Here is a 61776-nt window from a genome sequence, read left to right on the forward strand (position 1 = left end):
GGTCTTGCAGTAGGTTTTAGGGGCGAGGAAAGGACTAGCAGAAGGGCCCATGCTGTGAAAACAGGCGTCGCCTCCAGACGGACCACGTGCAGCCAGGCGGGAGGCAGTCGGCAGGGCTGGGCCCGTTCCCAGGAGGGTGTGCAGGTCACCCGTGCACGGGACGGACCGCCCGCCCATGCCCTGGTCCAGGGGTCAGATCCCAGCGTCCCCCTTCAGGGCACTCGAGGGCCCCCTTCCCGAGATGGATGCTGGTCCAGCCACCTGGTCTGAGCTGCATTGGGTTTGTGGAAGTGGTGGGTCTGCAGGGCCCCCTCACGGGGTGGGGCGGGAGGCCGAGGACGGAGGCGGTCATTTCTATCAGAAGACGTCTCTGACATCTCTCGTTGTATCTTCAGGCTCGCATGGATTTTGAGAGAGCCTTTCTCCCTGTTAAACACACACACACACTCCTCCCAGGGAAGCCCTCCAGTTCTGTGACTCGGAAGGAGGCCCCGAGTCGGCGGACGGGGACACTTGTGCGGGGCTGGAGCACACGGCTGACTGTTCCCATCTCCCCTCACCCCCAGATCTTTGCCAGCATCGCTCCTTCCATCTACGGGCACGAGGACATCAAGCGAGGCCTGGCACTGGCCCTGTTCGGAGGGGAGCCCAAGAACCCTGGTGAGCAGGGGCGGGCCATCCCGTGGGGAGATGCGAGCGTGTGTCTGTCCCCTCCCCTTCTCGACCCTCGAGGCCCTGTGGGCCGCCTGCTCGGCTTGGGCCCTCCTGTAGGTCACGGGTCAGGGGTGAGGCGGTGCGGGGGCAGACCCGTGCGGTAATTCGTGTGGACCTCATCAGAGCGTCTCCGTCTCCAAGGCCGGCATCGTCACCTCCCTGCAGGCCCGCTGCGCGTGGGCTGACACGTAAAGCAGCATGGCATCTGGAGCGTGTTGCTCCCCACACGCGCACTGCTGCCTGCCTGTGAGGGGCTGTCCGGCCTCGCCCCCCGTGGGCGCACCCAGCGTGGGCTCCTCCTCCCGAGTGACCGTGTCCTGGTCCGCCCGGGCTGCGTCCAGCTGTCCTCCTGGCGCGAGAGCTCACGCACGGCCTCTGAGGTTCACGTCACGAAGAGCATCTTGGCGTCCACCCCCCATCCCGGGGCCCCCGCTCCTCTGGGTTCTGTGCTCACAGGGGAAAGGCGTCCTGGGCGTCCCACCTCTCTCCCGGAAGAAGCTCATGTCGGTGGTGCTGGGCTGGGGGGTCATCCTGAGCCCGTCACCCCTCTGCAGGCGGCAAGCACAAGGTGCGCGGCGACATCAACGTGCTGCTGTGTGGGGACCCCGGCACAGCCAAGTCGCAGTTCCTCAAGTACGTGGAGAAGGTGTCCAGCCGGGCCATCTTCACCACCGGCCAGGGTGCCTCGGCCGTGGGCCTCACCGCATATGTTCAGCGCCACCCGGTCAGCCGGGAGTGGACCCTGGAGGCTGGCGCCCTGGTGCTGGCTGACCGAGGAGTGTGCCTCATTGACGAGTTTGACAAGGTGGGGCCCTGGGCCGCGGAGGTGTGCGCGGGCCTGGGTGGGGAGCCCGGGGCTGCATCCGAGCGAGCGGGCGCGTCAAGAGCCCCATTGGCCCCCGCGCAGATGAGCGACCAGGACAGGACCAGCGTCCACGAGGCCATGGAACAGCAGAGCATCTCCGTGTGCAAGGCCGGCATCGTGGCCTCCCTGCAGGCCCGCTGCGCCGTCATCGCCGCCGCCAACCCCGTAGGTAGGGGCGCGCCGGGGCCCGGGCCCCGCCACCCGTCCGAGGGAGGGACCCGGCCTCGGAAGGCGCGCCCCTCTCCCGCGCCGCGTGTGGGGGCAGGGGCGGAAGGCCGGAGACGCCCCAACCCTCGCGGAGCCGCGCGCCCGGGGGCCGGGAGGAGCGCCTGGTACGTCCCGTCGGGCAGGGCTGGCGCTGGTCTCAGCCTGCACGTGGCTGGAGGGCCGTGGACCCATGTGGACGCCCAGGGCGGGCGCTGTGTCCGTCGACTCCCCTCCCACCACTGCGGCCACGCGGGTTTGGTCAAGAAGAGGGTCCTCTGGGAGCAGGAGCCCTGAGACCAACCGCCTCTGTGTCCCAGGCGGCCGCTACGACCCCTCACTCACCTTCTCGGAGAACGTGGACCTCACCGAGCCCATCATCTCCCGCTTTGACGTCCTGTGTGTGGTCAGGGACACGGTGGACCCCGTGCAGGTACGCAGCCCGGGGCCTGGGGCTGTGTGCTGAGCTCGGGGGCCTCAAGTGGGTCCCGGGGTGGCAGGCTCGGAAGGGCCGCTTGACGGTCGTGGGCTCCACGCTTGTTCTGAGTCCAGAGGTCCTTGATTTCTGTCCTTGGCCGCCCCCTCCCCCGGTGTGCCCACGCTCCACCACTGCCTCCCGAGTCCACTTGCTTCTCGCTGCTCCAGCCCCACCCCAGCCCCTCCTCTGGCGTGCGCCCTGCAGCCTTGGTGCTGGTCTCCCGGCCTCCACCCTCAGAGCCACCCAGCTCCCCTGTCAGAAGCAGCTGTCTGTGCGGACACGGGGCGGGGGTGGGGGGGGGTCCTGCCTCCGCTCGGCCTCTCCTTCCTCACTAACGGAGCCCGCCGTCCCGCGAGGTCTCCCCCCGCTCCTCTCGCACTCCCTCGTGACCTCTCGCTTGGGCTTCACGCGCATTCCAGGTGTCGTGACTGGGGCTCTGCTGACCCCAGTGGGGGTCCGGTCCTCGGGCCTCCAGCCCACCCTTCTGCCTCTCTTCACCCTGTAGCTAAACCCACCCACCCCCAGTCTCCTCTGCCGTTCTGGGGGTGCGCCCCACTCACTGTCCACGCTCCCCCCGCCCTGGAGTTTTGGGTCCACAGTGAGCAGAGGACGCATTGTTGGAGGGTGTTGTAGGGGGTTTATGGTCTCACCGGACTCACCCTGCTCCTCTGCCATCTCAGGATGAGATGCTGGCCCGTTTCGTGGTCGGCAGCCACGTCAGACACCACCCCAGCAACAAGGAGGACGGGGGCCCAGGGGGCGCCCCGGAGCCTGCTATGCCCAACACCTACGGCGTGGAGCCCCTGCCCCAGGAGGTGCTGAGGAAGTACATCACCTACGCCAAGGAGAAGGTCCACCCGAAGCTCAACCAGATGGACCAGGACAAGGTGGCCAAGATGTACAGTGACCTGAGGAAGGAGTCCATGGTGAGGGCCCTGCCCCCGAGCCCCGTCCGCGTGGTTAGTGGGCCCAGAGCAGGGCAGAGGCCCGAACGGCGTGGCGCTCAGGCGGCCTCCCAGTCCGTTCACCAGTCAGTGCGGTCGCTCAGGCCTGCCTGACTCTCTGCGACCCCGTGGACTGCAGCACGCCAGGGCTCCCTGTCCATCACCAACTCCCGGAGCTTGCCCAAACATGTCCTTCAAGTCGGTGATGCCACCCAGCCGTCTCATCCTCTGTCGTCCCCTTCTCCGGCCTTTGCTCTTTCCCAGCATCAGGGTCTGTTCCAGTGAGTCCGTTTGTTTATAGACGGAACTTACGTGCATATGCGTGCGCCTCAGTGTGGGGCTGGTTCTGGTTCGCTCCTCGTGGAGGGAGAATTTAAGGGCAGGTTGCTCCCTCACCCGCCGAGTCCCACAGCCATCTTCCTCGCCTCCCCCTGACCGTTGTCACTGGCGCGGGCCTTTGCAGAGGGATAGGGCAGGCTTCACAGGAGCAGTCTGTCCACCCATGGTCACGGCACCGTGGGGCCCCTGGTGTCGGACAGAGACAAGCACAGCCGCCCCCAGGCGTGTGCACTGTAGATGCCAGGAGCTGGCGGGCGTAGCGGGCGTGAGCCTTCGCGCTTCGTGTGAGTGGAAGTGCGCGCGCAGCTGGCTCAGGCGGCCTCCCTGCTGCGGAGTGGTCAGCCGGGCCCTTGGCAGTGCCCGCCCTGTGGCTCCTCCTGGCCTGGCTGCCCCACAGCACCCTGACGCGGCCCCCCCTCCAGGCCACCGGCAGCATCCCCATCACCGTGCGGCACATCGAGTCCATGATTCGCATGGCCGAGGCCCATGCGCGCATGCACCTGCGGGACTACGTCATGGAGGACGACGTGAACATGGCCATCCGCGTGATGCTCGAGAGCTTCGTGGACACGCAGAAGTTCAGCGTCATGCGTGGCATGCGGAAGGTGGGCCCGGCCATCTGTGGGTGGGGCATGGAGCTCAGGAGGCAGGGGCGCCTGGCTGCGGGTGCAGGGCTTGAGCTGCGTGGGTGGAGCACGGGAGGTGGGGCCGGTGCCTTGTGGGCGGGGCATGGGGGCGGGGCCTGGGCTACATGGGCGGGGCATAGAGCAGGGAGGTGGGGCGTGAGCCCTGGCTGGAGGCTTACTTGCTGTTCTCTCAGACGTTTGCCCGCTACCTGTCGTTCCGCCGGGACAACAATGAGCTGCTGCTGTTCATCCTGAAGCAGCTGGTGGCCGAGCAGGTGACCTATCAGCGTAACCGCTTCGGGGCTCAGCAGGACACGATCGAGGTTCCCGAGAAGGACTTGGCGGACAAGGTACGGGCGTGGCGGGGCTGGGTGGTCGGAACGCGCGCGTCTCCCTCGTCCTGCCAAGGAGCCCGGCTGGGCCAGCTCGCAGCTTGTCTGAGTTCAGGGGCGTCGGCAGGCTGCGCTTCTGAGCTCCGTGCCCAGTGGCAGATTGTCCGGCGGGAGCCCGCGGTCTGCAGCGCTCATCCGACGTCCCCTCTCTCAGGCCCGGCAAATCAACATCCACAACCTGTCCGCCTTCTACGACAGCGAGCTCTTCCGGGTGCACAAGTTCACCCACGACCGGAAGCGCAAGGTCATCCTGCAGCAGTTCTAGCGTCCGGGCTTCACTCTGCCCCGGGGCCCAAAGCCAGATGGCGCGGGCTCCCCCGCCGGCGTCCGCCTGGGTAGCTGTTTCTTCTGCTCTGCCGTCTGGGGACTCGTCTCGCAGGGCTGCGTTTTCAGCACCCGCCTCCCACCAGCTGCACCCCCTGCAGGAGGTTTGCCTCCCCTCCTTCGAAGTGCTTGTACTCAGGACCCGGAGTGGAGGAGGCCGCTGTGCTGGGGGACCGAAGCCGTAAGGGTTTCACCAGAGTTGTTGGCCTCTTGGCCTGAGTTCCGGACTTGCAGTCCCGGGACTGAACTGTGTCCCACCGGCTTGTCTCGGCTCCGGTGAGTAGAGACAGCCTGTGGGTCAGCACAGCCTGGCGCCCTCTGACAGCCCCACAGCCTTAGCTTGTGGCGATAGGGGCGGGATGGGGTGGAGGGGGAGGGTCCTTGGAGCCGGGCCACCCCCTGCCGGTTGCTGGGATGGTCTGCTCTGCCTGGTTGTCTTCCCATGCTGTCTTTTGTACATTCAGTTCTTCTTTCTATGGTTTTAGTTTTTAATAAAGTCGAGTAAACCTGAATATTGGCGTCTGTCCAGTTTTCATGGGAGAACCCAGGCTTTCTTGTGCTTCCCTCCGAGGTTCTCTGCTTCTGCTTCTGCCTCTGGCTTCCTGCGGGTGTGGATCAGGCTGATGGGGGGGTTGCTTTGTGGGTGTGGGTCTCTCTGGGGAGTTTGGTTAAAACTTGCTGTCTGTATGGGACCAAGGGACCTTGGGACAGGCTTGTACACCCGGAGGGGCTGGTGGTGCTCGCCCCGGCACCCCTGTGCTTGGACAGCTTCCCTGGGCGGTGCGCTCCTGCGGGCCTTCCCATGCCTGCCTGGGACAGAGCACAAGCGTCTCCTTGCGCTGGACCTTCCCCGTGTCCAGATTTCCCTTCTGGAACCTTCCACGACGAGGACTTGGATGCAAGCCCTGCAGACATCTGATGCCTGATGCACCTCCCACGATCCTCCAGAGCCTTGCGAGCCGCTGCCAGGCCTGGGGAGAGAGTTGGATGTGGTCCCTGCCGGGACAGGGTGGGGAAACGTGGGTCAGCGAAGTGAGGAAGAGCCGGGAGAAAGGGCCAGGTGAGGGGCGGAGGAGGGGACCCTCAAGGCGGGTGGGTGTGGCTGCAGCGAAACAGGCGGGAGCCCCAGGCCAGGCTCGCCGGCCGGAAGGAAAGCCCCTCTGTACACACATACGCAGAGATGCGCAGGGGCGCGTGCGTGCTCCACCTGAGGGTATGTCTTCCACTCCCACCGATCCTCCGGCGCCCGTGGTCACAGATGGGATGTCGGCTCCGATACTGACACAGGGGTCCTTGCAGACCTCGTGGTTATGGCTCCGACGCCAGCCCTGAGCAGCGGCCCGAGCTCACCTGCACTTCGGCCCAGCTGGACTGCAGCTCAGATGTCCCCAGGCCCCCCGGGGGTGGTAAAGTGCTGCAGCACCTGAGCCCAGAGGAAATTCACTCGTGAACTGGTTTATCACAAAGGCTGTATCACAGGACATGGAGGAACAACCAGAGAAGTCCCACACAACCATCAGCAGCCCTGTGGGAAGAGGGGTACGCCCCCTCCCGGTGTGGGGGTCCCTGTCACCAGCCTGGAAGTCCTCTCAGCCCCTCACAGTGTGTGGGGGTCCCTGTCACCAGCCTGGAAGTCCTCTCAGCCCCTCACAGTGTGGGGGGGTCCCTGTCACCAGCCTGGAAGTCCTCTCAGCCCCTTCAGTTCGGGTTTTCATGGGGGCCTCATTCCGTCTGTGTGTGTAGTGCTTGGATCCTTGGCGCTGGTGACTGGATAGCTGGCCTCTCTCCCAGGAGGTCAGGGGCTGGGGCATGTCCAGCCCTCGGATCACCTGGCTGGTTCCCCTCGCAACTGGGCCCTATCCTTAGGGCTCCAAAGTTCCCCTCCTTAACATAAACTCAGGAGTGGTCAAAAGAGCTCCTTAAGAATAACCGAAGATGTTCTTTTCACCTAAATTACTCCAGAGCTGTTTCTGGAGCCCGGGACAAAACCCAGGTACTACAGAAGACTCTGTCAGTCATTCTTAGCACTTAGGCAATCGCACGGGTGTTCTGAGTGCTGGCCAGGAGCCGGGGTGAAGACCAACCTGCTTATCCTGGTCCAGTGTGACACCTGCCGGGTAAGGCCTTGAGCCCTGGTGCACAACCCTGAGTGTCCTTAGCAGAGGCTAAGCTGGTCCCACGTGTTTTGCGGTGTCTGGCTTCAAGGAACTGTCCCACCCAAAGCAGGGGAGCTGAGTGGGAGCTGGGGCTGCAGCCTAGAGACGCTGGCAGTCTGGGCAGGGCGGGTGGGGACAGCGGACATATGTGAGATGCATCTTGCGTCTTGTGTGAGCCAGTGGTATTGGGAGAAAAGGAAACTCGTGGATGACGACCAGGCTTCTGGCTGGAGAGGGGGGCGGAGGTCAGGGGAGAGGCGGAAGCTCGGTTTAGATGAGCCCCCAGGAGGACGGCGGCTTCAAGGGCAGGCGTGATCTGGGCTGCGGAGTGGAGGTTTGGCCGCAATCTGCAGTCGGTCGACAGTGTCCCTGTAGGGCTGGTGGCTGCAGGGAGCTCGCATGTCCTTTGTGTGAACCAGCGAAGGACACATAGGCGTGCGCAGGCGGTGGGGGAAACGAAGAGAGACGAACCTCTGGGGCTGAGGTCAGCTGGGGCCCAGACGGCTGCAGGAACACGGAGACGACAGGCCTGCCCCCTGCGCTGCGTCTCCTCACGTGTCAGGGGCGCCCGTTATAGGGATCGCTGGTCTCTGCGCTCCCAGGACAAAGATGCTAGCACGTAAAACGACCAGACGCCACCAACCGTGAAACAGCCCAGTTTAGAAACGTTGGGAAAGCATACATGTGCGTCTCGGGCTGAAATTCGGTATTGGTGGTAACGCAGAGGTTGACAGTGACCTTGGCCAGCAGCGTCAGCGCAGCGTAAGTAGAGGCGCGTGTGTGGAAGGAAGTGGAAGCTGACAGAAACCTGAGAAGTCTGGTTCTGAAGCGGGCATGGGGCAGCTGGCAGGCTACATGGGATCAAGGGAAGCTTTTCCTTTGATATAGTTCAGGATCGAACAGTTAAGTTTTTATTCCTGCAATCTTGTTGTTGTTGAGGCACTAAGCCGTGTGCGACTCTGCGATCCCATGGGCTGCAGCACGCCAGGCTCCTCTGTCCTTCAGTGTCTCCCCGAGCTTGCTCATATTCGTGTCCACTGAGTCAGTGATGCCATCCAACCATCTCATCCTCTGCCGCCCTCTTCTCCTTTTGCCTACAGTCCTTCCCAGCAAGGGTTTATTAATGGGTTAATCTGAAACAGTTGTGACTGAAAAAATATGATACCGGAAGATGTGATATTATGCAGGTAAAACTTTTAAATATACTGATACTGCATACATCTACATGGATAATAAAGACAAATGTAAGATGTACGCTTGTGGACACGTGTTATTTTAGGTAACAGGTTTATTGGGGCATGGCTAAATAACATGATTTAAAATCTACAACTCAGTGGTCTTCGCACATTCAGAACTGCACCGCCATCGACCAGTATCAGTTTTGGGATGTTTTTATTCCTCCCCCAAACCCACAGCTGTCGAATTCACTCTCCTTCCCGCCTCACCCCCACCTCCCGCCCTCGGCAACCACAAATGTGCTTTCTGCGTCTGCATTTCCCTTTCCTGGACATTTCACACACAAGGAATCCTGCACGAGCTGGTGTTTTGTGACGGGCTTCTTTCACTTAGCCTAAGGTCTTTCAAGGTTCCTTCAGGTTGCAGCGTATGTCAGCGCTTCAGTTCTCACTACTGAGTAACGTTCCATTTTAGGGGAGCTAGTGAGGGACAGGGAAGCCTGGGGCGCTGCAGTTCCCGGGCTCTCAGAGTCGGCCACAACTGAGCGACCGAACACCAGCACCACGCCTTGCCCACGCGCCAGCTGCTGAGCGCCTGCCTGTTGTGAGTGCTGCTGCTGCGAGCGTCCCTGTAACGAGTTTCTGTGTGGACACACGTTTTCTCTCGGGTGTGTACCCAGACGTGGAGTTGCTGGGCCATAGCGGCGGCTCTGTTTCCCCTGGAAGAGCCGCGAGCCTGTCTTCTGCTGCGGCTGCACCGTTTTGCCTTCCCACCAGTAGTGCGTGAGGGCTCTGATCTATTTCTCCATGTTCTGCACAAAACTTTCTCTTTCTTTTTGATATTAGTCATCCTGAGTGCCTGTGAAGTGGTTTCTTTCTTTTGGCTGCGCTGGGTCTTCACTGCTGCCTGTGGGTTTGGGGGCTACTCTCCTTTGCATGGCACAAGCTTATTGTGGGCTTGTTTTCGAGCATGGACTCTGGAGTGTGGGCCCCATCGTTGTGGTGCAGGGACTTAGTTGCTGCACGGCACGTGGCATCTTCCCAGATCAGGGATCGAACCTGCGTACCCTGCGTTGTGAGGGTGATGTAACCACTGGAGCAGCAGGGAAGTCGGAAGTGGTTTCTCACCATGATTTTGCTTTTCATCCCCTGATGGCTGATGGCGTTAAGCATCTTTTCATGTGCTTACTGTCCATTTGTACATCTTCTGTGCAGAAGCGTCTATGCACATTCATGCCCATTTTTTCATTAGGCAGTCTTTTTGAGTTATGAGTTGCCGGGAGCCAGCGTGAGGAACTCCGCCCATGGCAAAGGTCATGAGGAAGGAGGCTTGGCATACGCAAAGGCGTGATCAAGCCTCAAGAAACCCCCTGTTCCTGAGCATCTAACCCCAAAACCAGAGTCTGTTTTATGCTCTCACCTACACCTCTGACTTTATGGGGGGCTCTCCCCCATAACCGTTTCTCTAGAAGGAGTAAACGTGCAGCTCCAAGGCAATAAAAAGTCCTGGGCGTGACAAGAGTGTTTCAGCTTACCGACTCCTCTGAAGGTTATCTAGCCCACCTGTACAGGTTCGTCCGGCCACATGTGATTGTTTACAGCCTCCCAACCTGAGAGGCACGAGATGTTTTAGACTTACTAAAGGCAAATTCTTTTGGGGAGTTAGAAATTATTAGTATAGTGGGTTGGTTAGGAATTATATTGGTGAAGGGTTCTTCATCTGTTGTGTCAATAATTGCTGCTAATCCCCTGCTCTGGGTGGGACAAGGATGTCTCAGGTCAAACCTCTCTGCTGACAGACTAGCTTGTGTGACAGGATTATCCATACGCCTGCCACATGATTATTTACTACCTCTTAACCATAAACAGCACAGAGAGTTTTGGAGTATTTTGAGAGTCTTAATTAGCATAAGGCTTTTTCTTCTTGTTGAGTCAATGATTGCCACCAGGCCTCCATATTCTTAGGCACCTGGGAATATATTAATCAATGTATTTGGAATATAGAAAAGGAAATATAGTAGTTTTTGATGTTAGCAATACTAGACTTTTTGAGTTAATGGATTTTCTCTTTTGTAATAGATCACTGTACTTTGTTATAAATCACTGTGTCCTTGCTACGTAAAAATGTAACTTTATCACTATCTTAAGACTAAATAGATCTTAAGGGGAGCATTGGTGAAAGGATTTTCACTTGTTGGGCTGATGTTTGCTGCTAAATCTCCATATTCCCTGCCCTTATAATGAATATAACTAGCATATAGGAGAAATAAGTATTAACCTTTAAGCATATAGGAGAAATAAGTATTAACCTTTAAGACTAATCATGTTAACCTTGGGTTAAATAGATTCCTTTCTTTACTGTAACTCACTACACCCTCACCCTATAGGAATGTAACTTTATTTGGAGGGTGGTGCCTGGTTTAAGAAAAAACACCCTTGGAAGAAATAAGTTTTTTGGTTATCAGAAAGAAAGGATCATAAAATGTCAGCAGGTCTCACTCATGGCCAGAAGATGATGTACCTTTTTTATACATTTATGTGAAGCACCTGATTTTGATAAAGGTCAGGACTGCTGACCCCCGCGTGACTCTGTATTCATCCCTATGTGTAACAAAAGGTATATAAGCAAACCCAAAAATAAAGAAATCGGATCAGTTTCCGGAAACACTGATTCCCCCATGTCGCTTCTTTCTTGCTCCCGTTTTTCTGGCTGAATTCCCATCTGGAGCATGGATGCTATTCCACGTAATCCATGTTATTCAGCTTCTTTTTCTCCACTAATCTTCCTACTACACTATCCATTTCCAATCTCTCTATATCTGTGATTAAATATGTATTTTTCCAAAGACGCCGACTCTGTCCCCCCACCTTCAAATCACCCTGGATCCACCGGGGCTGGACCCCGGCAATGAGTTATTTATGTGGCCTAGACATAAGTCCTTTATCAGATTTAGAATTTCCGAGTATTTTCCCCCATGCTGTGGGTTGTCTTCACTTCCTTGATGGTGTCCTTTGCAATGCCCTCCTCCAGGGGACCTTCCCAACCCAGGGATCAAACCTGCATTTCCTATGTCTCCTGCATAAGCAGGTGGGTTCTTTACCACTGGTGCCACTTGGAAAGCCCCCGATGGTGTCCTTTTAAGCACAAAATGTTTTTCATTTCTCAGTCTCCTATATATATTTTCTTTCAAGGCTCGTGCTTTTGGCATCATCTCAGAAACTATTGCCTAAGCCATGGTCATTGGAGAAGGCGATAGCACCCCACTCCAGTGCTCTTGCCTGGAAAATCCCATGGATGGAGGAGCCTGGTAGGCTGTAGTCCATGGGGTCGCAAAGAGTCAGACACGACTGAGCGACTTCCCTTTCACTTTTCACTTTCCTGCATTGGAGAAGGAAATGGCAACCCACTCCAGTGTTCTTGCCTGGAGAATCCCAGGGACGGGGGAGCCTGGCGGGCTGCCGTCTATGGGGTCGCACAGAGTCGGACACGACTGAAGTGACTTAGCAGCAGCAGGCCATGGTCGTGAATGTATACCCCCAGGGTTTTCTCTAGTAGATTCACAGTTTTCTCTCTTACAGTTAGGTTTTTGATCCGTTTGCAGTCTTTGTGTATGATGTTGGGGGCGGGGGGGTCTGCCTTTCATTCTTCTGTGTGTGGGATATCCACCCGTCCCAGCACTGTTTGTGGAAGAGACTGTTCTCTCTGCACAGATTGCCTTGGAACCCTGTCAGGTAGATGGCCATAAGCATGAGGGTTCATCTCTGAACTCTCCATTTTATTCCAAGGATATGTTCACTTTGTTTTTCTAAGATTGTTCCGGCTAACCTGGACCCCTTGAATTTCCATATGAATTTTGGAATCTTCTTCTGCAAAGAAGCCAGCAAGAATTTTGATGAGAATTGCATTGAATCCATAGATCACTTTGGGGATTGCTATTTTAACAATTTCAAGTCTTCTCATCCATGAGATGGGCTGTCCATCCACTTACACAGGTTTTCTTTAATGTATTCCAGCAGTGTTTATAGTTTTCGGAGGAGGTTTTGTACTTATTTTATGGACTTATTTCCAAGTATTTAATATACTTTTGATGGTCTTATAAATGGAATTTTCTTACTTCATTGCAGTTTATATGCTCCTATTTCTGCTTTGCGACTCCATGGACCTCAGCCTGCCAGACTCCTCTGTCCATGGAATCCTCCAGGCAAGAATACTGGAGTGCGTTGCCATCCCTACAAGTTCAGAGGCTTAAAGTAGCAAACTTACTGTCCTAACAGTTTCGGAGGTCAGAAGTCTGAAATGGGTCTCACCGAGCTAAGAGCAAAGAGTCAGCAGGGTTCCGGGTAGAAGCTCCTTTGCTTCCTCTTCCAGCTTCTAGAGCGCGCCCGCGGTCCCTTGGCCCCTGGCCCCTTCTGCCATTTTCAGAGCCAGAAGGGGCGTCACTGAGCTCCGCTCCCAGGGGCATGCTTGCTCTTGGCTCTGACTCCCCCTCCTCCCTCCTGCCCTTGTGAGAAGCCTCGTGACGACCCTGCGTCCAGCTCAGTGATCCAGGATCGTCTCCCTTCCCGCGTCCTTAACTTAACGGCCCCTGCGTGTGCGACCCCGTGGGCCGCAGCCCACCGGGCTCCCCCGCCCATGGGGTTTTCCAGGCGAGTACTGGAGTGGGCGGCCATTGCCTTCTCCAGAGCTTGGTTCGGGCAGTGCTTAGCCCGGACGGAGTCCACCCGCGCGCGCGCGAGGGAGAAGCCCCTCACAGAGCCGGAGGTCGGGCGCAGCCTCGCGAGCTCGGCCCTCAGCGCCGGGGCCACGGCCCGCGTTCGCGAGACGTGGGCGCCAGGCGGCTGCGGGCCTGTGAAGCCTGAGGTCTGAGGTGCGAGGCGCGCGAGGCGCGGGCAGCGCGCTGGCCCCGCCCCCGACCTCCGCGACGTCGATTGGCCGCTGGCGGGGCGGAGGGGCGGGGCGCGCACGGGGCGGGGCGGGGCGGGGCGAGTGACGGGCTCGCGGGCCAATGGGCGCGCGCGCGCCGCCGCCGCCGCCCGAGCGGCCCTGAGGCGTCCAGGCGGCTGCGGAGCGGCGACGCGGCGCGATGGGCCGGCTGCTGAGGGCCGCGGGGCCGCCGCTGCCGCCGCTGCTGCTGCTGCTGGCCGGAGGTGAGCGGGCGGCGGCGGCGCGCGCGGGGCGGCTCCGCGCCAACAAAGGGCCGCGCGGCCGCCGGCGCCCCGGGCGCTTCTGAGGGCGGGCGGCGGCGGCGCCGGGCGGGCGTGTCTCTGCGACAAAGGGCCGCGCGCCCGGGCTGCGGCGACAGGCGGGGCGGCGGGCGCGGGGCTGCGGGGCGGCGGCGACAGGCGGGGCGGCGGCGGGGCTGCGGCGACAGGCGGGGCGGCGGGGCGGCGGCGCGCGCGGGGCTGCGGGGCGGCGGCGGGCGCGGGGCGGCGGGCGCGGGGCGGCGGGCGCGGGGCGGCGGCGGCGGGCGCGGGGCTGCGGGGCGGCGGCGGGCGCGGGGCTGCGGCGCGGGGCCCGGGCCCGCCGGCGGGTGGGCGCCTGTGAGCGCGCGGGGGCCGCGCCCGGCGCCGTGGGCCGGAGGCGGTCTCCGTGCCCGGCTGGGCTGGGGGGCGACCTCTGCAGAGCAGCCGCCGCCCCGCGCGCCGAGGCGCGGAGCCCCGCCGCCCCGACTCGGCCCGGGCCCGCCTTGGGCAGCGGGGCGCCGGCGGGGCCCCCGGGCCGCCGCATCCCTGTGCGCCCCGCGCGCGAGTCCTGTCCGGAGGGCAGGGGCGGGCCCGCTGTCCTCTCCGTGTGGCAGCCGTCCCAGCGCTGGTGTGCGGAGTGTGTCGGGACCGTGCCCAGCTGTTGCCGTGCCGCTTCCTGCCGGCTGCGGGTCCCCCCCTCGTCCCTCCGCCTCCGTCCGGGGGGCGCGCTAGTGTCCCCGCCGTGCTGGGGTGCGTGTGTGTCCAGCAGGAGGTCTCCCTTACGAAGCTGCAGCGGGGACACGCCTGCCAGGGCCGGGCGGCACTGTTTCTCTGACACACGCGCCGAGTGTGTGCGGTCGCGTTGGTGGTGCCGGACCATCTCTGTTGCAGCGGACAGTCCAAGGTGTGGGCCGTGTCGCTGATGCTGCTGGGCCGCTCCGAATGGGTGTCTGCGGAGGGCTTAGAGATCTCGGACTTCAGAGCTGCTGATTAGGCCAAGGGGACCGGGAGAAGGACGCGGGGACCAAGAGCAGACGCAGGGGAGACAAAACATGGGGATTCTCGAGACCTTGCTCTTTTCACCCCCTAAGATACAAGCCTGCTTCCTCCGCCTCCTTTCCTGAATTTGTTTGGGTCGGACTTTCAGTGCTTTGAGGCCGATCCCTGGAATGCTTTTCATGCCCTTTTTCGTTCTTTTGGCTGAGAGGGATGGAGGTAACAGAAGATTACAGGTCCAAGAGAAAAAACAAGATCAGTGTGTATCTGAAGGTTAAAATCCAGTAGACTCTCAGGCAGGTTAATTATTAAGTGCAAAATTAGACAGACAGGGAATAGGTAGGTCTCAGCTGCTGTTTTGGTGGGCAAGTTCGAAAATAAGCAACATCTCGTAATTACCCACTGCCAAGCTTTTGAAAATATCAAGGTCTTTATAAAGGAAAAACAACCATTGTGCTGAAAAATAGCTTCAAGAGAATGAAACTGTTTACTGCAGAAGAAATCAAAAGCTGGATTCCTCCTATTCAAACAGCTTTTCAGAAACATGGTCAGACTCTCTTAGAGGCTCAGAGGTAAAGGAACTCGTCTGCAAGGCAGGAAAAGCAGATGTGGGCTCAGTCCCTGGGCTGGAAAGATCTCCTGGAGGAGATGGCACTCTTGCCCGAAAAAGTCTATGGCAGAGGAGCCTGGCAGGCTACAGTCCATGGGGTTGCATAGAGTCCAAGACGACTGAAGCAACGGCGCTCACTCACACACTTTTTATTCCTGTCAGACTGTTGGGAAAGATAGACCAGGACGAACCGTGGTTTCTCTGCAGGTGACAGACGGAGGGGAGAGGCTGGGAGAATGAGGGCCCCCTTAGTCAGGGAATGGTCACGATAGGCCCTAGCAGGTTCCTCAGACCCCGGTGCTCTGCGTGGAGAGCTTCACCGGCTAAAGGACTTCATCCCCAGAGGCCAGAAGTCAACAGGACAGACGCCGGCTCCTGGGCGTCAGGGCCGGCCTGGCGGCAGGACTGAGGCCTGCGTGGCCGTGATTCCTCTCCCCCTCGCCTCCGTTAGCCTGGGAGAGGCAGCTCTCAGGCTGTGGCGAGGCCAGCACGTTTGATCCTCTGGTGGTTTCGTGGAGGGTAAAATCCAAGGATTCTTAACGAGAGGCCATTGCTTTTCTAAACCACTGAAGTAATGTCTCTCCAGTAGGTGGGTGAAGAGCTTCACCTGGCAGAGAAGGCTGCTCTGGGCCCTGGTAACCCGTGCAGTGTTTGTTACTTAATTACTACAGACATTTCTCATCAGTTGAGTTTTTGGTCCCTGGACTGTGTGAGTTTTTCCAGGTCACTGTCTTGTGGTATTTGGTTCCCCAGACCTGGGGAGGCCACATCTGAAGGCAGACCTGCTGTATCAGCTGGCATCTCACATAACCGGGCCTTCCTTTTCCGAAGAGCACTTTCTCCCCCAAGGGCAGAGGCTGTCTGCTGTTCCCCTTTGTGTCTCTAGAGGGCGCCTGGCACAGTACGTGGCACAGAATGGGCGGGGCGGGGGGGATTGCTTTCTTCTGAGCAGTGGAAGTCCAATGCAGATGTTAACCTCCAGTAAGACGCTGCAGCGTACCTGAAACCAAAGTTACCTGGCATCGTATCTGATTGACAGTATTGTATATGTTTTTAACTTTGTAAAAATTAGAAAATAAGTCTTACTCCAGTAGGGTTGATAGATGACCTACTTCTAGACACGGTCCAGGCAGAAATGTAGATAAAGGGGTGTCTTGGTGGAAGGTAGGGACCACATCACTGACTTGAGGTCTTTCGGGTCAGGAGGAAAGACCCCTACACTCTCAGCCACCCTGTGCTTTGGGTTTCTGGTGGGGACCCTGAGCAGGGTGCTGGGAGGACAGGGTCTCTCCCGTCCAGCTCTTTCCTTGCTCCTTAGATCCTGTGAGGCATCGGGTCACGCCGGGTGCTCTCTGTCCTTATGTGTCCTTAGGAAGAAGGACACAAGAGCAGCTTTCCGACGTTTCCTCAGGGACCATCCTTCTTGTGGCGTGAAGCTGGCTAATTACAGCAATTCTGTTACCTGGTTATTTGACCTTAGTCTCACTAGGCCTGTTATCTTTTCTGTAAAACAAAAGGGTATTTCTTATTTTTTAAATTTATTTACTTTTAATTGAAGGGTACAGTATCCCTTTGGTTTCTACCGAACATCAACATGAATCAGCCAGAGGGAAAGGGTATGCCTTAATTTATTTGGTCGTTTACACAAACACATCCCGAGCTCCTGTGATACTTGAGAGGCTGTCGAGGCCCGGTCACGACAGAGGTGAGCTCCGTGTTCACCGCTGAGTGAGGGGCTGTCCGGCGGTCTGTCGCAGCGCAGAGAGGAGAGTGCAGGGCCGTGTGCAGGGCCAGTGGTCGTGGAGGGGCCGCCGCCTGGACCGAGGGAGCTGGGGCGGAAGCAGGAGGAGGACTTAGGCGGATGGAGGCAGGTGACCACGGGCGTCCCCTGCTTCTGGCTCATCCTGTTTGAGACTCTGCTGGCGTCTGTTTCTTCCCTGTTTTTTCCCTTGAAGTCACATAGAATAACTGATCTTCATTATTCACAGCAACTTTTTGTTTAAATGTGTTTGAAGACCCTGACCATTGTCGCCCTTAAACGTTCTCTTTTCCTGGCCAAGAGTGCCCTGCTTCCCTGTTCTCCATGACGGAGGAGACCACTTCCACGAGGAGTCTGCAGTCTGCCCTTCAGAGTGCAGTCCGCACACTGGGGGGGGCGGGGGGGGGGGGAGGGGCGACCGGTGCGTCTGCGGGCTTCCCCATCCTGCTCTACGGATGGGGGGCCAACGCTCCCCCAGAGTCGCTCAGCCACAGGCCTGAGCCCCCCCTGCCTTGCTCCGCTGCAGCAGCCTGCGTCTGATCAAGGCCTGTGTGTCGTCCCACGCACACTGGTCGCTTTGTCCTGCCCCTTCCCCTGCGCCCCAGGCTGCTCCTCTTGGAGCCAAGTGCATCTGTGGGCCTCCCGTCTGTCCTGCCTCCCGTCTGTCCTGCTTCTCTCTGGACGGGCCTCCCATCTGTCCTACCTCTCTCTGGACGGGCCTCCCGTCTCTCCTGTCTCTCTCTGGACGGGCCTCCCGTCTGTCCTGCCTCCCTTCTGTCCTGTCTCTCTCTGGACGGGCCTCCCGTCTCTCCTGTCTCTCTCTGGTGCCTCATCTGTTTCTGGCAGAACTTGCTTCTGAGTCTGAAACGTCTGTCTTCCTTAGTGGCCACTTGTTGGGCTTACTGCTGCATAAGGTGCTTGTAAGCATTAAAATGTAGATAATGCTTGTGTGCTGTGCTTAGTCAGTCGTGTCCGACTCTTTGTAGCCCGCCAGACTCCTCTGTCCACGGGGACTCTCCAGGCAAGAATGCTGGACTGGGTTGCCCTGCCCCCCTCCAGGTGATCTTCCCGACTCAGGGGCTGAACCCGGGTCTCCCTCACTGCAGGCGGATTCTCCACCATCTGAGCCACCAGGGAGGCCCAGATGACGCTTACATGACTGAAATCCCCACGGACTCTGTCAAGCCGCATCACGGTGCACTCCAAGCACAGAGCGGGAGATAACTCCTGCCGCTCCCTCTTTCTTGCATCATTGAATATCGGTCTGGAAAAGAGGATGTGGAGGCCGTTTCACACGCCTTCCTCATTTTGCAGATGAGGAGACAGGGCTGAAGACAGAGCAAGTTAGTGATAGCCCCGTAGTTAGTATTGACCTCATAAAGCCAGCAAATGGGGCTGCTTCCTGTTCGTAGCGAATGGAAGTGAGAGAGAAGGGGAAAAAAGATCCCCTTTATTTGACAGTTTTTTGTTTTGTAAATTAGGGTAGAGGGTCCAGGGCTCCAGCCCAGGATGAATTTGACCTGGGACCACCTCACGTGGTCTTAATCGCCGTGTGCTGCTGAAACACAGGTCAGGCTCTTCCTGCGGTTTTGGGAAGTGTGCTGCCAGGACAGGAGCCTGGGGAGCTGTGTGCGTGCAGGGCCCGGGAAAGCGGGGCCAGGAGTGTCCGGGAAGCCCCTGCCCTCGCCCTGGGCCCTTGATCCCTGCAGGCGGGTCTCCACCCTGCGCCTTCTTCCCCGTAACCCCCAGCTCTCCTGTCTGCGCAGGAGCGTCTCTGGCCGTGCGTGCAGCTGGGTCCGAGGAGCCCGGCTCAGAAGGCCTCCCCTCCACCTCCCTGCTGGACCTCCTGCTGCCCACGGGCCTGGAGCCGCTGGACTCGGAGGAGCCGAGCGAGGCCGTGGGCCTGGGCACTGGCCTGGGAGCCCCCGGCTCAGGCTTCCCCAGCGAGGAGAGCGAAGAGTCCCGCATCCTGCAGCCGCCGCAGTACTTCTGGGAGGAGGAGGCCGCGCTCAACGAGTCCAGCCTGGGCCTGGGGCCCGCCGCAGGTACGGTGCTCGCGCCCTTGTCTCTGAAAGGCCTGTTTGTCTCTATTTTGGCTGAGGAGGCCGCGCTCGGCGAGCCCAGCTGGGCCTGGGGCCCGCCGCAGGTACGGTGCTCGCGCCCTTGTCTCTGAAAGGCTGTTCGTCTCTGCTTCAGCTGCGCTGGGTCCTTGCTGCCGTGCTCAGCTGCCCCCAGCCGCAGTGCACGGCGTGCTCGCTTCAGCGGCCTCTTGCTGCAGAGCGCAGGCTCTGGGCACGGGAGCTTGGCAGCTGTGGCTCCCGGGCTCTGGCGTGCTGGCTCGGTGGCGGTGGTGGCAGCCTCTGGGCTTTGTGGCCCCTCGTCGTGTGGGAGCCTCCTGGACCAGGGCTGGAGCTCGGGTCTCCTGCGTTGGCAGGTGGGTTCTTAACCGCTGGCCCACCAGGGAAGCCCCCGTCTCTCCAAGATGTGTGCTGATTGCCGCCGGGAGGCCGGGCATGGTGCCCGATGGCCCTTGCCGTGCCCACGTCCCACCTCTTCTCCGTCCTCACCTGCTTTCACCCTCCGCTGCCCTCCAGAACCTCAGGGCTGGGTCTCTGGACTCTGAGGGCCTTGCTGGCCCAAGGGGCCCCTTTGCCTTCGTGACGTTCACGGCCGTGTGGTGAGCTGTGTTCTGTGCTTGTATAATCGAGTGTAACGCTGACAGCCCGTGAGATGAAGGGTGTTCGCCTGTTCTGAACGCGAGGAAACAGCTCAGGAGAAAGCGGGCCTGGAGTCACAGAGCTGTTGAGGTGGTCAGTCGCAGAGCGAGCGTCGGTCTGTCCAGGCCTCGGGTTGGTCGCTGGCTCCTCTTCTGTGCTGTGTGGTCTCTGTTGAAGGGTCTCTGACCCCCGCCAGGCGTTCCGAGCGCCCTTCCCTGGCTCTGCCCGGGGGCTGGGCCGGGCTCAGTGGCGCGCGGCTGCGGCTGATGACGGAGCGACAGGGCTCCCCGGCCGGCAGCCGCCGCCACTGTGCGGGGCTCTTGGCTGGCGCTGGGCGCTCAGACTGGTGCCCAAGTGTGGGGCTGAGCGTTACAGAATTTAGCCCTGGGTTTTTTTTAATAAATGTATTTTGGGTTTGTGTTTTTTAATTACAGAAATAATACATGAAAAATACAGAAAACGTGGGAAACACGAAAACAATCCAAAGAAGAAAATCTCCCCGTGATGTCGTGATAAAAAATGATAAACACTAGTAGTTTGGGCTGCACGCCTTTAGTCGCTTTTATATGCAACATTGGAGTCATTCCTTCCACCGTAAGGTGTGTCTTAAATGCCTCATTCCGCACTGTTAGCTGTCCTTTTGTAACCTGGCTGTCAGTGGCTCCCCAGTATTCCCTCGGGTGTGGAGCGGCTCCCTGTTGCTGAAGGCGCAGTCTCGTTCGTCTGCCTGTGGCCGTGCTGGGTCTTCACTGCGGTGTGCGGGCGTCTCACTGCAGCGGCCCCTCTTGCTGAAGAGCGTAGGCTCGGTACTTGGCGCGCCCGGGCCTAGTTCCTTGGCTTGTGGGGTCGCCCCAGACCGTGGATGGCACCCATGTGCCATGCGTGGGCAGATGGCGTATGAGCCGCTGGACCACCAGAGGAGCCCTGGCTTCTGCTCGTGAGGACGCTGCAAAGACCTGTGTGTGTCTTTGCACTTTTCTGGTTGTTCTTGGGATAAACTTCTGGAGTCACATTGCTAGTCTAGGGGCGTGTCGGTCAGCACCCCAGCGCCCCAGAAGCAGCCCTGCTCACGCTGCGGCACTGAGGAGGCTGTGGTTTGGTGGCTTGCTGTTGTCGTTGGACACGCCCTGCCTCAGTTTGTTTGCACCAGTGTCCAGGAGCACAGCAGCCCGGGGGCCACCCCAGTCCCCCGTCCTCACACTGGCAGGTGGCGGCCTGCACTCGCAGCCTGCGTGGGGGCCTGGGCGCCTTTGGCAGAGCAGCAACCGTAGCTGCGGTGCCTGGGCCTTGGTACGAGCCTTGGCCTGGGACTTCGGGGCCCTTGGTGACGTGGGCGCCAGCACGTTGCCGGGCTTCAGGTGGGCGGGGTGGGCGAGTCCCCTGGGCACGCACTGCCGCCCGCAGGGACCTGGGGCTCAGACTCCTTGGGCTCTTGGCAAGCCTCGACAGCCCCAGCAGGCGCACCCCCGGCCCGCGTCGTCTGCAGGCCTCCCTCCTGTGCTCCTGGGTAGAGCGCCTGCTCCTCAGGAACTTGGGGTCCACCTTAAGCGATCCGTGCTTCGTGACCAGGGTTTCTCGATGCTGTCTCTGTGCCGAGTGGGGGACAGGCTGTGTGCAGTGTGGTTCTTGGACTTGGCCGTGTCTGCAGATCCTGAAGCGCCTGGGAGCAGAGAGGCCAGGGAGGGTCGTGCACAGACAGTGGCCTCACCAGGGGAGCGGCATGGGGAGGCACCCTGGGCAGTCCGGGGCTCCTGGCAGCAGAGTGCTCAGCGCCCACCCCAGGGCACAGAGAAGGGCACGGATGGCAGGAGCCTGGCCTGTGTGGGGAGGGACTGGGGAGCCGGGGTCCTGACCCCAGCAGTGCGGGGGCGGGGGCGGGGGCCGGGCCTCGCGCTCCAGCTCCTCCCGGGCCCCTGTTGCCGGCTGTGCCTCCCCAGCCTGTCAAGGAGTCTGGGCGGGGCTGCTGCCGGTTCACGGGATGGGTCCCCGGCGGAGGACGGGGTGGGCCTGACGTGGACGGGCCTCTTCTGCAGGCTTGTGTCAGTGTGGCCAGGGCGGCCTCCAGAAAGGGCGCTGCAGTGTGCATGCCCGGCAGGGGGGGGAAGTGCCAGGTTCTGGACCCTCCGCGACACAATTCGCCGAGGTCTTTGCTGGTTTGATGCACAGAACTCTCATGGCTGGGAAGTTGTTTCTGTGGGCTTCTCTGGTGGCTCAGCAGGAGGGAATCCAGTGTAGATGCAGAGACACGGGTTCAGTCCCTGGGTCGGGAAGATCCCCTGGAGAAGGACATGGCAACCCTCTCCAGTATTCTTGCCTGGAGAGTCTCACGGATGGAGGAGCCTGGTGGGCTACAGTCCACGGGGTCGCAAAGAGCCGGACACAGCTGAGCAACTTCACTTTCACTTTCACCCACAAATCCAGCTCCGAGCTCTGCTAGGCGCCGAGTTGGGTGTGGTGTGTTACCTCGTTTAATCTTCATAGAAGCATTGAAGTGTCTACTGTTATTCCCGTTTGACCAGTGGACAAACTGAGGCTAGTGGAGTCTGGGTAGCAGCCCAGCTAATACGTGCAAGAACCAGGATGCAGACCCTCGCTGTCAGACTCCAGACCTCAGCGCTCTCTGCTGTTGCCGCTCAGCTCAGCGGCTCTCCTAGAGCCAGCAGTGGTGTCTTCGGCCTGGTGTAGGACTCGGCACGGTTTCTTCACAGCATTTGCGCCTTGCGTGGCTCGCTGCACCTCACAGCCGCCCTGTGGGTCAGCGGGGCAGCCCACTGGGGGGGCCGAGGCCGAGAGGCTGTGAGCCTGGTCCGAGGCCCGGCGGCCCGTGTGCGGCAGACCCAGTCTGCAGTCAGGGCCTCCCAGGCAGGCCTGCCCTGAGCCCTGAGGCGGGGTGTGCAAAGAGGGAGCGGCGCGTGGCTGTTCTGGGGCCCTGCTCTGTGCCTCGTCTCTGGCCTGTCGGGCCTGCGGGAGCTGGAGCTGGGCCTGGCTCCAGGAGTGGCCTCGGGGGCCTGGCGGCCCAGCCTGGCGGTGATGAGGGCTGTGACCTCGCTAACCTTGGCTTCAGCCTCTTCTCCTCAAGTGAGACCGTGGGAGTGATAGATTGAACTCTCTCCAGCTCTAAAACACTATGATCCTCTGACATTTTGGTGGAAAGACTGGTCTCAACAAAGAAGGGGAAAAAGTAGAACGTACATCCCTGCCCTACCGGCGAGTCAAGCCCGCCGGCAGCCTGTTGGGTTGGTTCACGCACTGCCTGCGTGACCAGGACTAGCTCCCAGGTCGCCCTCCACCCCAGACGGTCCTGCTGCCGCCCAGCGCTTTTGTTTTCCAGTCTCCTTAACAAAGTTCTCTGCTGGTAGCTTTAATTTTCCTGGTGAGCAAGCTAATTAGTGTTCCACGGGATGAGAGACAACTCTCTAAGACTGGCACGTTCTAGGGACCCAACTCAGACAGGCTTACAGGCCTGTGTGCGAGGAGTATGTATCGGCCGTTACACCAACGCCTGGCATCAGCGTCCGGCCCAGGCTCGGGGTCCGGTGCTGAGGCGGCGTCAGGACCTGCCTCGGCCGCCGTGGCTCGGGTCCCTCCCTCGCGCTCACTCCTGGGCGGCCGGCCTGTGTGGCCGCTGAGCGAGGCTCCCAGCCGCTCTCACCTGGCAAGCCCAGCGTGGGGAGAGCTCAGCTGGAGAAGACGCAGGGCGGCTCCTGGCCGCGTCTGGGTCCTGAGCCCCCCGAAGCCAGCGTAGGGCCCCACACTCCTGGGCCAGGTAGGAGAGGGTGGGAGGGCCCCCCAGGGAGGATCCGGGTGCCTTTGACAGAGGGGGCAGAATGATGCTCTCGACTGGGGCGCCCCACGTGCTCAGCTCTCTGGTCATTTTCACGTGAAGTTCTCTTTTCCCTCATGGCAGCCTCACTAGCCTCCTGTCTCGGCGCAGGGGAGGCGGCGCAGGCAGGTTCCCCGGTGATGGTGGCAGGGGCCCCGCTCCTTCTCCGCGTCCGCTCCTCCCTCGCCATGCTGGGGCTGCGCCGTCTGGAGGGAGTCTGTGCACGCCAGGTCACCGCAGCAGCTGCCTGCCGGGCCTGGGGGTGGTTTCTACGCAGCCGTCTCGGTGGTCGTGTCTGCCGGGCAGCGATTTGACCGTCCTGGCAGAAGCACTTCACCTGGGCGCCGAGAAAAGAAAAGAGAAGCGCCATATCCTTGTCTTATGCTGGTAGTAAGTGTCCCTGTATGACAATCAGAAACGTGTGGCAAGTTGAAAGGAAGAAGCAAGCATCTCCCGCCCCATCCTTAACCCAGAGCTGGTGAGCGGCAGCGTTGCAGTGCGCGTCTCCCTGGGCTCTCAGCCTTTACGGATGACAGAGAAAGTGTGCTCCTGGGAAGAGTGGCACTTGCGGGCACAGGCCTTGCTGTTTCACTTGCCCACATCTTTCCAAGGCAGCAAACAGCTCTCCAGCCTCTGCTTTGAGGCCGAATTAGCACCTCAGGTGTGGACGGGCTGGCTGCCTCAGCCAGCCTCCCGCCCTGCGACAGCGGCGCTGTGGCGTGAGCAGAGCCTCCTGAGCATCCATAATCGTCTCCTTAGAGTGTGTTTCTAGAAGCAGTAGCCTCAGGGTGTTTGTCTGCAAGGCGTCTCCTGTGCGCCCTCCCCTCCGCGCTGCGGCCGGATCTCCCTCCTGTCCCCGCGCGACGCTGCGACAGGCTCCTGTGTCATCAGCTTGCCATCCGCAGGGTGCGTCTCCGGGCCTAATGTGCCCTTCTGAGATGACTGTTGAGTCTGACCGTCAACGGGTCGTGTTCAGCTATACGGAAAGCTGCTTCGCTCACGCGTCTGTCCCACACGGGCCTCCTGTGCGCTCTGTCAGTGTTTCTGTGTTACTGCTCCGTTGACTAACTCGCTTCTGTGTTGCACTTGGGGGACAACTGTCAGTGATGTGACGTTAACCTAAAGGAACGTTTAAAGTGATCTTTCAAGGCTACTGGCTCTGATGCTGGTTCTAATTCCTTGTCTTAAACAGAGGAATCAGTTCGTTACTGTTTCAGCTGAGACTGAAGGTCGTGTGGGAGGAGGGCTGGCCCTGGAAGGCAGAAGTAAAGTTCAGTGCAACCTTGATGAACAGGAAGGAGAGTTACGCAGCTGGGGTGCAGCATTGGGGGGAAAGTCACGCAGCGTGATCTTTTTAGGGAAAGCACCGTCGTGAGATTAGGGGGAAAAAGGCCTGGATGCAGCTTACGTGCTGTGACGAAGCCGAGCTGTGTGTGAGTCAGGAAAGCTCCCTTGACGTTTTGTGTCAGTTAGCCGCTGGTTAACGCGTTTTGTTCAGTTTTAAGTTTTTTCACCAAATGTTTATTGTGTGCCGACACTGTTGATTTTGTGAGCACTCTATTTTTTTATTAGAGCGTTTTTTATTTTAGAGCGTGGCTGATTAACAACGTTGTGATAGTTTCAGATGGACAGCGAAAGGCCCAGTCATATGCACACATGTATCCATTCCCCCCAGACTCCCCTCCCATCCAGGCTGCCACATAACATTGAACAAAGCTCCCTGAGCTCTGCAGTAGGTCCTTATGGGTTCTCCGTCTTAAATACAGTAGTGAGTGCCTGTCATCCCAAACTAGCTTAGCTATCCCTCCCCCCACACCCTTCCCCACTGGTAACCATAAGTTTCTGCTCTAAGTGGGTGGGTTTTTCTGTTCTATAAATAAGTTCACTTGTATCATTTCTTTTTAGATTCTGAGTGTAAGAGATGTGATATTTCTCTTTCTGGCACTGACCTAAGCTCACTCGGTATGACAGTCTTGTGGTTGGCCGTCCAGGTTGCTGCCATGGCGTGCTGTTTCTAACGGTGCTGCAGTGACCACTGGGTGCCCGCGTCCTTTCGGTCCACGTGCTCCTCTGGGCATGTTCCCAGGACTGGGGTCGCAGGGCCATGTGGCAGCTCTGTTTTTAGCTTTTACTGAGGAGTCTCCATAGTGGCTGCACCAGTTTACATTCCCACCATCGTAGGAGGGTTGTCTCTTCACGTCCTCTCCAGCATTTCTTTGTGGATTTTCTTTTAAGAGTGTTTGAAACCTTGCCAGACGTCATTTATCAGTTTACAAAGTTCCCCTTACAATTCAGTGCAATTCAAGAAAAGGTTTGACCACCATGTTTACCTGGTGGTTTTGGCATCCCAGTACATAGGGTGACTCATGACCTGTGAGGATCGGTGAATCTTTGTTCTTCTTCGGTCCATTTACAGTCATTTCTCTGTTATGACTGCCCCGGGTCTTCACTGCTGCACGTGGGCTGCGTGGGTGCGGTGCGGGCTCCCCGGGGTGGGCCCCATGGCTGTGGCGCACAGGCTTCATGGCCCCGCAGCATGGGGGTCTGATGGCCCAGAGCAGGAATGGAGCCCGTGCCCCTTGCATGGGCAGGCGTACCCTTAACCCCTGGGCCACCGGGGAGTCTCCTGTTAGTGGACGTTTGGATGATAATCAGTCTGACTGGTGCGAGGTGATGCCTCGTTTTGAGTTTGGTTTGCATTTCTCTAACACCAGAGCTGAGCCTCTTTTCACGTGTCTCTTGACCATCTGTATGTCTTGTTTGGAGAAACGTCCGTTTAGGTCTTCTAACCACTTTTTGATTGGGTCGTTTGTTTGGATGATATTAAGCCTCACGAACTGTTTGTACATTTTGGAGACTAATGCCTTGTAGGCCATGTCATTTGCAGTTATTTTGTCCCATTCTGTGGGCTGTCTTTTTGTTTTGTTTGGTTTCCTCTGCTGTGCAGACGCTTTTGAGCTTAATGAGGTCCCATTTGTTTATTTTTGTTTTTATTTCCATTATTCTGGGAGCCGGATTGGAAAAGATACTGTTAAGATTTGTGTCAGAGAGTGCTCTGCCTATGTTTTCCTCTAGGAATTGCAGTGTCTGGTCTCCCATTTAGGTCTTCGGTCCATTTTGAGCTTCTTGTCTGTGTCTGATGGTAAACAGTGATGTGATTTTATGGTTTGCATATAGCTGCCCAGTTTTCCCGGCACTGTTTGTTGGAGAGCCTGGTGCAGCCGTGCCTCCCTTGTCATGCACTGACTGAGCGTAAATGCCCGGCTCTGCTGCGGGGCTCTCCGTTTTGTTCTGTTCGTCAATACTTCTGTGTTTATGCCAGTCCCCTGCTAGTCTGTTTTTTAATTTATTTATTTAATTGGAGGCTAATTACTTTACAGTATTGTACTGGTTTTGCATACATTGACATGAGTCAGCCATGGGTGTACATGTGTTCCCCTTCCTGAACCTCCCTCCTGCCTCCCTGTCCCATCCCTGTGGGTCATCCCAGTGCACCAGTCCTGACTAACGCGTATATATGGAATTTAGAAAGACGGTAACGATGACCCCGTATGCGAGACAGCAAAAGAGACACAGACGTATCTGACACAGACAGAGACCAAAAGAGAACAGCCTTTTGGACTCTGTGGGAGAAGGCAAGGGTGGGATGGTTTGGGAGAATGGCGTTGAACCACGTATGTTACCGTCTGTGAAACAGGCCTCCGGTCCGGGCTCGAGCCTCGCTGGTGCACGGTGTGCCCTGTATGTGCGTGCTTTCTCCCTGTGTGCGGCTCTCTCGCTGTGCACGTGGCGGCCACTCTCTGAGGCACCGCGGGGGCTGCTTGGTGGTGGCCCCTCTGGGATCCTGGGCTCTCGGCAAGCAGGCCTCAGTGGTTGGCGCATGCGGGCTCAGTACTTGTGGCGTGCAGGCCTGGTTGCCCTGTGGAACGTGGGATATTCGCAGACCAGCGATCAAGTTCCTGTCCCCTGCCTTGGCAAGAGAATTCCTAACCACTGGGCCCCCAAGGAAGGCCCTGCCTGCCGCTCTGATGACTGTGGCTTCGTAGTGTAGTCTGAAGTCAAGGACCCTGATCTCCTCCAGCTCTGTTTTCCTTTCCCAAGGTCGCTCTGAGTCTTTAGGCTCTTTGTGTCCTAGACAGATTTTAGGGTTTTGTGCTGGTGGTTGTTCTGGTTTTGTGAAAATTGACATTGGTAATTGGATGGGAATTGCATCGAATCTGTAGATTGCCTTGTGTAATACAGTCATTTTGACAATATTGATTCTTCAAATCCACAAACATGGTATATCTTTCCGTCAGGTTGTGTCTTTGATTTCTTTCATCAGCAAGTTACAGTTTCCAGAATACAGGTTTTTGTCTCCTTAGGCAATTTATTTCTGGGCAGTTTGGTTTTTTTGAAGCAGTGGCAGATGACTGCTTCTGGACTCTTTCTGATCTGTGTTCTTAGTGTGCGGGTGTGAGCAGGTTGCTGTGTGTCCGTAGCCTGCACGGTCACTGACGAGCCCAGCAGTTCTCCGGCAGCTTCTTGAGGGTTTCTTATGTAGAGTTCATGTCATCTACAAACAGGGACACTTTAACTTCTTCTCCACTTTGGATCCCTTTGTTCACTTCAGTTCAGTCGCTCAGTCGTGTCTGACTCTTTGCGACCCCATGAATCGCAGCACGCCGGGCCTCCCTGTCCATCACCATCTCCCAGAGTTCACTCAGACTCACGTCCATCGAGTCAGTCATGCCATCCAGCCATCTCATCCTCGGTCGTCCCCTTCTCCTCCTGCCCCCAATCCCTCCCAGCATCAGAGTCTTTTCCAATGAGTCAACTCTTCGCATGAGGTGGCCAAAGTACTGGAGCTTCAGCTTCAGCATCATTCCTTCCAAAGAAATCCCAGGGCTGATCTCCTTCAGAATGGACTGGTTGGATCTCCTTGCAGTCCAAGGGACTCTCAAGAGTCTTCTCCAACACCACAGTTCAAAAGCATCAATTCTTCGGCACTCAGCCTTCTTCACAGTCCAGCTCTCACACCCATACATGACCACAGGAAAAACCATAGCCTTGACTAGGCGGACCTTAGTCGGCCAAGTAATGTCCCTGCTTTTGAATATGCTGTCTAGGTTGGTCATAACTTTTCTTCCAAGGAGTAAGCGTCTTTTAATTTCATGGCTGCAGTCACCATCTGCAGTGATTTTGGAACCCCAAAAAACAGTCTGACACTGTTTCCACTGTTTCCCCATCTATTTGCCATGAGGTGATGGGACCGGATGCCATGATCTTCGTTTTCTGGATGTTGAGCTTTAAGCCAACTTTTTCACTCTCCTCTTTCATTTTCATCAAGAGGCTCTTTAGTTCCTCTTCACTTTCTGCCATAAGGGTGGTGTCATCTGCACATCTGAGGTTATTGTTATTTCTCCCGGCAATCTTGATTCCAGCTTGTGCTTCTTCCAGCCCAGCATTTCTCGTGATGTACTCTGCATAGAAGTTAAAGAAGCAGGGTGACAATATACTGCCTTGACGTACTCCTTTCCCTATTTGGAACCAGTCTGTTGTTCCATGTCCAGTTCTAACTGTTGCTTCCTGACCTGCATACAGATTTCTCAAGAGGCAGGTCAGGTGGTCTGGTATTCCCATCTCTTTCAGAATTGTCCACAGTTAATTGTGATCCACACAGTCAAAGGTTTTGGCATAGTCAATAAAGCAGAAATATATGTTTTTCTGGAGCTCTCTTGCTTTTTCCATGATCCAGCGGATGTTGGCAATTTGATCTCTGGTTCCTCTGCCTTTTCTAAAACCAGCTTGAACATCAGGGAGTTCATGGTTCACGTATTGCTGAAGCCTGGCTTGGAGAATTTTGAGCATTACTTTACTAGCGTGTGAGATGAGTGCAATTGTGCGGTAGTTTGAGCATTCTTTGGCATTGCTTTTCTTTGGGATTGGAATGAAAATTGACCTTTTCCAGTCCTGTGGCCACTGCTGAGTTTTCCAAATTTGCTGGCATATTGAGTGCAGCACTTTCACAGCATCATCTTTCAGGATTTGAAATAGCTCCACTGGAATGCCATCACCTCCACTAGCTTTGTTTGTAGTGATGCTTCTTAAGGCCCACTTGACTTCACATTCCAGGATGTCTGGCTCTAGGTGAGTGATCACACCATCGTCAAGATCTATACACAGTTCTTCTGTGTATTCTTGCCACCTCTTCTTAATACCTTCTGCTTCTGTTAGGTCCATACCATTTCTGTCCTTTATCGAGCCCATCTTTGCATTAAATGTTCCCTTGGTATCTCTAATTTTCTTGAAGAGATCTCTAGTCCTTCCCATTCTGTTGTTTTCCTCTAATGCTTTGCATTGATCGCTGAGGAAGGCTTTCTTCTCTCTCCTTGGTATTCTTTGGAACTCTGCATTCAGATGCTTATATCTTTCCTTTTCTCCTTTGGTTTTCACTGGTCTTCTTTTCACAGCTATTTGTAAGGCCTCCCCAGACAGCCATTTTGCTTTTCTGCATTTCTTTTCCATGGGGATGGTCTTGATCCCTGTCTCCTGTACAATGTCACGAACCTCAGTCCATAGTTCATCAGGCACTCTGTCTATCAGATTTTAATCCCCAGTGTTTGAATTTTCCCCGTCCTGGAGCATATAGCCCAGAGGGGTACTGTTTGGGATTGAGGCAGTCTGACCCATTTCAGACCCAAACCTGAGAAGATGTTCCTATTTCCCATGCTATCCAAATTTCTGCTCTTAAGTCAAAACCTACTGTACAATTTGGTCAAGATTTGCACTTAGGATTTTAGAGCTATCCCTTCCAAGGTAGTCTCCCAACCAGATTAGTGACTGAAATTTACTGCAAGGAAGCTGTACAGAAGGTGCCCCGTGATGTTGTCAGTGAGCTGGAGCTGGTCTCAGGATAAGTTGGGAGTAAAGGGTGAGCACATGTAAGGGTCAGCGTGACGGGAGTGGAAACAATAGAGAGCACGCCGTGGTGGCCACACAGGTCTTCTGAGGTTAGCAGAAGGAAGGAAGAAAGAGGGCAGAGGAGAATGAGAATGTAGGGAAAACCCTTCAGTGTCAAGGAGGAGAACATAGATTCTAACACTTCAGCCCTTTCCCTGCTGCCGGGTGGGCATAAGCACACGGGGTCGACCCTCTCGTCAAGAAGAAGCAGACGTCAGCTGAGCGTCTTCCCCAGTGTAACTGGTCTGGGGGACGCCGTGGGACCTCAGGACCGAGACCTGAGGTCTCAGGACCGAAACCTAAGCTCACGCCCTTTCCTGCCTTGCCGCCTAAGCTCACGCCCCTGTCACTGCCTTGCCGCCTAAGCTCACGCCCTTTCCTGCCTTGCCACTGTCCCTCTGTGGTTGCCAGCTGAAACCATCCACCTCGGATTGGAACTTGAACCCATATTCTGGGACTCAGACCTGCCCAAGGTCCTGCCTGGGACTTGAAACTGCTCAAAACCCTGCTTACTGAGGCTCAGGTTCTTTGTGTCTCAGCACGGAAGGAAATCAGGGAGAGGCCCAGTGATAGGCAAGAAACAGCTGTATTCGCCTAGGACGCCTGTAACAAGCGTGGGCAGGCGAGGGAGCTCCGCCCGAGGGTTATGGGGCTTCCATTTCATGGTGGGAGGAGGGAGGGACAAGGCCACCTTCTTCTGGCAGAGGGGCGGTGACAGTTCCGTCCACCCAGCGGCCTGGGGCGCACCTCCTGCTTCTGCTCATTGCTTTATTGCTAAGCAGGCATTAACTCAGTCCCCTCCTAGTTTCCTAGGTTTTCCTCCTATCTGTCGACCCTACTAGGACTCTCTACAGTCCTTCTACGAGGCTTTCCCAGCAGCTCAGTGCTAAAGCGTCTGCCTGCCAATGCAGGAGACGCAGGTTCAGTCCCTGGGGTTGGAAGGATCCCCAGAGAAGGAAATGGCAACTCGCTTCAGTATGCTTGCCTGGGAAATCCCATGGACAGAGGAGCCTGGCGGGCTACAGTCCGTTGGGTCACAAGCGACCGAACGACAACTGGGATTTCTACAGGTACACGTGTAGCTGTCCCAGTCTGTCCCTGTGACTGGTGTGCCGAGACTTCGTGTGTGACCTCCAGGGTGGACTCTCTGTTTCTGTCAGTCCGGTGAAAGTCCTGCAATCAAATCCCGCTGGCCTTCAGAGTCAGATTCTCTGAGGATTCCTACTTCCGTTACTGGACCTCCAGGTTGGGAAGCCTAACGTGAGGCTGAGAACCTTCCCTCCAGTGGAAGAGCTTCCATATATACGTTCTCTCCAGTTTGTGGGTTGCCTGCCCGCTGGATGGGGGTTAATCTCGCTGTGACGGCCCCTCCCGCCGCTCGCTGCCACGTCCGCCTGTCGCTGGCTGTGGCGTGCCTCGCTCGGCGGCTGCAGCCTCTCCTGTGGACGGTGGCCCAGCAGTGAGTCGTGGTTTCGGCGCTCTGCTGAGGAGAGCATGTCCTGCCCTGCTGTCTCTCGTGAGCGCTCTTACAACCGGCGGGCCCAGAGTCTTCACTAGACGACGCAAGCGACAGCGGGAAGGGTGGAGAATAAGGGGTAGTCATGGTTTTAGCTGCAGGAAAGAAAGGCAAATTGGGGCACCTAAGAGAACGTGTAGATTCCCCCCCCCCCACCCCCCCACGAGAGAGATGCTCTCCAGGTTCTCCTCTCTTAGAGGATAAAACAGAAATGGGCTTAGGTTGTAAGTGAACCATCCCAGTTGAGTTTAAGGAAATTGGGGAGGAAAAGAAACGCCAATGACACAGAAATGCCTCCTTAAGGAGGCCAGGACGTGATCTTGAAGAGGATTGCAGCCCGTCATTGTAGACATATTCTAGAAACTCTCTGCTGAGTAAATTTATCCTTACGTGTACATAATTCTGCCATGTATAGTCTGTGCAGTTTTGTATTGAAATAGGATAAATAAGAAATAAGCTTTATTGAGTCACCATTACGACAACTTACAGCATCATAGCCGTCATGCCTTAGCCAAGGGAACCTCCCAGGTCCTTCTGCTGGCAGGGCCCAGGACTCCTTGGGGTCCTGCCACAACCACAGCTGAGCACACCACCCACAGCCTGGCTGTGCTGAGCTCAGAGGGGTGCAGAACCTGCAGGTGACTTTAGGGGGAGGGTCAGTGCCTCTGTGGGCCTGGGGTTGTGCATCCCTAACGTCATTCGTCACAGCCTCACACCCCCGAGAGGTGGCTGTGCTGAGTGAGCCCTGGGACTGGTCACCAGAATTTAAAGTCCGCCTGCAGAACTCTGAAGCTTGGCCTTGGCTATCACGTGTCAGCTAGGCTGGCGAAGGAGCCCAGTTTCAAAGGGGTCAGGACCGCGGAGGTGATGCTGCCACACCAGCTGGCTCCTGTGGTGTCTGGAGCCCCTTCTGGCCCTGCCTGGCTGGCTGGAGACGTGTTTTCAGAGACTGGCTTTGCCTACACAGGAGCCTGGAATTGGCAGCCTTACCGCTGCGACGGATCTGGCCTCACAGACCTGGACACAGAGAAAGCGTCCTCCCCGCTCCGAGCCCTGTTTCTGCACCCCTTACAGGAGGGCTGTGGGCCCTGACTGGGATGTGCAGGCCTGGTGCTCCCCATCGCTCAGGGGAGCTGTCATTTCCAACAGCCGCCACCGGGGGGCGCGGCCACTGCTCAGCGCGTCGGGCAGCGCGCCGTCGTCGGGCAGGGAAGCTAATGGGGAGGGGGGTTGAATGGGTTCCCAGGTGGGCCTCTCGTGTCTCAGGGACAGTGAGGAGACCTGGCTGGCTGGCCGAGCCCTGGGCAGCTTAGCCATCCCTTGATCTTCATACACTGGGGCCTAGCTGGAGCCTCCCCTAGGTGGTGTGGGCTGTGAGGGACCCTTCCTGACTCTCTGGTGCCCGAGTTGTGGTGCCTGTCCAGGGCACAGGGACAAGCTTTGATGTCCTTATACGCTGTGACTTGAAAGTGCCTCCCGGGCATCTCTGCTTGTTCAGATCTGTGTCCAGGTGAGGAGTGTGTTTGTCCTTGACAGGCTTTGGGGTTTGTGGGACCTGACTCCAGACCCCTGAAGTCGATGGAACAGGAAGACAGAGACTGGAGGATGAGCAGGGTGGCGCCCGCTCTCCACGGCCACAGGGCTGTCAGCGCACAGGTCTCAGGCCAGGCCCTCGTGGCCTGAGGCGTGTGCAGCCCTGCGATGGTGTTCCCGGACACGACCCAGCGCTGGGAGACGGTCGTGTACGGGAGACAGAGGCGTCCAGCAGACGGGGTTGCTCGAGGAGACGGCGCTGCTGCAGGAGGCGGCGTGTCAGGAGGGGATGCCTAGGAGATGGTGGCGTCCAGGACTTGGTGGTGCTCTTGGAAATTGTGGTGTCTTGGAAGAGTGGTGCTTCAGGAAAGGTGGTGCTCCAGGGGAAGTGGGGTCTGGGAGATGGTAGTGTCCAGGAAAAATAGTGTTCTGGGAGACAGTGGTGTTCCAGGTGACAGTGAGTCCAGGTAAAACGGTGGTCCAGGAGAAGATGGTGCTCAGGACGGGGTGGTGGTCCAGGAGACAGTAATGCTGAGAAGGTGGTGCTGGGAAGGAGGCTGGTGCTGTAGGAGAGGGTAGCACGCAGGAGATGGAGGTGCGCAGGAGACCTTGGTGGCTCAGTAGACAGAGGCGCTCAGGAGATGGCCGTGTCCAAGAGACTTTGGTGCTCCAGGAGATGGAGGTGTTAGCAGAATACGGTACTCCAGGAAATGGCGGAGCTCAGGAGAGGGTGCTACTCAGGGGACGGTGGTGTTCAGGGCACAGTGCTGCTGAGGAGACTCTGGTGTCCAGGAGATAATAGTGCTCAGAAGACGACGGTCTCCAGAAGACAGTGCTGCATCGCAGACAGCGGTCTCCAGGACTGTCTCCAGGAGACAGCGGTGCTCCAGGAGGCAGTATGTCAAGAAGACAGCGGTGTTCCAGGAGAAGATGGTCGTCAGGAGACTGTGTTGTCCAAGAGAAAGGCTGTGGTGCTCAGGAGATGGCGGTGTCAAAGAGACGATGGTGCTCAGGAGACTGTGTTGTCTAAGAGAAAGGCTGTGGTGCTCAGGAGACAGTGGGGTCCGGGAGACAGTGGTGATCAGTAGGCATGGTTCCCAGGAGAGGGTGGTGCTGAGGAGACGGTGGCGCCCAGGAGACCCTGATAGTCCAGGAGGTGGTGTAGAGGAGACAGTGGTGTCCAGGACGCAGCTGTGCACAGGAGGCTGTGGGGTCCCGGAGAAAGTCGTGTCTAGCAGACGGTGGGGTCCGGGGGACGGCGGTGCTCCTGAAGGCTGTGCTGTTCAGGGAGCATTGTCACTGCTGGAGTGAGTAGACTCAGGAGACGGTGGTGCTCAGTGAACACGGGGCTCAGGGACAGTGACCGTCCTGAAACAGTGGTGCTCCAGGAGGCAGTGTTGTTCAGGAGGCTGTGGTCTTCCAGGAGACTGCTGTCTAGCAGACAGTGGTGGCCAGGAGACAGTGGTGTCCAGCAGACGGTGGTGCCCAGCAGACGGTGGTGTCCAGCAGGTAGACGGTCACGCCCGGGAGAGATACTGCTCCCGGAGACAGTGGCATCCAGCAGGGAGTGGGGCAGAGGAGGCAGTGGTGGCCAGGAGACGGCGTTCCTCCAGAAGAAAACGGTGTTGAGAAGTCTCTGGTGCTCCACGAGATGGGGGTGCTCCAGGAGACAGTGGACTCAGGAGATGGTGGGGCCCAGGACACAACGGTGCTCTGTGTACATGGTTCCCAGGAGACACTGGTGCTCCAGAAGCAGTGGTGTCCTGCAGACAGTGGTGCTCCAGGAGATGGTGGGGTCAGCCGACCCTCCAGGAGAGGATAGTGTCCTGGAGACAGTGGTGCCCGGGAGACACGGTGTCCAGGGAATGGTGGTGTCCGGGAGACAGTGGGGATCAGCAGACCATGGGGTCCGGGAGGCCGTGGTGTTCAGGAGATGGTGGTCTCAACAGACAGTGGTGCTCCTGGAGACGGCAGTGTCCAGGCCAGTGTGGTACTCCAGGAGATGGTAGTGTCAAGGAGAGAATGCGGCATGGGAGACAGTGGTATCCAGGAGACAGTGTTGCTCTAGAAGAAAGTGGTGTCTAGAAGACTACGGTGTTTCCCAAGAGGGTGGTACTCTAGGAGTCTGGTACGCTCCGGAAACCTTGGAGCTCCAGGAGAGAAAGGACGAAGACAACAGTGGGGGCCAGCAGAGAGGGCACTCAGGAGGCACGGTTTCTGGGAGGCAGGGCCGTCCAGGAGACAAACGGCGCAGAGGAAGCTGGGGCGTGGCGTCCGGCAGTTACCCAGGATCAGTCACATCCAGGAGGCAAGTTGCTCTGGGAGACAGTTCTGTCCGGGAGACTGTGGCACTGGGGAGATGGTGTTTTCAGGAGACGAGTGATCAAGAGCTGGCGGCGTCCAGATGACAGTGGTGATCTAGGCAGCAGTGGCGTCCAGGGGGCTACGGTGCTGAGGAGACGGTGGCGTCCAGGGGACTGCGATGCTCCGGGAGATGGTGGTGGTCATGAACCGTGGTGTCAGTAGCCTCCTATTAATGTCACTCCTGGAATTGGGGGTGTCCAGAAGACTATGGCACTCCAGGAGACGGTGGTGTTCGGAGACAGTAGTGTTCAGGAGACACTTGCTGTAGGAGAAAGTGGTGTGTAGAAGGCTGCGGTGGTCCAGGAGGCAGCTCTGTTCAGGAGACGGTGGGGTCCAGGAGGCCGTGGTGTTCAGTATGCGGTGATGGTCAAGAGATGGGGGTGTACGGAGGCCCATGGCTCTCCAGGAAGCGGCGGTGCTCTCCCGACTGCTGCCCAGCAGACAGTGGTGCTCAGGAACCTTGGTCTCCAGGAGACAGTGGTGTCCAGGCGACTGTTGTGCTCCAAGAGATGTTGGTGCTCCAGGAGACTGTGATGCTGTGGAGTCCCGGAGACGGCTTGTAAGAGGCAGCACTGTGCAGGAAGCAGGGCTGCTCCAGGAACGGTGGCGTCCGGGAGACTGTGATGGCCCAGCAGATGTTCAGTCCACAGGTCAGTGCGCCCAGGAGACGGGTGCTCTGGGAGTCTGTCCACCCGTGAGACGTGCCCGAGCGGGGTGCCCTTCTCCCCGGCTTTGCTGGCGCTGCTGGCGCTCTAGTCCACCTCCTCATTTCCAGCCCCTCCCCCCGCCTGTGCCCTGCCGACCCCTCCTCCTGCTGACCCCTCCTCCTCTCCTCCTCCCTGTGCCCTCCTCCCCCCTCCTCCTGCTGACCCCTCCTCCTCTCCCCCTCCCTGTGCCCTCCTCTCCCCCTCCTCCTGCTGACCCCTCCTCCTCTCCCCCTCCCTGTGCCCTCCTCCCCCCTCCTCCTGCTGACCCCTCCTCCTCTCCCCCTTCCCTCTGTCCTCCTCCCCCCTCCTCCTGCTAATCCTCCTCCTGTCTTCGCTCTCCCCCACTCCTTCCCTCTCCTCCCGTGGCTTTACCCCTCTCCCTGCAGGATGCCTGCTCTGGCCTCCCTGCTCCTCTCAGCTTGCTGGCCCTAGTCCCCCTGGCGGACTCCTGAGTGGAAAGCACGCTCCCTTCCTCCCCATGGGAGCCGTTCTCCTGTCTCCTGTCCCCTTTGCGCCCCCTCCTCTTGGAGTGCCAGACGGCCTGCCCTGCCCCTCTTGCTTCCTCTGGTGGCTGATCTTGTATTTACAGACAACAAGGAAATCTCCACATACTCCAGACTTAGACCCTTCATCGTTAACATATCTCTGCGTTTGCTTTATTATTCTGTGTATGTTTTATAGACCGGTGGCAGGGTTCTTCTGTAGGCCCTCGACACTGTGTTGCAGACAAATTCCCATTTGACCCTGAAGCACTTTCTCTGGTCACACCTCAGTGTGCCGAGCAGAGTCAGGAAGTGGACCTCGATGCAGCCTGTGCCTCGCAAGCAGTGGTGTCCAGCTCTCTGCGCCACTGTGGGCTGTGGGCCCCCCAGGCTCCTCTGTCCACGAGACTTTCCAGGCAAGGATACTGGAGTGGGTTGCCATGCCCCCTTCCAATGGATCTTTCCAACCCAGGAGTCGAACCTGCAACTCTGGTATTGCAGGCAGATTCTTGACCTGCTGAGCCATCAGGCAAGCCTGATACAATACTGTTTAACTACAGAGTGCATTCAAACTTTTCCAGTTTTCCCAGCAGCATCCCTAGCAGCACAAGGGAGATAAGGAGCCTCCCCGGCTCACTGTCTAGTCCAGGGTCAGGGACTGTGTCCAGTCCTCGTCTGTGTCTCGTTTCTGTGGTTCTGGAACACTCAGGCCTGCCTCTGATGATGTGATTTTGACTTTTTTTTAAGGAGACAGGGCAGGTATTTTGTAGACGCCTGCGCAGGCTTGGTTTGCCTCATGTTTTCCCTTAAGCAGATTCAGGGTGAGAGGTTTTGGTGGGAATGTCACACTCGTCTCATCTCCCTCCATTAATCAGACCCGGCTGCTCTGAGGTGAAGGTGGGCTTCTTTGCTAGTCTGCACTCACGTTTCGATCCAGCGCCACTGCCCTCTTCCCTGGACCCCCCGTTTTTACCCCGCCGGGGCCCGTCCCCCCAGCTGCTCATGTGTCACCGCCTGCTCATCTCTGGTCTGGAGTCTGACCCCCGGCGGGCCTCCCACCGACCCTCCTTTCTGGTGGGAGAGGCCCTACCCCGGTTCAGGTCATACGCAGTCTTGTCAGTACACACGGTCCTGTGCTTCCCTCCCTCTGTCCTGGGTTCTGACCCGTCGCTCGGGTGCTGACATTCTCCTCGCCCTGGGGAGCGCAGGCCCACGGCGCTGCTGCTTCCCTGCTGTGATGTGGCGTTGGTCGTGGAAGAGCCGCACTTGCGGAGTGTGTGTGCTGTCCGTGGGGCCCAGGGCCGCCTGTCCAGTCCAGACCACAGACCTGCGTCCTGCGCGGTGTTCTTAGTTTACCGGTAAACTAAGGGGGCGTGGAGGCCAAGAGCCAAGGGGGCGTGGAGGCCAAGAGCCAAGTCCACAGCCACACAGCTCATCCTCAGTGGAGGTGAAGCCACACAGCGAAAGGGGAAGGAGTAATTTTGGGTGCCTGATGGCACCCCACTGCAGTACTCTTGCCTGGAACATCCCATGGGCGGAGGGCCCTGGTAGGCTGCAGTCCATGGGGTCGCACAGAGTCGGACACGACTGAGCGACTTAGCAGCAGCAGCAGCGTCAGCGGCGGTAAAGAAAGAGGAAAAGAGAATTCTGCTGGTGTCAAGGACAAATGAGTGTCAGTGATCCGCCAAGTCACCGGAGAGGAGGGCCTGGAAGAGGCTGGAGGCTTGGTGGGAGATGTCAGTTTGGGAGTCTTTTGTGTTGAGGAAGTGGATAAAGCCTTCAGAAACAGTCAACTCACTGAGAAAGAAGTCCAGAAATGATGAGTCAGGATTGATGGTCTGAAAGTGAGACCTTTAGGGAGAGGGGAGGAGCTGACTCAGCTTGCAGAGGAGATTGCGTCGTGCTTGGAAGTCTGATCCCCCCGGGGCTTCGTGCGGGAGGCCGGTGGTGGCACCAGCAGCTCAGCAGGCAGGCTGCGCTGCGGCCCACTCTGCGGGCTTTGTGTCAGGCGCTGGGGACGCGGAGTGGAGAAGATTGCCCTGCTTGCCTGTGGTAGCTTGAAACCCAGTGAACCCTGTATCTTTCTTGTTTGGGACAGTAGAGTTGTTTTTAATGCTGCTGGTATAAGACACATTCATCAAAACTCTCTGCAAAGCTTAGACTCCCTAGGCTAGAAAAAACCTTAGAAATCTGGGTCTCTGCATCCTCTCTTGTCACAGGAAAACCTGAAGCCCAGGGCAGCCGAGGAACCCACTGTTCCTTGGACAAGCACGTCAGCGCTGGGCAGGAGAGGGTGTGTCAGCTCAGGCCGCCCCTTGGGGACTCTGCCCAGCGGGACTCTGCAGGGCTGCGCCTCGCTGACCTGCCCCCGTCAGGCCCTGTCCCGCTGCCGGCTGCTTCCAGCGCCCTTCGCCTCTGATGTCACCGCTTCTGCTAATGGCGTGGCTCCCTCCACAGTCAGCCCCTCCTCCTGCAGCGCTGACCCTGCTGTGGGCCGGCTGTCCCGCCCTGGGCCACCCCTTGCATCCGGCCCTCTCATCATCTCTACTGCCGTCAGCTCCGTCTCTCCTGAACCACTGTGACAAGCCCCTGACTCTTTGCTGCTCTCTTTGATCCCCTCCTTCATCTCATTCTTGGGCTTTGCTCTCAGGGTAGAAATGCTGTTGCTGCTGCTAAGTCATGTCAGTCGTGTCCGCCTCTGTGCGACCCCATAGACGGCAGCCCACCAGGCTCCCGTCCCTGGAATTCTCCAGGCAAGAATACTGGAGTGGGTTGCCATTTCTTTCTCCAGTGCATGAGAGTGAAAAAGTGAAAGTGAAGTTGCTCAGTGATGTCCAACTCTTCGCGACCCCACGCACTGTAGCCTACCAGGCTCCTCCGTCCGTGGGATTTCCCAGGCAAGAGCACTGGAGTGGACTGCCATCCCCTTCTCTGGGGAGGAATGGGATCTCACAGTTGGAAGCGGCTGTGTATGTTTGAATGCCCAGGCACCCGTCTGACATTCTGCTGTATAGATTCCTGCCAAGCGGTCCACCAGCCCGTTTCAGTCATGCTTCTGTGTTGCGGTTTTGTCTTAGGCGGGTCAGTTGTGAGGTTCACACCTAGACTGAAGTGAGGCAGTGCTGCTCGCTCTCTCCGTGATCTGGGGCTTCCTGGTGGTGCTGCGGTGAAGAGCCTCTCGCCAGTGCAGGAGACGTGAGAGACCTGGGCTTGATCCTGGGTCGGGAAGATCCCCCGGGGGAATGCGTGGCCACCCGCTCCAGCACTCGTGCCTGGGGAGTCCCATGGGCAGAGGAGCCTGGCGGGCTGCAGTCCGTAGGGTCGCAGAGTTGGGCACGACTGAGGCGACTTGGCAGGCACGCATCCTGGGCTCACGGAGGTGGCGCCTTCTGTCTCTGAGGATGTGCAGGATCTCTCCTCCCGAGAGCCCCTCTGTGGGCTGGCTCGCCCTTCTCTCGGGGCACGTTGCTTCGGCGTCTCAGTCACGCTCCTTCCTGAGCCTGGCTCTCCTCCTCTGGCCTGTGAGTCTTGCCTGCTCCTCAGTGTTTGTAGAGGGGCTGCTAGACTGCCCCGTCCTACAGGCTGGGGTGGGTCTCCTTGCTGGGCTCTGTCCCACCGGCAGGCCTTGCCCTGGCTGCTCTGCACCAGGAGCAGGTCAGCTCCCTACAGAGTGCGTGGGGCTAGATCTTGAAGTACTACGTCTCCGCTGCTCCAGAGCACAGGTGACAAAGTGGGGTGGGTGGATGGTTTCACTTACTCATTTAAGTCTTACAGTGGACTTTCAGGGACCATCCGCTTCTGAAAAGTAGACATTCTTCTTATGGAAGCAGCAGTGGCAGAGCCTCTGGGTCTTTGTTGAATGCTGCGCTCTGGGCCTGCGCTTCAGCGCTGTCCTGAGACTTATTCCATGGCATTCCTTGCAGCTTCTTGATTTCCTGTGTCTTCTTTTTGGATTTCGTGGAGAACTTTTTTTCCCTTAGGTAACTCTCTCCGAATTTGTGGATAGTAAACCTTTAAGACGTTGTGTATATGAAAACGTCTTTATTTTATAAGCACATGTAAGTGATAGTTTGGTTGGGTATAAAATCCCCAGTTCAGAATGCGCTTCCCTCGGAACTCTGAGCACGCTTCCCTTCCTGCAGAACAGTGCTGCTGTTGGAAGCCTGATGATGCCCTGTTCCTGTCGCTTTGTAGGCAGCCCGTTTGTGCTCTGAGAGCTGGCGTGTCCTGAGAGTGAGGCTGGGTGTGCGCCTGCCACCGTCCCCTGTTCACGACCCTTCCAGCCTGAGGGTTCCTCCCGTGAGGCCTGGACTTGGGGTGTCTCTGTCTTGCTGAAGACCCATTGACCAGACGCCGCCCACACGATTGCCTTCACCCCTCAGCCTGCTTCCCTTTTGCTTTTGCTCTGATGACCTCTCTTCAAGCTGCTCTGTCAAAATTTCACATCCATTGAAATGATGCTTAGTTTCCAAGAACTGTTCTCCTACTTAATTTATGTTTTAATTGAAGGATAATTGTTCTATACAATTCCGTTCTTTTCTGTCAAACCTCAACATGGATCAGCCATAGGTCTACATACGTCCCCTCCCTTTTGAACCTCCCCCCCATCTCCCGCCCCATCCCACCCCTCCAGGTCGATGCAGAGCCGGCTTGAGTTCCCTGAGACATACAGCGAATTCCCGGTGGCTCCCTAGGTTACATACGGGGCTGGGGGCCTCCACGTTACTCTCCGCGCATCTCGGCCTCCCCCCGGCCCCCTGTCCGTAGTCTGTCCTGTATGTCTGTTTCCCCATGGCGGCCCTGCAAATGAGTTGAGACCTTTTCCTTCTAAAGACTGCTTGGCTTCGTTGCCTGCTCTCGCCCTGGGGAAGCGGTGTGTCTGTGTCTCCCTGCTGCGACAGGATGGCCTGCAGCTCTCCCTTCTGCTCCCTGAGCTTCGCGTTCTGTGTCCTCATAAGCCCACAGCACTTCCCTCTCCTTGATTCTGACAGTGAGGACGTCCTTCTTCCACTGCTGACTTTCCTCTTTATTTTGGTTGAGAGGTTATCTAACTCTCTGAGCTCATTTGCTTTCCATGTTAACAGAAATTTATCTGTGTTTTTAGACTTTTATTTTGATGGTGTAAAACAACTGTCTCTTTTGTCAGATATTTGGGAGGAGGAGGAGGCTGAGCAGCTCAGTCACCCCTGTAGACCTTTCCCAGCCCCATTTCTACAGTGTTTCAGAACTTAGATGTTTATTATCATTATTACTTTTACCTTCCATAAAATTTCTTTCTTTAAGTAGATAAATTAAGATTTTTAGTTGGAGTTTCATGTCGGTGATGTTTATTATTCTGAAACAGAGTGGGGCCGCCAATATCTGTTGCTACCTAGATGTAGACTCTGACATTTTGAATGAGTTTCCAAACAAACTGGCCTGTGCTTTTCACATGTTGTTGAGAAGACAGACGTCCCAGTCTCCAGAAGGCCTCCGTTCTCAGGGGCTGGTGGGTGAGGAAGCACTCCTCCCCCGCTGGCAGTGCCGCTGAGAGCATGGGAAGCCTCCAGACACCAGGGCTCAGCCTCTGCCCGCCCCCCCACCGCCCGCCCGGCCTTGTTCAGAGCAGGAGCACCGGTCAGGGACGGTGGTCATCACCTGCCCTAAGAGGGTACTCAGACTCACCCGGAAGACCCCCACCCCAGCCTGTTAGGAAAGGGGTGAAGGGTCGTGATGGGTTTTCAGGGGAGAGCGCAGACGAGGAGCCAGAGAGATGCGAAGAGCCCGCTGCCAGAGCAGGGCGCAGACAGCCGCCAGCCCGGTCCCTGGGGCTTGTACACTGGGGTGGGGCACAGACTGCCACGCAGATGGCTGCCTCCGGGTCCCTGGGGCTTGTACACTGGCAGGGTGCTGCCACGTTGCTCCCATGAAGGAAGTGACGGCCAGCCTGGGGCTCGTCCCCGAGCCTTGTGTGTCCCCTCCAGTCCAGCCTGTTTCTCATGCCTTTCCCACACCTTTCCCACGTGACCCACTGTCCACCGACCTCCCCACCATCCCCCTGAAGCTCTCCTGGTTGTTTTTATGATCTGCTCAGCAAATCCATGAACAATGAAGCTCGGGAATGAAATCTCCCTCTCTGTCCACAGATTACGTTTTTCCAGACCTGACTGAGAAGGCGGGTCCCACGGACAACACGGGCCAGAGTCAAGAGACGCCAGGTCTTGCCTCCCCGCTGCCCGGGGTAGACCTGGTGGGGCCGCCTTGGCACGTGGCCCCCGGAGAGGAGGAGGAGGAGCAGCTGCTGCCGGTGACCGGACCCCAGGAGGATGCCCGAAGGCAGGCCCCCAGCTTCCCACCGGCGGGCAGCAGCCAGGCCCCGGGGTCCCCTGAGCACCGGCCCGAGGAGTCAGGGGACTCGGCGGCCTCGGGTGGGGAGGCAGGCAGCAGCATGGAGCCCAGCCTGTCCCCACCTGGGGTCAGCCTGAGCCCGGTGACCCTGAGGGGTCAGGACGCGGCCGGCCGCGGGGCAGGGCCCACGGTGCTGCCGGCCGCAGGGCTCGGCGGCAAGTCTGAGGCCCCTCCGGAGCCCGGTGTGGAGGCCGCTGCTGCAGCCGCGGGCTTGGCCGGCCGGCCGGGCGCGGGGCCATCCCCCGCCTCCTTCCCTCAGACGGCTGCTCCCGGCAGGGCTGAGGGCCCCAGCAGAGACGCCCTGCAGCCCGGAGCCTCGGCCTCTTTCCCGCTGGCCCCCAGAGGCACAGAGCTGACACCTTCTTCTGTGACTCTGGGGCAAGATGACGTCAGGCAGGAGCCCCAGGAAGGGCCAGCTGGGGCGGCTCCGTCCAGAAGGCCCTGGGACTCCACACAGGTAGAGTGACCGTGTGGGGTGGGGGCGGGCGGGCAGCAGATTCCGGGGGCACTGCTCATGGCCCAGCGGCGGCGTCCTCTCCACACTGACCCGCCCACCCCCCAGCCTTCCCCCTCATCCCCGGTTCAGGGTCCCCCTGCTTGTCACAGCTGCTGGGGGGTGCTCCCGCCAGGCCGCCTCCTCCCCACAGCCCCCCACGTGTGCCGCCGCCCTGCCATCCTCCCCACCCCACGAGTGACTCTCACACACCCCCAGCCCGGCCCACCCCAGCCCCAGAAGGAAAGGGGTGGCCCTGGGCAGCCAGCCTGGCTGTCCACCCACAGGTGTGCTGTTCGCCCTTCAGAGCGTTCCAGTCCCCTCTGCCCTGGAGCCTCTGGGCCCGCGCCTCCTGTCCCTGAGAGAGCGGGTTGTGAGCTTTGGCTGGGCCAGGGGCTGTCGGTCATCGAGGTGACGCAGCTGGTCTGCGCCCCCAGCCGCCACACCCGGCCTCGCCCTCCTCGCGTCTCCGGGGTTTCCATTCAGACCCCTTCCAGACGCCCTCGGTGTCGCTGCACAGGTCCTCTGCAAAGACTGGAGCAACCTGGCCGGGAAGAGCTACGTCATCCTGAACATGACCGAGAACGTGGAGTGTGTGAGTGCCAGCGGGCGGGCGGGCGGCCGGGCCCTGTGCGCGCTGCGGGGGACGAGCTGCTCCCACCAGCGCCCGAGAAGAGGCTCCCTGGTTTTAAACCCCCAGGGCTCTGCGCCGGCCCCTCCGTCTGTGGTTTGGTGGACGGGGCCGTCTTTGCAGGTTGCTTCTCCCGTGCGTCGTTTCGGTCGGTTTTCCACACGCGTCCTCTCTCGGGGTCCGCGTCCTCACGCGTCCTCTCTGGGGGTCCGCGTCCTCTCTCAGGGGTCTGTGTCCACACGCGTCCTCTCTCGGGGTCCGCGTCCTCTCTCGGGATCTGCGTCCTCTCTCAGGGGTCTGTGTCCACACGCGTCTCCTCTCTCGGGGGTCCGCGTCCACACGCGTCCTCTCTCGGGGTCTGCGTCCTCTCTCGGGGGTCTGTGTCCACACGCGTCCTCTCTCGGGGGTCCGCGTCCACACGCGTCCTCTCTCAGGGTCCGCGTCCTCTCTCGGGGTCCGCGTCCTCTCTCGGGGGTCTGTGTCCACACGCGTCCTCTCTCGGGGTCCGCGTCCTCTCTCGGGGGTCCGCGTCCTCTCTCGGGGGTCTGTGTCCACACGCGTCCTCTCTCGGGGGTCCGCGTCCACACGCGTCCTCTCTCGGGGTCCGCGTCCTCTCTCGGGGTCCGCGTCCTCTCTCGGGGGTCCGTGTCCACACGCGTCCTCTCTCGGGGGTCCGCGTCCACACGCGTCCTCTCTCGGGGTCCGCGTCCTCTCTCGGGGGTCCGCGTCCTCTCTCGGGGGTCTGTGTCCATACGCGTCCTCTCTCGGGGGTCCGCGTCCACACGCGTCCTCTCTCGGGGTCCGCGTCCTCTCTCAGGGGTCCGCGTCCTCTCTCGGGGGTCTGTGTCCATACGCGTCCTCTCTCGGGGGTCCGCGTCCACACGCGTCCTCTCTCGGGGTCCGCGTCCTCTCTCAGGGGTCCGCGTCCTCTCTCGGAGGTCTGTGTCCACACGCGTCCTCTCTCGGGGTCCGCGTCCTCTCTCGGGGGTCCGCGTCCTCTCTCGGGGGTCCGCGTCCTCTCTCGGGGGTCTGTGTCCACACGCGTCCTCTCTCAGGGTCCGCGTCCTCTCTCGGGGTCCGCGTCCTCTCTCGGGGGTCCGCGTCCTCTCTCGGGGGTCCACGTCCTCTCTCGGGGGTCTGTGTCCACACGCGTCCTCTCTCGGGGTCCGCGTCCTCTCTCGGGGTCCGCGTCCTCTCTCGGGGGTCTGGTGGCGTTAGTTTGAAGCTGTTTTCAGGAAGGCCGGTGCAGCCTGCTGGTGGGCTTCACTGAGCTGCTCCGGAGGGTGGTCTGGCTGGGCCGTTTGATGTGAGAATGTCTTATGTCGGTGTCTTTAGGCCCTTCTTCCTGGGTGATTAGGAACTTGAAAAGAGGAACTTTGTCCTACCCAATGGTGTGGGGCTGGTTGCTGGTGTTCTGGAGCAGGTGTGTGTCTGTCAGTCGCGACAGGCATGCCTGCCGGGCAGTTCGCTCACTGCGCGCATCTGCAGCGTGAGCCTCTCCCGTGGCTGGACTGCCGTCCTCAGGGTCAGAGACCCTGTGCTTTGCCATCGCTGAAGATGAACTCTCAGCCTTGTGCAGGGAGAAGGGGTGTTTGTCAGCTCTACAGTGTGGGGCGGGGGCGGAGGGGGGTCCCTAGAGATGCAGGACTTCTCAGGCAGACTCGGAGAGGCGTCTTGTTCCAGCACCGCCCTCCCCTCCCGCCCTCCCTCCTGTCCGCCCCTCCTGTCCTCCCCTCCCGCTCTCCCCTCCCCTCATCCCTGGAGCTCACCAGCGCTGTGCACCCCAAGCGCTCGGGCAGTGGGAGTGTCGGTGTGACTACGTCTCAGCTCTGCCCGGGCTGGCTCAGGACCCGCTCTCTGGGCTCGCTGAACTGGGAAACCGGCCGGCCGGCCGTCTGCTTCTGGTGCCCAGGCACGTGGCTTTGGTCTCCTCTGCTGTTTTGTTGTGGCCTTGTCTTTGTGGTTTCAGACCTTAGAAAACAACCTTCATTCTTCTTAGTGGCTTTGGGGCGGGGTAGTGACAGTACCTGCACGTGTTTAGTCTGGAAGTGACCAGCGAGATGCTTACTTCTTCCCAGCATCTTTATAAACAAGTAGATTTTGACATCGTGGGTGTGCTTTAACCCAGGACAGTTCTTAACCTCATGTATGCTCACTCTGTTAACTGGATGAAATGCGCGATGTGAGGGCTGTGGGTTGAGTTTATTCGGTGTCTGAGCACAGGGGCCTGGGAGGCAGCGTCTCGGAGGCCCCGAGGAGCTGCTCGGAGAGGTGGACACTGAGCCAGGATGGTGTGAATGTTGGTGAAGGCACTGCTAGCAGCCAGATCTCAGGGCGGGGGGGGGGGGCGGGGGGGGCTGCTGCTGGCCTCAAGGATCTTGTAGGTCATGACTCCAGTGCTTCGCCGCACGTGGGACAGAGCAGGAATCTGGGGCTAACGCCCTTCCTCAGCATGCATGTTGCCTCTCCAGGGGCCCAGGCATCCAGAACACAGCCTGCTTCGTCCTGCCCTCCCCTCAGAGGGTTCTTGTACGCCGCGACGCCAGTGGCCAGTGACTTGATCCTTGTGGAGCTGAGTGGCGGGCAGCCTGCTTCGTCTGCACCCATTTGGCCAGTGAAGGCCTCTCTGAGTTGGCTTCTGAGCCCTTTTGACCAGTCTATTACTGTCTGATGGCCCCTGCTTCCCATTCTATTTGTTTATCTGACTGTCAGGCCTCAGTTGCAGCCTTGTGTCAGGCAGGCCTGCTGTTGTGGAGCGCGGCCTCCGGAGCACACAGGCTCAGGAGCTGTGGTGCACAGGCTTGGCTGCTGTGCAGTATGGAGGATCTTCGCTCCCCCAGCCAGGGCTTAACGTACCCCCTGCACTGGAAGAGAGTCTTCGCCATTGGGCCACCGGGGAGGCCCCTGGTGTCGCTGCTTTCTGTGTAGTGGGATGCTCCAGGCTCCTGTATGTCCCCTCCTCCAACCCAGAATTGGCGTTCCCCAAGGGGCCTTCTTGCTGTTTATGGACATGTGGGGCCTTGAGACCCTGGAATTGGGGTGTGCTTACGTGGATAATGACGTCTAAAGTTAATGTCTCTTTTTCTTCCCAAACAACACAGATTAAAATGCTGTCTGTTTTCCCTGGTTTCATCTGCTTTGTTGTTCTTCTCATTTAATGTTTGTTCAGTTCAGTCACTGTCGTGTCCAACTCTGCGACCCCACGGACTGCGGCACGCCAGGCCTCCCTGTCCATCACCACTTCCTGGAGCCTGCTCAGACTTACGTCCATCAAGTCAGTGATGCCATCCAGCCGTCTCATCCTTTGTTGTCCCCTTCTCCTCCTGCCTTCAATCTTTCCCAGCATCAGGGTCTTTTCCAAAGAGTCGGTTCTTTGCATCAGGTGGCCAAAGGATTGGAGTTTCAGCTTCAGCATCAGTCCTTCCAATGAATATTCAGGGATGATCTCCTTTAGGATGGACTGGTTGGATCTCCTTGCTGTCCAGGGGACTCTCAAGAATCTTTTCCAACACCACAGTTCAAAAGCATCAGTTCTTCAGCACTCAGCTTTCTTCACAGTCCAACTCTCACATCTATGCATGACTCCTGGAAAAACCGTACCTTTGACTAGATGGACCTTTGTTGGCAAAGTAATGGCTCTGCTTTTCAGTATGCTCTCTAGGTTGGTCATAGCTTTTCTTCCGAGGAGCCAGCGTCTTTGGATTTCAGGGCTGTAGTCCCCGTCTGCAGGGATCTTGGAGCCCAAGGAAATGGCCTCTCACTGCTTCCACTGGTTCCCCGTCTATCTGCCATGAAGTGAGGGGACTGCATGCCATGATCTTAGTAGTCTGGATGTTGAGTTTTGAGCCAGCTTTTTCGCTCTCCTCTTCACTTTCTGCCGTAAGGGTGGTGTCATCTGCGTCTCTGAGGTTGTTGACATGTTTGGCGTCTACCTGCTTAGCCGTTATTGTGGTGGGATTTTAGCATAAAATTCACCGTCTTGATCGTTTTTGAGTGTGCGGTGAAGTATGTTCACGTTATTGCGGCGCAGAGCTCCAGGACTTTTCCGTCTTGCGAAACTGAAACCGCCCCCACGAACAGCTCCGCCCCCCAGCGCCCCTTCCGCTTCCGGTCTCCGAGCCTGGCTGCTCGGGGCCCTTCACGTTAGTGGGCCGCACGCCATCTGCCTGTGCTCCGCTCAGCCCACTCGCTCGGCCGTGTCCGACTCTGTGGCCCCATGGATCGCAGCACGCCAGGCCTCCCTGTCCATCACCAACCCCCGGAGTTCACTCAGACTCGTGTCCATCGAGTCAGTGATGACATCCAGTCTTCTCATCCTCTGTCGTCCCCTTCTCCTCCTGCCCCCAATCCCTCCCGGCATCAGTCTTTTCCAGTGAGTCAACTCTTGGCATGAGGTGGCCAAAGTATATGACGTGCTTGTTTCTCTGAGCGTCCTGTCTTCAAGGTCTGTACTGGGTGGAGCAGGTGTCAGAACCGCCTTCCTTTTCAAGGCTGAGCAGTGTTCCAGTGTGTGGGAGGACCACGTTTTGCTTACTGGTCATTTGCTGCCAGGCGTGTTTCCGCTGCTGGGGAGGACGCTGCTGCGAGCGTGCTGGGCACGTGCCTCCCCAGAGCCCTCTGAATTGTGTCGGTGCGCACGCAGGCAGGGCTTGCAGGCCCCCGCTGATTTTATTTGTGACTTTTGGAGGAGCTGTCGTGCAGTTCGTGCCGCAGCCGCACCACTTTACATCGCCCCAGGCACCGCGAGGAGCTGTGTGTGAGCGCAGGGCCCGGGCAGTAGCCGGGGCGCTGCTGTGGCCACTGGGGAGGGTCCCCTGTCCAGGGAGGGCTTGGCAGGGAAGACAGGGCAGACCCGCGCCTGCTCGGCTGTGGGCACAGCCAGGGAAGGCAGCTGTCCTCAGGAGAGCACAGCCTGAGGGCCACACCGCCTTCCAGACTGTTCCTCAGGGAGCCTCCGTGTGGGCTTGTAGCGCCATGAATCAACCCTGCGTGCCTCTGAACGGGGGACAGAGGGGGCTCCTCGAGTGCGGTGCTCTGTTCCGGCTTCTCGCGCTTCAGCTCCTGCTTTCGGGAGCCTCTGTGTCCTCGAGCGCGCGGCCGTGCATTCACGCTACTCCTCTCTCTGTCCCTCCAGCTGGTGGCGGGCCTTTGAGGAGCTTCATTTCCAGGCTGCTCTGGAGGCTCTGGGCTCTGCACGCTCGCGGGTGGGCACCAGGCACATTCTGACGGCGGCGCCGCGGGTCACCTTGGCCGGGTGCTGTCCCGCAGCTTCCCACGGTGGCCCCGCAGTCTGTTGTTCCGCGGCAGCGCCTGGCGCTGGGGCTGCTGGCTGTCAGCGCTGTTTCCCAGTTTAACCATTTCGCTGGCCTCACTTTGTGGTTTACTTTGCATTTCTCTGACGATCAGTGAGATTGGGCGACTTGCCATGCGTGTTTGAGCCTCTTTTCTGCAATGCACCTCATCAGGTCTTTTGCTCACTTGGCGCCGGGCTAGCTGACTTCATTTATTGATGTCTAAATGATTTATGCGTCATGGATGTGAAGCCCCCATTCTGTGTATGTGGTGCAGATATCTCCTACTCTGTGGCTGCCTTTTGACCCTCTTGGTAGAACCCTCTGATAAGTGGAAGTTCCTTTTTTTTTTACTTCACCATAAAATAGTCCAGCTTAGCAATTTTTTTCCTTCATGGTTAGCAGTTTTGGGTCCAGTTTAGAAATCTTTGCCCACTCCAAGGCCATGCTCACTTCTGAAAGCTTTCCGTGTAAAACGCCCCTGAGGTGGCCTCTGGTGCGGGCACGAAGTATGGGTCCAGGTGTGGCATTCTTTTCTGTTGGGACATCCAGTTGTCCCTGCACCTGTGGTTGAAAAGGTACTTTTAACCCTCACAGAAAGCCTGCGTTCTTAGGACCAGGGCCCACATTCTCAGATGGGAAACCGAGGCTCAGAGGGGAGCAGCATTTTGCTAAACGTCACAGAGCTGACAAGTGGCAGAACCGAGGTGTGAGCCCACACGTGATTCCAAAGCCAGTGCTTTCCCTCAATTCTCAGTTCCTGTCTGCAGAATGTGTGGCATGAAGCTGGGCTGAGCCAGCAGGCCTCCTTGCAGGCGGCCCTGTGGGCCTAGGGCTTGAGCCAGCCAGACACGTGGAGCCCGAACATGTGAGGTATGCTCAGGTGGTGTGCGACCCTCACACACGAGGGGGCCCAGGACACCGCCCTGCTTGGGCCCCATGCACACACGCACATGAGCACGTGCGCACGGGCACGCCAATGGTAGCAGCCGTTCCGGGGGCTGGGGCTTCCCTCTGGCTCACTCAGGCATCTCCAGGCACCAGCCTCTCACGAGCGCGGAGCTGAACCAGCTCCTGTGAGGCCGCGAGTCTGAAGCTGGTAGGAGCTGTGCCTGGACGTGCTGTGACAGCAGGAAGCACGTCATTCCGCGGGTATGACAGCCTCGCCGCTTAGCTTGGGCTCCAGCAGAAAGGTCCCACACTGGTGGCAGCTCCGAGGGTGGGCGCTCACGAGAGGCAGGAGCCGGGGGCAGCAACTGCCCCCGTCCGAGAGGGGAGGGGCTGCTGGAGAGCACCACCAGGCCTGGCGAGGGCCTCTCCCAGGGGCCCATGGGGACAGCGACGGGCTGGGAGCCAGGAGCGAGGCCTCCTGCATGTGCTGAGTCCTGTTTGCTGCCAGCCGCTTGTTTCAAGTTGTGAGATTCCCTGTGCACAAGGGCACGGAGACGGAGACCTAAGCGGGAGAGGAGTGCCAGGCGGGAAGGAGTCTCATCTCCCTGCCCCCGCCCCCGCCCCCGCTCGGCCTGCGGGCTCGGCCCCTCCGTGAGTCCTCCCGCCCCCAGCGCAGCCTGCGAGGACACGGATGTCCTCCCTGACTCCCTGACTTTGGGCCCTGTCTCTGCAGTGAAAGGCGAGGGCCGGCCTGGGGCGGCCGCCTGCCCCCTCTCCTCCGTTGTCGCAGCTCTCCGTCACCTGCCGCCTGTGGCCCCTCAGGCCCTGTGTGGGTGCGTCTGTTCCCTGGCTCACCTGCGAGTAGCCCCGGGCAGGCCCGTGCTCACCCTCCTGAGGTCGAGAGGCCAAGGCAGGACTAGGGGGACTGAGGTCTTGCGCCCCCGCCGTCCCCTGTGGTCCCCGGGGCTCCCACAGCAGCCCCTCTGCGCGGCCCCCACGGCCTTTCCCAGGTGGGAGGGACCTGGCCTAGAATCGGGGCTCGGGGGCACCGCCCCCAGTGAGTGAGACTTCTCTCGGCTCTCAGGAGGCGTTCCGGCGGCACCGCGGGCTGCAGCTCCTGGCCCTAGTGGAGGGCGTGCTGCCCCGCCATGGCCGCGGCCGCCACGGCGCCTGGCACATCTCCCTGAGCAAGCCCAGCGAGAAGGAGCAGCACCTGCTGATGGCGCTGGTGGGCGAGCAGGGTGAGCTGGGCAGGGTGAGCCGGGCGGGGCTCGGGGCTCGGCGGGGCGGCCTCGTGGGTCACGGAGAGAGGGGGCGGGCGGATCCGGACGGGAGGACGCAGGCCTGTGCGCCGCACGGGGTCTGAGGGCCTGGGGCCGAGCGCCTCGCGGCCACGGCGGTGCTGACGGTGCCCTCTGCACAGGCGTGGTGCCCACGCAAGACGTGCTGTCCATGCTGGGCGGCGTCCGCAGGAGCCTGGAGGAGGTAAGAGCGCGGGGCGGCGGGGGCGCGGCGGGCGCGGCCTGATCCAGCCCCCGAGGGGCGTGGCGCCACCCGCGGCCGCCTTGTGAGCCGTGAGAGACGGCAGGTGTGGACCCAAGCCATGGAGGGGGGTGGTCAGCAGAGGCGCAGAGTGGAGAGGGCCTCGGGGTCTGGGAGGGTGGCATTCCCTGGGTGTCTGCCCAAGGAAGCCTGCAGAGCCTGGTGGGCGGTGGAGTACCGCACATTTCCAGAGGCATGGGAGGGTCACCACGCGCTCCTGGGGACCTGGGCTGAGGGGACAGGCTGGCAGACCCACCCCCCAAGATGCACCTTTACTCACCTCTCCCCTTGAGGACAGCCCGTGTCCTCCAGGCCCTGTCCACTCACTGGCATCCAGGCCCTTATCAGTCCCCTTCATGCCCGCGGGCCTGCAGTGTCCACGGCAGAGCTGAGGTACAAGAGCCTGGGCCCCCCTCCTATCTCCTGCGTGCCAGGCCGAGAAGGGCGGCGCCACGGAGGCTCCCTCTTGGTGTGGGGCTTCTCGATAAGCGCGTGGAGTGCTGAGGGACAGACTGGGTTCTCCTTGGGCTCATTGCCAGCCGGGGCTGTGAGCAGGGAAAGCAGCCCTGTTGAGTCCTGCTGGTGCCTGTGTAGATGAGAGCAGAGAGGAGATGCCCCCACCGGGGGCACGGCCGGGCTCTGCCCCAGACGCCCCATGAGGTGCCGTGTGGGGCTGGCTGTGAGCTGTGGGGTTCGCGACAGGGCGGGGCTGGTGGGCTCCGCCTTGTGTACAGGCCCTCCTGCCTCTTCCCACCCAGGGGTCTGGGTCTTCTGGCTTCACCAGACGCTTCATTCAGATGGATTTGGCTGAAAGGCACACTGGGGCTTTATTGTTATTTTAGCAAGGAGTACTTGTTAAAAACATGCATGTGTTGTTTATTTGGCCCCACCGGGTCTTCGTGGCAGTGCTTGTGATCTCCAAGCTTGGTGACCGTGAGCAGGACCTAGAGCTGTGGCGTGACGCGGGCTTACTTCCCTGACCAGGGGTGGAACCCGGGGCTCGTGCATTGGGAGTGCTGAGTCTTAGCCACTGGACCACCAGGAAAGCCCCTGGGCTGGGTCTTTGGAAGGACACGAGTGGGCAGGTTTCGCGTGTGCATTGGTGGTGAATCCAGCAGGGAAAACTGAACCTGGATAACATAAAAAGTGGGAAAGCACTGGAAGGCCATTCACGGGAAGAAGAGCTGATCCCGGCCTTGGAAAGGAGGCCCGCAGCAGAAAGCGCCCCCAGGTCTCTGCAGGCAGCACCCCCTGCCCGCCCCGGCACCTGTCATTTGGGGATGGCACCTCACCTTCTCTGCCCCTGGGCCTGAGACACTGACTGGAGAGAGTCTGCCCAGCCCAGGGGTGAGGGGGTGGGGCACAGCAGCCACTTGCCCAAGGCCAGCTGCCCACCCGAGACAGCCCACAGTGTGGAGTGCTGGGCAGCTCAGTGACTCTGGTGACCATTCCGGCAGGAATAGGAGGCTGGGGTCAACCCAGGACATGGACACCCACCCCAGGGTGGGAGCTGAGTTTCTGGAGCCAGGTGGGGCAGGTGTGCAGTGGAGAAAGTGTGGAGGCCCCCAGCTGCCCTGTCTGTGCCCACTTGGGTGGGGCAGTGTGATCTGTGACAGCCAGTTCACGGTGGCCTCTGGGGATTGGGCACCCCCAGGTGGGCGTGGGGCCGGACATCAACCAGTCAGGTCAGAGGCACGGCGGGCCTGCTAGAGGAGGCTGGGGCCCTCCGCCGAGGGTGGTGGGCTCAGGCAGGGTCCTCTCCCAGCACAGGTACCAGGCCTGTTCCCCATCCCTGAGCCCTAGTCCCATAGGCCCTGGGGGGAGCCCAGCACCCAGGCCCCCAGCTAAGGAACTGGGCCCCTCCCCCCCCCCCCCCCCCCCAGATTGGCATCCACAACTACTCCACCACCACCAGCTGCCAGGCCCGGGCCAGCCAGGGGCGCAGTGACTACGGGACGCTGTTTGTGGTGCTGGTGGTCATCGGCGCCCTCTGCGTGGTCATCATCGTACTCGGCCTGCTCTATAACTGCTGGCAGCGCCGGCTGCCCAAGCTCAAGCACGTGGTGAGCCAGCTGGGGCCGGTGGGGCCGGGGCCGGGCCCGGGGCTGCCCTGAGGGGGTGCCCGCAGGTTGGGCATCTGAGGCTGTGTCCTTGGGCTGGGAGGGGTGACTGCAGTGAAGCACTTGGGCGGAGGAAAGCGCCAGCCTCGCTCAGGTGCTGGAGGTGCGGGGCGTGGGCCGTAGCCCACGGGCGACAGCCCCAGGAGGAGCCCCTTTAGAAGGCGTGGGTGGTGAGAAAGGGGTCCGCTGGTGCCCGGGGGTGGGGCCCCTGGCTGCTGGGTGGGAGGCTCGGTGGTCATCTTAAAGGCTTAGGGCTGGGGAAGCCGCGGCCGAGGGCCTTGCGGGGTCAGGGCCGGCGAAGGGCCGGGGTGCGGGCGCGGGGTCCAGCGCGCTCGCCCAGCGGCCCCTCCCGCCGCAGTCGCACGGCGAGGAGCTGCGCTTCGTGGAGAACGGCTGCCACGACAACCCCACGCTGGACGTGGCCAGCGACAGCCAGTCGGAGACGCAGGAGAAGCAGCCCAGCCTGAACGGCGGCGGCGCCGTCAACGGCCCGGGGGGCTGGAGCGCGCTCTTGGGGGGCAGGCGCGACCCCGAGGACTCGGACGTGTTCGAGGAGGACACGCACCTGTGAGGGGCTGTGCCCCGCCCGGCCCTCGGCGCAGGGCCCCCCCCGCTTCCCCTGACTCAGGACGCGCCCCGGCCCCGGCCCCGCCCCCGCCCGACGCCCCTCGAGGCCGCCCCGGCACCCCATTAAAGCCGTCCGGAGAGCACGCCGGCCCGCGTCCCCTGCGCGCCTCGTTCTTGTGCTGGGCGGGGGCGGGCGGGCGGGCTGCGGGCGGGGCGCCGCCTCCCCTCGGTCCTCCGGTCGCCAGGCGCCGCTAGGGAGCGGGCGGGGCGGCGCGCTTATATCCGGAGGGCGGGCCGGGCGGGCCGTGCTGATATCCGGCGGGCGCCGCCGCCCGAGGTGGCTCGGCGTCGGGGCGTCTGCGCCATGGACACCTGCGACCTGTTCTCTAGCTGCAGGAAGGGGGACGTGGGCCGAGTGCGGTGAGGACGCGAGGTCCCCGGGAGGGCGCGGGGGCGGTCCGTGGAGCGCCCGCTGGGGGCGGGGGGAGGGCACGGGCCGGCCCAGGCGTGGACCCCAGCCCCCGGCCGGCGCCCGAGCTCCAAAGCAGGGCCCTGCGGGTCGAGGAATTCCTCCGAGCGGGGACGTGGGTGCTGGCGTGACTTGTCCCGGGGTTCCGGTGGCCTTAGGGTTAGGACTGTGACGCGGACGCCCGGAGGAGGCACAGAGGGAGGAGGGAAGAGAAGGGCCCGGCGGTCAGATCCTGGGGGCGGGCCTGGGATCCCCGACGTGGCTACTGATGAGCCACGGACCGGTGCTGGGAACGTCTGGGGCCGGAGTCAGGCTCCGGTTGTCGGAGAGCCTGGGTGCTGCCATCGCCGTCACCGCGGCCGCGCCGGAGGCGGTGCGGCTTGCTTGGGAGGTGAGGCGCCTACTGTTTACCTTCCCCGTCTTCCCCGGGAGCCCTCCCTGGGGCTAGTCCCGACTTTTGAGTCCTGCTGCCTCGCTGGGGACCTCCCCAGGTCGGGTGCCCCTTGGGGTTTACTTGGTAGCCTCCAAAGCCTGGTGCTCTTCAGAACACACTGGGTCCCTCCCGCCTGGGCATGTGCCGAGGCCTCCAGCATCCTCAGTGGTCGCCCCTACCCCCGCCCGTCTGCCGCCCTGTCTCCTGACGCCCACCTTAGGGAGTCTCCCGTCCTTCCCTCCCGCGCCTCCGGGTCCCTGCAGGCTTCCTGCTGGGCGGCCCCTCCCAGCGCTGTCAGCGGGTGCTCAGCCTCTCCAACGCCGAGGCCCCTGACGCCCACGCTCCCACGTCCACACCCTGGCCTGGCTGCTTGGCCTTCAGCGCCTGTCCCGCGCTGTCTCTGCCTCACCTGCCCTCACCCGGGGAGTCTTCCCTCCTTCCCCTCCCGGAGGCCTTCTCTAACCCCGTACCCCCTGCCCAGGTACCTGCTGGAGCAGCGAGAAGTGGAGGTGAACGTGCGGGACAAGTGGGACAGCACCCCCCTGTGAGTGCCGGGCAGGGGGGAGTGGGGCAGCACCCCCTGTGAGTGCCGGGCAGGGGGGGAGTGAGGGGAGCGGGGTGGCGGCCTGCGGGCCTGACGGCGCCCTCGCCCCATCCCCTCAGGTACTACGCCTGCCTCTGTGGGCACGAGGAGCTGGTGCTCTACCTGCTGGCCAACGGTGAGTGCAGGGTGGGCGGTGGGCGCATTCCTGCACCCCCTTAGGGGTGCTCTCAGAACCCGTCCGCCGACTCCCATCTCCAGGGCCCAGCTCAGCATCTGCCCAGCGCCCAGGAGGCCAGTCTGACTGGCGTGAAGTCCCACAGGGCCTCCCAGCTGCGCCTCCCGCAAGCTGGAGAGCCTGGCCGCGTCCGAGCTGCCCCGTGAAGTGTGCCCCTCTGCCCCCGGCCAGCCCCGCCGGCACCACTGCTTTTCCTCGGCGCCTGGGCACATGCCATTCTCTCTACTCGGACGGCCCTTTCCCAGGGGCTCGCTTGGCTCAGATCCCTGCCCCTTGTCTGCCCTGGCGCCTCCACCGCACCCCTGTGGCAGCTGCACCAGAGCCACCCTTCACCTTCTCAGCTTTCTTCAGAGCCCCTGAAGCTAACTGTGTGTGTCTTCCTGCCCCTGGAAGCCCAGTTTTCTGCGGACAGGGGACCGTCTGTCTGTGGTGTGCCCCCGGGGCCCAGCATAGGTCAGGCTGGCCTCCAAGGTGTCTGTGTGCCCGGTGGCGAGTGCCCAGGGCCTGGTGGGGAGGTTGCTGGGGCAGGGCGGTCCCGGGGCCCCGTGTGTGTCTGTGCGTGTGGGAGGGCGAGCACCTCCCCGTCCGCAGCCGTGGCGTGCAGCCCTAGGCCCCGCTGACGGGCAGCTCTGCTGCCCTCAGGAGCCCGCTGTGAGGCCAACACCTTCGACGGTGAGCGCTGCCTCTACGGCGCGCAGAGCGACGCCATCCGCCGGGCGCTGCGTGACTATAGGCAGGTGACGGCCTCCTCCCGGCGGCGGGACCTCTTCTATAGCTTCCTGCTGCGGTGAGCCGGCCTGCCGGGGCCTGCGCCGGGGAGGGCTCTCCTGCTGCACGGGACTCTGGGCACACTGCTGAGCCCCCCCGCGGCCCACAGGCTCCTGGAGCAGGGCCTCCACAGCGACGTGGCCTTCGTGGTGCACGGCAAGTCCTTCCGGGCGCATCGCGGCGTTCTGGGCGCGCGCAGCACCTACTTCGCCCACATGCTCGACACCAAGTGGAAGGGCAAGAGCATGGTGGTCCTCAGGCACCCCCTGGTGCGTCAGCGGGCGCTGGGGGAGGCGCATGTGGTGTGGCCGTCTCTGACCCTGTCTCTGCCCACAGATCAACCCCGTGGCCTTCGGGGCGCTGTTGCAGTACCTGTACACAGGTGAGCCGCGCTCAGTGGGCAGGGGCTGCGGCACCAGACATGCCCTTAGGGACGCCGTTTCCCTCTTGGGCTCGTCTGCTATGGTGGGACCGTGCAGCTGCCTCCTCGGTCGGCTTGTCCACCCACAGGTCTGAGGTCCTCTTGCTGTCCTGGGGCCTGAGAGCTCGGATAGCGGCCCTATAGCCCAGTGGTTGGGCAGATGGACCACCTGCCTCCTGGGGGTTCGGGGGGCAGCCGAGGGCTTCCTCAGTCCCTGAGTCTCCCCCCCCCGCACTGTCCCCACACCCAGGCTGCCTGGACGTCGGCGTGGAGCACGTCAGCGACTGTGAGCGCCTGGCCCGGCAGTGCCAGCTGTGGGGCCTGCTCGGTGCCCTGGAGGCCAAGTGTGAGTGGGGCCGTCCCGGCCTCAGGCCCTGGGCTTGGGCGGGCGCCTGCGGGCGGCCCACCCCCTGAAGCGGCACGCTCTTCCCCGCAGTGGCCTCCAAGCCGGGTGTGTGCATGAAGGTGCTGACTATCGAGCCCCCCCAGGCGGACCCCCAGCTGCGGGAGGACCTGGCCCTGCTGGCTGACTGCGCCCTGCCCCCTGAGCTCCGGGTAAGGCCCCGCCCTGGGCTGCAGGTTAGGCCCAGAGCCTGGCGCTTCCCTTTTCTGAGCCCCTCTCTCGCTCTGTCGGCTCTCGTGTCTAACTCGACCCCTGGAACAGCGTCACCTTCCAGGGTGAGCTAGGACGGGCCCGGGCCAGGCTGCTCTCCCTGGCGCCTGCCCCGAGCCTGCCCCGCCTCCCCCCAGGGCGACCTCGGGGAGCTGCCCTTCCCCTGCGCCGGCCTCAGCAGCTGCCCCGACGTCTGCTTCCGCGTGGGCGGCTATGACTTCCTCTGCCACAAGGTAGGCGGCTTCGCCCGCAGACGCCCGCCCAGCCCTGCTCCCGGGGCAGCCCTGCCTGAGCCCAGCCTCCCGCAGGCCTTCTTCTGTGGCCGCAGCGACTACTTCCGGGCCCTGCTGGACGACCACTTCCAGGAGAGCGAGCAGCTGGAGGCCTCAGGCGGCCTCCCGGCCGTCACCCTGCACAGCGTCTCGCCCGAGGCCTTCACACACGTGCTGCGCTACGTGTACAGCGACCACACCGAGGTGCGCCGCACGTCTGACCAGCGAGGGGAGCGTGCGCCCGTGTGGACTGCGCCTCCAGCCAGAGTGCGCTGGGGACCCCAGGATGCCTTCAGCTGCCCGAAGGCAGCCAGCGTGCGTGCGGTCCCTGTCAGAGACCCCAAGAAACAGCGGCTGAGGAGGAGGGCTTCTCTCTCCCTTCTCTGCAGTGATGCCCAGGGCAGGGACAGCACCCAGCTGGGAGGGCTCAGTGGGGCAGAGCACCCTCCGTAGGCTCCCGTCACGGCCACTGCTGGACGAGGGGACGCCCGAGTGGGGGCCTGCCCCGCAGCAGCAGGCGCGGGTCTCAGGGTCGTGCGGGTCTCAGGGTCATGCGGGTCTCAGGGCCGAGCCGGCCTGTGCCGTGAGCCCCAGGGGCCCGCCTTCAGTCTCCAGGTGCCCTCCCTCACCCTCTGTCGTTGCAGCTGCCGCCAGAGTTGGCCTACGACGTGCTGAGCGTGGCCGACATGTACCTGCTGCCGGGCCTGAAGCAGCTGTGTGGCCGCAGCCTGGCCCAACTGCTGGATGAGGACAGTGTGGTGGGGGTGTGGCGTGTGGCCAAGCTGTTCGGCCTGGCGCGCCTGGAGGACCAGTGTACCAAGTACATGGCCAGGGTCATCGAGAAGGTGAGTGTGGGCCCCGGGCGGCTGGGCCTGGGCGGAGGACGGACCCTGATCCGGCCTGTCCACAGCTGGTGCATCAGGAGGACTTCGTGGAGGCCGTGCGGGAGGAGGCCGCGGCCGTGGCCGGCCGGCAGGAGATGGACTCCATCCCACTGGTGGACGACATCCGATTCCACATGGGCAGCCTGGTGCAGACCCGCCACGCCATGGAGCAGGCCACACAGCGCCTGCGGGTGCTGGAGGAGCTGCTGGTGTCCATCGGCCTGGACTGCTGACCGCCACACGGGGCTGTCAGGGACCCGGGGGCGTACCAGTGGCTGCAGCGGCTCTCTCCACTCTGCTTGGGGCCCCGGGAGGTTCGCCTGGGGATGAGGCCTTTCTCAGCACAAACCAGCCCCCGAGCTCCGGGGCTGGGCACCACTCAGGGCATCCTGGGCTGGGGGTCTCTGAGGGCCTTCCTCCTTCAGCCCCCGCCCCTCCTGCCATGTCTCCCTGGGGGAGCTGGCTTATTTGCACAGAGCCGCCACGAGGGGGCCACAATGTCAGTGTGGCAATAAAGCTTGACTTCACTGTGGGAGCCTGTGTGCCAGGATGGGGTAGGGGGCCTCGTCGACAAGAGATGGTGTTGGCTGGGGCCCTGAGACCTGCCTGCCGGGACCGGCCCTCTGCCAGGCAGGTTCCTTTTGCTGAGGTCAGCCTGTCCCCCACCCTCGGGGGCCAGGGCAGGTTTGGAGGAGCCAGCAGTTGCTTCCCTGGCGACGAGGCAAGCCGTCTGCGGTCTGGTACACACTTAGTGAGCCCCGCTGTTCTTACCGCCGTGGGGCTAAGGACAGAAGTCACTGTCTGTGTGACCTCAGCCCGGAGCCCAGCTCCCCATGCCTGCTTCTAAGTGAACGCTCGAATCAGTGTTCAGACATGTTACTGGTGAAAATGATCCGTGCATTCTATCCCAAGCCTAGACCCCAGCAGTGTTCACATTTGGGGAAGTAGACCAACCGCCAAGGAAAATGCAGCGACGGGAAGTTCTCGGTAACACGGAGTGTAGGAGCAGCTTGTGGCCCCCAGGAGACAGCCTGACGGCACGGACGCTGCCCTGTCATCCCGGGGGCACCGGAGCACAGCCATGGCCGATGTTTCTGTGTGGATTGTCGGCATTTGGGTCACTAATGACATTAAAATATCACTTATTTTGATTACCCAGGTTTTTGGTGCTCCTAAGTTCTGTGCCTAAGGCAAGAGCTTCACTTGCCTCACCCTAGTTCTCGCCCTAACCCCAGAATAGTTTTTGCCCTTCTATAATAGCCTTCCCACCCGCAGGAACGAAGGCTCTGGATGTGTGCTTTGTTCCACCTGGAAAACTGCCTAGCCTTCAGGGCCGGGTCTCCCTGCAGCAGGCTGAGGAGGGGCTGGGGGCGGCAGAAAGCTGGGCGTGCAGTCCCAGTGCTGGGGCCGCCCGCCTTCCTGGAGCAGAAGTTCTGAGGGCATCAGCGGCTCTCAGCTGGGAAAGGTCTGAGCCGCAGCCTTAGGTGGGGACTGATGAGGAAGAAGCTTCTGGAAGCCAGGCTGCGCGTCCCATTGGGACCTGTGCCGCGGCAGCTGGGCCCTGGGCTAGAGCTGCAGCACCTGTCATTAGGGTGTGTGCGCGGCGGCGCCGCCAGCCCCCGACCCCAACGCTGGTTTGCGTCCCGGGGTCCTGAGGGGCCCCTGCAGGAGTGGGGTCCACCCACTGAGTCTCACCGTGCCCTTGCTGTGTGTTGGGGGGGTGGCGCCACCAGCCCCCCACGCTGGTGTGCGTCCTGAGGGGCCCCGGGATGTGGGCTCAGCCCACAGCCTCGGCGGGAACTCTTCCTGAAGGCGGAACACGCGCAGCTGGGCACGTGGCTCAGCCCTCTCCATCTGTGGGGTCTCGGACCCTTGTGTGCTCTTCCCGAGGCCTCTCAGTCTCTGCAGCAGCTGCCGGGCGGGCTCTGAGGGTCTCTCCTGGCACCTCAGCCCCACTCGGGGCCCTGCCTCGCCCCCCACCTGCTCACCTGCGTGTCGGCCTCTGCGGGTGGGTGCAGCCCGGGTCTCCCTCCCGCAGAGCCTCAGGCGCACGCCTGGCTTCTCCCCCAGCTCCCCTGCCCTCAGCTGCGGCCAGGCCCGCAGGGGACGGCTCTGGTTTAGAGCCTGCAAAGCCCCCTTTCCTCTCTGCTCTCCCTGCCGGCCGGGAGTACGCCTTGGCAGGAGCAGGAGCTGGCACCTTGGTCCACGGGCAGGAAGCCCCGCACTTCAGGCAGGGCCGTGAGGGCAGGGGAGACAGGTGCGGCTGCCCCCAGCCTGCCCCCTCGGGGGCTGCGTCGGCCCCGGGCTCCAGACGCTCCAGCCAGGGCCGTGGGCGCCGCCCAGCGGCTGGTCTTGGCGTTGCAGC

The 61776-nt window shown here is 60.1% G+C and overlaps 3 protein-coding genes across 3 annotated transcripts in view; all 3 read left to right on the forward strand.

The window, feature by feature from the left end:
- The window catches only part of MCM2 (minichromosome maintenance complex component 2), a 17583-nt gene extending 12230 nt beyond the window's left edge, over positions 1-5353 (forward strand). Inside the window, exons 9-16 of the mRNA XM_052637810.1 lie at positions 567-660; positions 1269-1519; positions 1622-1748; positions 2104-2216; positions 2942-3187; positions 3967-4149; positions 4365-4520; positions 4717-5353. Of these exons, the coding sequence (XP_052493770.1) occupies positions 567-660; positions 1269-1519; positions 1622-1748; positions 2104-2216; positions 2942-3187; positions 3967-4149; positions 4365-4520; positions 4717-4827 (1281 nt within the window). The 3' untranslated portion in view covers positions 4828-5353. The remainder of the gene's footprint in view (positions 1-566; positions 661-1268; positions 1520-1621; positions 1749-2103; positions 2217-2941; positions 3188-3966; positions 4150-4364; positions 4521-4716) is intronic.
- A 7948-nt stretch (positions 5354-13301) lies between these two features.
- PODXL2 (podocalyxin like 2) lies at positions 13302-54862 on the forward strand. The gene is made up of 8 exons (XM_052641886.1): positions 13302-13365; positions 18533-18811; positions 42976-43694; positions 44251-44325; positions 51628-51784; positions 51967-52028; positions 53969-54148; positions 54564-54862. Exons 1-8 carry the CDS (start codon positions 13302-13304, stop codon positions 54774-54776), a joined length of 1749 nt encoding a protein of 582 aa, XP_052497846.1. The 3' UTR covers positions 54777-54862.
- Positions 54863-55071: 209 nt separating this feature from the next.
- Positions 55072-60558, forward strand: ABTB1 (ankyrin repeat and BTB domain containing 1). Its single transcript, XM_052637128.1, has 12 exons — positions 55072-55192; positions 56156-56218; positions 56338-56393; positions 57096-57240; positions 57331-57490; positions 57558-57603; positions 57893-57988; positions 58079-58197; positions 58393-58488; positions 58564-58731; positions 59172-59372; positions 59438-60558. Exons 1-12 carry the CDS (start codon positions 55137-55139, stop codon positions 59642-59644), a joined length of 1413 nt encoding a protein of 470 aa, XP_052493088.1. The 5' UTR covers positions 55072-55136; the 3' UTR covers positions 59645-60558.
- The last annotated feature ends 1218 nt before the right edge of the window (positions 60559-61776 follow it).

This window comes from Budorcas taxicolor, chromosome 1 (assembly GCF_023091745.1).
Source record: "Budorcas taxicolor isolate Tak-1 chromosome 1, Takin1.1, whole genome shotgun sequence".
In the NCBI taxonomy this organism is placed as follows: domain Eukaryota; kingdom Metazoa; phylum Chordata; class Mammalia; order Artiodactyla; family Bovidae; genus Budorcas; species Budorcas taxicolor.

What these genes read in the sequence shown, in the direction of transcription:
- PODXL2 (XM_052641886.1), top strand. Translation starts at nt 13,302, where the DNA reads ATGGGCCGGCTGCTGAGGGCCGCGGGGCCGCCGCTGCCGCCGCTGCTG. An exon ending in GGGCCTGGGGCCCGCCGCAG is followed by an intron (nt 18,812 to 42,975) that starts GTACGGTGCTCG and finishes CTCTGTCCACAG; the next exon opens with ATTACGTTTTTCCAGACCTG. An exon ending in TCCGCAGGAGCCTGGAGGAG is followed by an intron (nt 52,029 to 53,968) that starts GTAAGAGCGCGG and finishes CCCCCCCCCCAG; the next exon opens with ATTGGCATCCACAACTACTC.
- ABTB1 (XM_052637128.1), top strand. Translation starts at nt 55,137, where the DNA reads ATGGACACCTGCGACCTGTTCTCTAGCTGCAGGAAGGGGGACGTGGGC. An exon ending in GCTCTACCTGCTGGCCAACG is followed by an intron (nt 56,394 to 57,095) that starts GTGAGTGCAGGG and finishes TGCTGCCCTCAG; the next exon opens with GAGCCCGCTGTGAGGCCAAC. An exon ending in TTCTATAGCTTCCTGCTGCG is followed by an intron (nt 57,241 to 57,330) that starts GTGAGCCGGCCT and finishes CGCGGCCCACAG; the next exon opens with GCTCCTGGAGCAGGGCCTCC.